Raw genomic sequence first — 71,226 nt, 5'->3', positions numbered from 1 at the left:
GTCTTTGTGTGGGGCGAACAGAGAACTGACGGACTTTGTCTGGAAGTCATAAGTCGGCATGTGACTTGCCGTTACTTGTCTTGATGAGCGAGTGAGGGAGGTAGCGAGGAAGTGAATGAGGTATCCTGAGAACGCATAGACGCAGATAATTCTGCTGTAGCAGCAGGAACTGCCCCGCTGACGAGACGAGCTTCTTTGACCGGACCCTCCTCTGTAAGAGTAGCCACGAGTTGGGTAGGAAGGTCAACTGGTCAGGGCATGCGTTAGTGGATTTCAAGCAACCGGAAAGTTAATTAGGTTGTTATTATTATTATTATTATTTTCATCATTTTAATTTAAAAAATCTAATAGTTGTGAGAACGTCACTTAAAATTATAATTTAATTTCCTGTTCTGTTAATGTGTATATGGGTGTGTGTCTCCTTTTCATGTATGAAGGGCTTCATGTGAGTAACAAACAGTGAAAAAAACAAAGCATGTATAAATGAAGGATATTGCTAATGCCACCATAATTTGTGTTATTGTCATTTTTTTTAATTCTTTAAATTTTGGTTTAAAAAAAAAAACTAAAAAATATATTGAGTGAGTGCTGGATTGAGATGGGAGTAACAAAAACTATGGTGACCTTGACAATATCCTAAATGAATCCTCTCCCTGGTCAAAATTCTCATAAATATATAATTTAAGTGTTCACAAAAAAAGATCTTAAAAAGAGAGAAATTAAAAAAAAAAATGTTGCTCCCAGTTCATGTACAATTCAGAAGGATTGTCTTCAAAATAGCAGGTTAAGTAAAATTTACACTATCTATCTCCACACTCAACTACATGTGCTTTGATGTGTATATGTATACCATGGATAGATTAAAATAAGTTAATATTACATGTATTACCCCCAGCTTATTTGGGATCATAATTACATTAGAGCTTCAATTGAAAGTAACTGTAAACTTAAAAAACATTGATTGTAAATTCAAATCTTTTATTTAACACTCAAATTAATTGTATAATAAAAATCAGAATATGATATTATTATTGTTATTATTTTGAGTGATAATGATAATAAAAATTATTTGTAAGATTTTTTTAAGATATTTGAATTTGTTACTCCAAATATCATTATTTTGTACGAATAATTTGCTTGTTGAAAAATATTAAAAAAATTTAGTAAATAATGATTTTTGATAAAAGAAGAAGAAAAAGAAGATATAAAATTTGTAATTTTTAAATCTCACATAAATATTGAATTAAATATTGAAACAAAATAGATTATACATTTATTGTTGAATGTTAGACATTCTTTTTTACAGGTATATTTCCAATTATATATATATATATATATATATATATATATCAGATTGATAAAAATAAAAAACAACTAAATAATGGTATAATGAAAAAAATATTTTGTTGAAAAGAATTAATCATTATTTCACAATTTAAAATATAATGATAATAAGAAGTTTTTATGTGTTTTTAATGTAAACAATCCTTAGTTGCATCAACCTTGTGAAACTTACAATTTGCATCAATGTTCAAACAACAATTTGTAATTAGTCAAAATTGTAAAAGAAAAAAATAATCAAATAGACCGAAAAAATAAGAAAAAGAAAAAGAAAAAGAAAGAAAATTGTTACACCTCATGTATATCCCACAAACAACTTTAGCACTTTAATTTATTGTAATTCAAGATACACCAAGCAATAGTTGTAACCTTCTGATCTCCTATAAAAATTAAAAACCATCAAAACTATATTGTATCTAAAATAAGTAAAAACGATGGCTTGTGTAGTATAATTTCATCAACAATAAAAAAATTCAACAATTTGGTATCCATTTTAAAAAAATCAATGTGTTTTGTGAATTAATATTATCTGTTCCGTTAGTCAATTGTGCATAGATTTATGTTCTATTTTTGTACTTGAATAGCAAAATTAACTGTTTCTGAACTTTAAGAAAATCAATACATCAATATTTTATAATTTTATAATTACTAGAAATGGACATGATATAATTCAAAGACATTTAAATAATTATGGTTAGTAATGTTGGAGTGCAGATAATTACTAAAATCAAGCACATATTTGGAACTAGCAGTTTATACAAAAAATTTAAATCTTTCTAAGAACATGAAAAATCGCAGATGTTTTACGAAGTCTTGAAGAACATCATAGATATGGAATTCAATAAAATCATAGATCACTAGAGAGAGGTATTTTTATCAACTTATGTAGTTGATTTGCTTGTATTATTTCAACCGAGATTGCAAATAAATTAATTACTAAAAAAAGATATTTATCACTTTCAAAAAAAAAATTAGTTCTTGATTGTAAAGATCTAGAATCAAGATTGTACTCGAGCACTCATGTAAATGAGTCACTGCATTGCAAGACCATTTCAAATAAGTAGAAACCAGAAAAATAGTATGTCAAAGTTTGTCCTTAAAGTTTTTACGGGTGTAGTGTCGGCCCTAAGGCCCCATCCAATGAGCTCATTGATTCCGGCACCTTCACCGAGCTCAATGTGGGATCCGCTCCAAGTGTGAAGCGGTCCCCACTTTCGAGGCTATTATAATTATCGAGCGCGGCAGTCGGCGATATTTGTGGACCTCCCCGCCGGCAATATAAACCCTAAATTTGGAGAACCTCGCCGATGCTGGCCCTACCCCCCCTCCTATGGTTTTGCCCGTATGCTGTCAATCGCCATTGTTGGCGGCGTTTAAGTTCGAATTAGCTGGATCTTCTACCACTAAATATGGAAAACGCACACGGCTTGTGGATCGCGCTGCTTTTATCTCGCTCTTTGACGCTATCGAGGATCTGTTGAATCGCTGGGCTGGGCCCGCCGACTGGTTCAACCCTGGCGATCCGGCGAGCGTGCGGACATGTCTGAAATAGGTTTGTATTGTCCGCTTGTTTTTCCCGGCGGTGTCGCGAGGTGCACACCTTTGGGACTTGCATCTACTTAGGTTCGTTTTTTTTTGTTTTTCTGTTTTATTCCTCCTTTCGGTCGGGGGTGAATTCGGCGCAATTGTTGGATCCTTTCCGCCGGAGATCCACTCCTCAGACTCCTGGACAACAACAGCCCGCACATTTAAATTCTGTTGTCTTCTCGAGTTCAGGAATTGTGGTATATTTTCTTACAAGCTTTCCATCGTTATCTGCGTGTTTGTCAATTTCTGGCCGGTGTTACTTTCATAACAGAGAGGGGGATATTTCTGTGATACATATGGAAGCCGGTGCTATTCTTGTTGCGTGTCGTTTTAGGGACTGCTGAATGTCCATATTTGCTTCATGATAACTCGCACTAAAAATCGATGAAGATGATGTTGCGTGGAAATTTTAATGTGTGATAAGTGGCTACGGTATTGTTGCCATTTTTGTGAAAGAACGTCCATTTCGGATCTGAATTTATCTAAAATTTTTTATTAATAAAGTGATTATTTGCTACAGTTAATCATTTCATGATAAAAATCGAGTGTTGAAGGAAGTGCTATTAATCACACAAATTTTAACATATGTAACCAATTTGTTCATATACAAATCAATAACAAACTACCTTTGAACATAATACATGAAAATGATTTTTCATCATACAATTTTTTCAAAGGACATATTTATATTAGATTGGTTGATATATATATATATATATATATATAATACATGATTCATGATATTATTTTGTTACAAGAAGGATAACCTCCAACCATCTAATCAAATACTTCAAATAATATTGTAAATTTGTGTTACTTCTTTGTTTTTGTTTATAGATTGGTATAGATAATTTGTGAAAGTGGCAATGCAATTTATATATTAATAAAAGAAAGAAAAGTCAATATTTTTGTGATTGTATGCTTCTTTTCTTATGTATGTGAATTTATCCTTGCATATATGTTAAAAAAAGTCGTGTAGATAATTTATTAATTTTAATAAAATAATGTTAATTAAATGTCATAAACACAAAACAAACTTTGACCTCAAGGATATTCCAAAATATTTTAGAACTTATAGAATATCTTAAATACTTTTATAAGTTTTTGTTGATCTTTAGAAATATTTGGAATTTTATAAAACTTTCAACAATTTTATATAATTTTTTTCTAATCTTCTATAATAATTTGAAATCAACCAATATCTTATAGAAATATATATATATATATATATATATATATATATATATATATATATATATATATTTGGATTATTGTATATTTCTTAAAACATATGTTAGAAGCTCTTATAAAACATAGTTGTCATATTTTAAATAATGATGCAAAACAAGAAATACTTTAATTATGTCAATATAAATTTTGGAACATTTTTATTGTTGATTAGTTTCTAATCTTATGTCTAAAATTGTTTCTAATATAATATCTTCTTTCTCTTATATTTTTAATACCATTGATTCTCTAAATAACAAAAATAATAGTATTCTATGCATTAAAATTAAGACATTATAAAATATTTATATTAATAAGTATTAGACAACATCTAAAAAAAAACTCCAAAAACATGATTGGTTTTAAGACTCTTTACAAATTATTAACACTAAATTTTTTTGTTAAATATAATTTTTTTAGTGTTTATTAAAGTTAAAATTTTAAAAGTAATAAAAATATATCTAGTAATAAATCCTATTGATATCAATTTTAATATTTCTTTTATAAAATTAAAATTAATCAAATCTATTTCAAAATTAAATATTGATATTAAAGTTCTATTCATTCTTTAAGTATTACTAAAGTAAAAATTATAAATAATTTAAGCTTTTATTTGATTTTTAATTCAATGACATAACATTAGAAAAATTGGAAAATTATTTATATTACAGTATTATGAATAAAATCATATATATATATATATATACTTATTTTAAATTAAAATATTAAATTGCCATAGATAACATAAAGAAGTAGTAAAATTTATTAATAAATTAGATAGATAATATCTTTTTAAAAAAGTATCTATGGCTAAACTTAATTTAAAAATTAAAAATAGTAGTAAAAACAAATTTTTATTTTTTGTAATAAGATTTATATTTTATAACTATTTATGCTATTTAATTTTAATACCTTGTTTATAATGTGGATTAGAATAATAAAGCTCTTATTAACTAATTTTGACAAGGTTTATAAATAAGATCAAAGATCTATTGTTAATTATGTCAAAATATAATTCATTGGAACAATTTATCACTCAAGCAATTTGATGCAACAATTAATTCTTTAAAATTTGCCAAAAAATAAGATTTGATTGAAAAGGGTTATAATAAGTAATGACAATAATTAAATATGGTTGGAATAAGGCTAGAAACTATGCAAATTAATACAACTCAATTTAAGCAATCTACACTCGAAAAAGAGGATAGATGTTATCATAAAATTTGCATTTGTAGTATATAAAAGTATATTATAAGGTTAAAAATTATAATATCAAATTAAATAGATTTAAGTTAAAGAATATAAATTCAAATATTAAAAGAAAAAATGCCTTAGTTAATGAAAACCTTTTAATTTAATAGCCTTATATTATAATTATCTAATACATATTTTATTCTATTACTAAATCTTATAGTTAGTTTAATTTTTTTTTATAATTATTCAAATTTTAAGTTAATTTTTTTGGCTTATATTCTTTTAGAGACATGAATAATAATATGTTTTAAAGATAAAGACTTTGATTTGCAACAAAAATTGAAACTCTTAAAGAAGATATGATTGACTCTAATAGATGTTATTGATAAACAAACACTTTCATCTCAAGAAATTACAAAAAAGACCAAGTGATTGAAAGTGATGTGAGAAAATTAAGTATCTAACACTGTATTTGACATCATTCAAGGTCCTTTAATTCTACTAGTATATGGTCTTTTTTTCATAATATTCTTTCATAAAATTGCATAATCATAATATTTTTTAAAAATTACAAAAAGTTACCACAAAATTTAGTCTAAATGCTAGAAAATTTTCTTGACTTTTATTTGTTGGAACAAAAATATTTTTACAAGTCGTAAAAATATATAATCCATTTTTCATTTATGCAATACCAATTTATTATTCAAATGAAGGTTTTAGTTAAACCCTAAAACAATTCAAGAAATATGAAAACATATTTAAAAATATTGTTGATATATTACTAGAATATTAAAATTATAATTGTGCAATTGATTTTCAAGAAGGATCTTAATGACCATTTGGACGAATTTATAACATGTTGCATAAGAAACTTATTTCTTTAAAAAAATATATTAATAAAAATCTTGTAAAGATCTTTAATCAATATTTAAAATCTTCTTAAGGTGCACCAATCTTCTTTGTGAAGAAAAAAGACAGATCCTTGCAAATATGTATAGATTAGTGTAGATTCAACAAATCAATCATCAAGAATAGTAGCCTTTGTTTTTAATTTAAAGTACTTTATCAAATTGAATGAATTTAAGAACTATAATAAGATAGATCTATGATTGTATTATATTTCAAATAATATAGAAATTTTTTTGATATATATTAAAAAAAAGGCATATATAAAAGATAACATTTTAAATTAAATCTAATTGTTATAAATTTAATGTCTTACTTTTTAGACTTACACATACTTTAGTTTCTTTTTAATATTTGATAAATGATATATTTTGTGATTTTTTAGATAATATTTTTGGTATTATTTCAAAATTATTTTCAAAATATAAGAAAATATAAGAAAATATTTGTTTCATACCACAAAAACTTAGAAATGTATAATTATATGCCAAGATGACACAATATGTAATATAAAGGATTAAAATGATTTTTTTATATACTAATTTTAATAATGGTTAAAAAATTATTCTAAAAATAAATAACAATTATAAATTAAGAAATTTTTAGAACAACATATTCAATAATTTTTAGGATTTAGAAATTATTTTTTAATATTTATTAAAATATTCTCTTAGGTTTTTATTTTGCTTATATGATTAAGTTCTAGAGACAAATTGGAATTGAATAACAATAAAAAATAATATTTTAAGTTTTAAAAATTAATTTTATTTCTTTTCTTAATATATATATATATATTTCTAAGATATTCTATAATCATCTTTTATATTATATATAATTCTATTACAAATTGATACAAATGATATACTTTATTCCATTGCTTTTGCTTTAAGTTTTTTTAAAATAACTAATATTAATTATAAGATTTACAATTTTTTTTTTTAAAACTATTATAGATTTATTCCAAAAATGGTGTTATAATGAAGAAGATACTTTTTATTTCATCACAATTAATACCAATCACAAAATGTTAACTATATTATATTAGTGTATATATTTTTTTTAATTATTTCTAATTATGATAGAATATGTCTTTTTAAAGACTTTTATTTAATATGATATAAAGATCTAAAAACCAGTAAGGCTAATTAGATGCTTCATCAAGATGTTCTATCTTATACCACAAGAAAGAAATGCCATGTATAAAGAATTATGGTCTTTTATTTTGAAACTAGTGAAATTGCATCTTATAGCTATTTAATTAATAATTTTAGTTGACACTATTTTTTTTGAAAATATTTTTTTAAATACATAATTTTTATTTTATTTTATTTTATTTTTTTATTTTTAAATTTTATAATAATTGGAATAAACCTAATTTCAAATTTACTCCATATATATATATATATATATATATATATATATATATATAATAGAATTTTGAAATAAATTATGTATATTTTAAGTATAACACGACTTTTGAGTAATAATGCACTTTGAATATAAAAAATAAAAAAATCATTTAATTTTTTTTTTATAGTCTTAAATATGAAATGATATCAAAAAATTGTTTTTAATCTTTTTACATTTTTTCTAAAGTAAAGTCTTTGTGTTATTAATTTTGATATTAAAAATTTTTAAGCCAAATTTACTCACATGTTTTTAACATTCCTTATGGAGGATTTAAAAAAAGAATAGAAGAAAGGAGAGGGTGTAGAAAGGATGCCCATGTGAAGTAGTGTAAATACAATTTAGAGTATATTCAAGATAGTTGCTAGGATTAGCAAAAGGATTTTTTTTATCTAGACCTAATATAGATATTTTTCTATTACAGAACAAATGGTCTTTGTAGTAGAATCAGATTTCTTTTAAGTATTTTTAAATTGCATTGCTTTAAATTTGATCTATGTACATTTGTAATAAGTTCCAACAATTAATATTAGAGTGACAATAAGTGTATATGCATTGAGGGAGGCCCTTGCAAGTATGGCACTAGAGAGTTATTGGAGCTTATAGAATTAAAGTTATCTTTGTTGGTTGGATATTGGTCACAACGCTTGTAAAAACTTGTCAGTGAATAAATGTAAGTGATTACTTGGTTGTCTTATCTTGATCTCCTATGATGTGTAGATTTAGTCTAAGAGCATCTGCATAAGATTGAGATTGATCACTTAAGAGAATTGGATGAAGAAGCCTTATAAGCCATTAATTTAAATGTGACTATATTAAAATAATTTGCTGTGTTATAAGCTTTATGACTCTTGCAAGCTTAGATTGAAGAAAAGAAATGATAGCAAAGATCTCAAATGGAATATTTGATGTAGAAAAATTAATAACAAGAACAATTTTGAGTTGTGAAAAATTTGCTTGTGCAACAAAGATTGCATAAGACATCGTAAAAGAAATCTACAAATAAGATTGAGGAAGAATTGAAAGAAATCAATCTAAGAGGTATGAGTACAATTTTCTTAAGTTTTGTAGATGAAGTATTGTATAGTGCCATGAAAAAGAATTCAACATCTAAATTATGGATAAAATTAGAAAATTAATATATGATGAAGTCTATCTCAAATTGAATGTATCTAAAGCAACAAATATATATTGTACAAATAAAAGAACACACCTATGTTACACGTCATCTAAATATGTCCAACAAAATTTTATGAAAATTGATCAATATTGATGTCAAATTAAAAGATGAAACTAATGCTTTATTATTTTGGCCTTTATTATTTTTCTTATTTAAGCATCTCTTCACTATTATTTTATATAATAAAAATACCATTCAATTAGAAGAAGTTACTTCATTTCTCTTATCAAATGAAATGAGAAAGAGACCTGGTAGTAAAACATCACAATTAAAGACCTTGTTTATGAGAAGTAAACATATGCATTGATTTTTAAATTGAACTATTCATATTATATGTGTCATCAAAAGGATTGGTTTTATATTTAGAATTCACATGAAAGTAAGAATGTATTTATGAAAAATGACATGACATGTAAGACAATAAAAATTGGCAGTGTGCATATTAAGATGTTTGATAGAACCATTAGGACATTTTTTGATGTAAGATATATTCTAGAATTGAAGAAGAATTTAGTTTTTTTTAGGAACATCAAATTTGATTGATTATAAGTGATTAATAGAGGTAGGAATATCAAAAGATAATAAGAAAGTTTTAGTAGTGATAAAGAATAAGAGAATTAAAAACCAATATGAGCTTCTAGGAGATATTCTTATTGGTAGAGCAGTTGTTGCATCTTCTATAAAATAAAAAAATACTCAAAAAGCTATTCAATTGTAGCATGGTTGTTAAAGGCATATGAATAGAAGAAGACTTTTAGAATTATACAAGTGTCAGTTCTTGAAGGGCATAATATTGTGTAAGTTAGACTTTTGGAAGTACTATGTATTAAAAATACCATGTAGAGTGAGCTTTAATAGTGTTGTTCATCAAATTGAAGATATATTTGATTATATACATTTGATTCTATAGAGACCTACAACAATTTTTACTAAAGTTGGAGCTTGTACTTTATTTTATTTGTAGATGATTATTTAAGAAAGGTATGGATCTATGAGATGAAGGTTGATATCCATGAATCTCTGAATATAGAATAGAATGACTTGAATATTTTTACATTTGAAGCAATTGAAAACGATGATTTAGAACAACCTCAATTTTATAAGTTATAAAGAAAACATACAATATTAAACCAATTTAGCTACCAAATATATATTTTTTATATTAATTATAAAAAATAGAAAATCTTCCACATTTAAGGAAGATATAAATGACATATATCATCATAAATTATTGAAATAGAATTAGAAAAAAGAGATGGAGTCTCTTTGTAAGAATAAAAAATTATATTTTGTGAGATTATATGCAAAAAAAAAAAAAAACAAAATAAAATAAAATAAAATTGGTTGTAAATGGAAATTGATAATGAAGGAAAGACATCCAAAAGCTAGCAAAATTAAACATAAGACAAGACTTATAATAAAAGAATATATTAAAAAAAAAATTGAGTTTGACAAAATTTTATCTCTTGTAATTAAAATCACTTCCATTCAAGTTTTATTAGCTTGTGTTGCATATTATAATCTGGGATTAAAACAATTAGATGTTACCACAACATTTTTACATGGAAAATTAGGATATGAGATTTATATGAGCTAAGTAAAGATTTTTCAGGTTTTTAGAAAGGAAAATTAGGTGTGCATGTTCAAAAAATTATTGTATACACTAAAACAAAGTTTTAGACATTAATATAATCATTTTGATGCTTTCATGATAAATCAAAGCTATACTAGGACTGAGTTTGATTGTTGTGGTTGTTTCAAATAAATTGAAAAATTCTTGCCATATAGTTATATTATCTTGATGAATTATGTAGATGAAATATTGATTGCAGCTTAAAAGAGATTTGATATGGATTGGTTGAAGAATTAGTTAAGTAGAGAGTTTGATGTGAGAGACTTAGAATATCCAAAAAATATTAATGATTGATATCTGTAGAGACAAGAAGATGTGCAACTTATAAATATCATAAGAAAAGTATATTAAGAAGATATTGATGTATTTTGGCATGGAGATTGCAAAAGCAAAGAATACTCTTTAAACTTCTCATTTCAAATTATCACAAGATTAAACAAGAGAGGGAGTCTATATCTATAATTCTATATGCAAGTACTATATGTAGTCTTATGTATGCAATGATTTGCATTAGCCCAGATATTTTGTTCAAAATTAGTGGATTATACAAGTACATAGAAAATCTAAAAAAAGAGCAATCAACAACTATATATATTTTTTTTAATATCTAAAGAATATTATAAATCTTAATACTTATTTGATTCAAAACATGAGAAAAGTGAACAACTTACAAACTTTGTTGATGTTGATTTTATAGGAAATTTGAATAAAAAAGAATCTTTTATATGTTATGCTTTCATTCTAGTTGGTGGACATGTAAGTTGAAAGTCAACTTTATAGTCTATCATAACACTCTTGATCACTAAAGTTAAATACATGGCTGCAATAAAAGTAGTTAAAGAAGTTATATAATTAAAAAAGTTTGTGAGTAAAATTGGACTATTGTAGGAGCAATATATATAACATTATGATAGTTAAAATGAAATAAAATTGATTAAAAATTAAATATTTTATTCTAAGATAAAGTACATAGATGTAAAATATTATAATATTATAGATGTTATCAATAGTGAAAAAGTGTAATTACATAAGATAGATATATAGGTGTTATAGAAATTTGTATGTACTCTAATAATTACTAAGATAATTAGAGTAGATACAAGTAGGTAAACATACATAAATTGATAATATCTTATGGAAAAACTTTATAGATGTAGCTTTACTTTTATGTGTGTTAATAAATGATTAATAGATATCAAAGACATGAATTGGAAGATGATGCATAAACCAATGAAATCCATGTCAAAGAAAAAATGACAAAATAGAAATAAGGAAGTACGTATATTAAAAAGAAACTAGAATGGCTTATTGCTAAAAGATAAGAAAACTTGAGACTCTTGAAACTAGACTAGAAGCAAGAAAGAAGCTAACAAGAGTGAAGAGGGCTTTACTCTTGCCTCCATATATACTATCTAACTAAGAGCTACGTGGCAATGTTCTATAGTACCTCTAATATATGTTGACTATGTAGGACACATGTCTTAGCTTACAAGGCAAGTTTTCTATGTGTGGGCCACATAATTAGCTTGTTCTTCAAGCTATTAACATGTGTGGTACATGGCCAACTTGTTGACCACGTTTCTAATGTAAAAAGTCAATTAAAGATACCTATTGTAGAATAGATATTAATTCATGTTTGAAAGATATTGATAAAATATATTAATAGTCCATATAATAGGAAATTTAGGAAGACGGATGAGTGATTTAGTTATTAAAAGTGGTTAATTACAGAATTACGGTTGAAATCTGGAGAATCAGGGAAAAGTATATAGGAGTTGTAGAAGTTAATTAGGGTGCCAGACTGTGAGAGTCGTGAGCCGAGGGCCAGACTGTGATAGTCATGAGCCGAGGGCCATTGCTGTGATAGTGTGAGCCGGGGTAAGCTTGGTGCTACCTCTTTTTTTTTTGTTTGTTATTTTCTTTGAATAAGATGATTGAGAGTTTTTGAATATTGTGAAGTGAATTATGGAATGGAAATGTGATTGATATTATTTGAGAAGAAGAAAGATTGAATGCTGAAATCTGATTGTAGTTGAGTAGAGAGAATGAGTTTGTGTTTGTGTGAAACAGTGTAATGTGAATGGCAGTTCTGTGTGAAGAATTCCAATGATTGGAATGAAGGTAATTGTGTGCTGAAAGATGTGAGAGCACAGTATTACAGTTGGAGATTATGAGGGTGAATATATTGGTGGAAATAGCAGTTATTGGTATGACTGAATTGCTGTAAGGAAGAGACCAATAAGGTGAAGGAGGAGATTATAGTTTCTTTGTGTGTTCAGATATTGGAAATAGAGACAATACATTCAAGAGATAATTGATTGTGTGACCCTAACGTGAACGCTTAAGCAACTAGTCATTCCCCGTGTTCGAATCCTCCTATACGGATTTATTTTGGGAGGTTTCTTCTGGAATAAGTAAAACGAGCAGTCACACCTATAAAGTCAAAGCAGCGTCTATGAAGCTTCTATAGAAGATATTATGGAATTAACATATTTTTACCTACTATTATTTAAATCATATAGGTAATTATTAGTTTATATATATATATATATATATATGAAAATAGGTTGAAAACTTTGCCAACAAGTTGGCCATATGTTGCATATATTCTTTTCTTGCTTCTAGTATAGTTTCATAAATCTTTAGTTTTCTTATCTTTTAATAATAGCCATTCAATTTTTTTTTCTTCTTATATATATAACATTATCTTAGAAAAATATCTTAATTTTTTATTTATATTATTTGAATTTTTATCTTTGATAATAAGAGAGTACTATAGAGATGTTGATAAAATTTATGCACGTTGAAAAGTTTATATTTTGATTGGATTTGCTTAGGATTAGAATCATTTCATATAGGCACATTTAAGAGATGCAAGAAATATACATAGATATGATATTTTACATAGATAGATAAAACATAAGACAATGTAGAAATTCTTGATATTTGACTTATATTAAAAATCTATTTTTGAGAGGAGGAGAGGGGAGGGGCACCTATGTAGGTTGATGCAAGTACAATTTGGAGACTGTTTAGAGTAGTTGTTAAGATTAGAAATAGGTTTTTTTATCTATAACTAATATAGATATTATTATGCCACATGATATATATTCTTTGTAGTAAATTTAGATTTTTTATACATTTTTAAAATTACATTGTTGTAATTCTAATTTATGTGTATTTATAATAATAATTAATAATTAATCAACTAAATTTAAAACTTCATCAAAGTATTATATCTACCTAAAATTTTCAACCATAATTTAAATAATCATCAACATTAAATCTATACATCTTTCTTAATCTTTTATATGAAATTCATTGATAGCAATTAGATAATAGATTTAAAGAATCATCCAATTAAAGAACAAAAGGAATTTGAGAATTCTAATTTTATTATTATATCTATCTTTGTTAATTACATTTATATTTTTTAATAGGTAGAATTATTATAAATATTTTTTTTAATTATCAATCCATCAAAATATTAATATTAAAAATTCTATTTTATTATTTATTAGAATTTTGAAGGATTTATGAGTTATAAGATTCTTATCAAGTAAAAAATCAATAAAGTTAGAAATTTGGACAAAGTTATTTGCAAAGGTGTATCTAATCAATTGGTTAAAAAAATAAAATAAAACAAAATAAAACAAAAAAATACAAAAAAAATATTGTATATAGGTTGGCTTTCTTTTTTAACTCACCTCAAGTAATCATCAAGAACATAATGGTCATACATCAATACCTTCTTTTTTGATAGATATTTATGAAGCATATTATAAATAAAAAAAAATTGTACATATTGCATTTTAAAGATTTCATGTTCATTTTAATTTATTTTATATAAGTTTTAATTTTCTTAGAAAAAAACCTAAAAAGATAAAAAAAAAAAAAAAAAAAAAAAAAAAAAAAATGCTATATTTTATAATTACATATAAAACTAAAGATTTCAACTATTTTTTTATATTTTTTTGGAATCAAATTCGTAAAGTATTGTACTAAAAAGTATTATAATAAATTATCATATATCTAATATTATCCATACACTTTAAGCATTTATAAAGAAAATTATGAGAAGTTCAAAAGATAAAATAGACTTAAAATTAAGCTTTTATGGTTAAATATTTAATTAGTAAATAATATTTTAATTATATTTAGACTAGAGGTACAAATAATGAAATATTTACTACATAAAATATATTAAGTTTTTGTTAGAAGAATAATTGTACAAAATTAGACGATATAACAAAAAATTAAAGATTTTTTAATAGAACCAATACATATGTCAAGAAACTAATGCATATTAGAAAGTTTTAGCTACAATAAAATTTAAAAGATATTAGACTTTTATAAATAAATGCAGCTTGATTATATAATAATTAATGATGGTCTTATATTAAAAAACTTTAAAACACTATTTACACAATAAACATATTCATGTAAACTATACTTCATTTAATATAAGATTAAAGATTTGATAATAAATATATATATATATATATATATATATATATATATATATGTTAAAAAAGACATCAATGATTGTATTACAAAAGATCTTATAAAGTAAATACACTATAAAACGACTAATTCATTAGGATTAAAAATACTTTGACCACTTAAAAAATACGAGTGTCAAAAATAATATAAAACATTAGAATCTAATAATTATTCTAAATTAATTGAAACAAAAATGCCTCTAAGATATACTGTTGATAATTAAAATGAAAAACATATCACTTATAGCTAAATCAAGTGGCACCTAAGATTTATGTAACAATTAAAATCAATAAAAATTTAGATAAAAATAATGTTTATAATATATATAATAAAAATAAAAAAACACGCATTAAAATTAAGTGAATTGGAAGTGAGATTTTATGTTATTTTTCATATTTATTTTATATATATTTTAATATAATTTTTCTTGATTTTATTATATTTATATAGTAAGCATATTTTTAAATTTTTATTTTTATTTTTATATTATATTATATGTATTTATTCAAAAAAAATTATATTTTTTTGTTTTTAAATTGATCTTTGGCTATTTCTTATGATAGGTGATATTACGTTGTGATTATATTCTAATTTATTTTTAATATTGATATAGGCTAAAATTATTCAACTTATTCTTATTGCTTATTTGTTATTTTTTAAAATATTTTTTATTTTTAAATTTTTATTTTTATTTTAAAAATATTTTTATAAATATACAAGATTATAAAATAATTTATAAAGTTTTTATTAAAATATATCCCAAATATCTAAATCTCTATTTTTTATACTTATAATCAAATAAAATCACTTTTTATCATTTTTTTAATTTTTTATATATTAAATAAAAATTTCTTTTTAAATAATAAAAAAAAAATTATTACATAAATTTTATATTAAAAAATATTATTATAAATTAAATAAAATTTTATAGCTTCTATCATTATATGAAAAAATCTATTTTATTAATTGAATTTTCTAATTAAATAAACACCAAAACAAGTTATATTCTACAAGATAAAGAAAAAATAAATAAAAATATAATTTATGTTAAATTTAAATTTAATTTAGCCCTTATATATATATATATATATATATATATATAGATATATATATATATTTATATATATGTGTGTGTGTGTGTGTGTGTGTAGAGATAGTAGTTTTAAGGTTATATACCTAAATATTCTATATTAATTAAAAAATAGTTGAAAATATAGTAAAAAACATCTTTAAAATATTTATTATTTATATGTTTTAAAAATAAAAATAAGGTTAAATCAGAGATTTATTATATTAATTTTTATTTAAATTTCAAATTATATATTTATAGTAATTGTTATTTAAATTTATCAAAATATCTATAAATAATATAATTTTTAAAATTAAATACCATAAATTTTGAATCTACAACCATTCAAAGTATTACTAAAGAATATATTTAGTTTTTTAAATTATATATATATCTTAAATAGATAATTTAATGCATAAATTATGATTACAAAAAAATAATTTTTGATATTTCTACTTAATATATCATGACAAAGAGTAGAATAAAATTGCTGCAAAATACTAAAACTATTTGCATTCCTATGATTTATATGGTTTAATTTTTTAAATGCATTAATGAAGTAGAATTTTTTTTACTATCAAAATAATAATAATAAAAGTGAACTAATAAAAAGAAAATTTTAAATAATAAAGAAATTATATCCATATTGGTTTTATTTTCATGCCAATAGAACATTGAATTAGATTTGTTCTATTTTATTGTTAAAAAAGAAATAATAATCATCCACTTAAAATATAATTTATTTTAAAATTTTGTATAAATGAGTCTTCTACTAAATTTTCAATTAATTCAAAATTATTGTCCATACTTAGCTTTTATAATAATAAAAAAAATAAAAAGAATTGCAAGGCAAACACTTGCCATTGACATATATAATTATTTAAATAAGAAGTATTGGATATAAGATAAATGTATGTAGATATGATAATATATTGTGAAAAAGCTTCTTAGAAGTTTTATAGATGCAAATTAGATTTTGTATATATTTGTGGTTGATTTATAGTGTAGAAGCTTGGCCAATAAGTTGGCCATATTTTACATATGTTAGTAACTTGTGGTACAAATTGGCCATGCAGCATATATGTAAGAAAATTTTCTTGCAAGTTTGCCATATGTCAAAGGTCATGTAAAAAGTCACCATGTAGCTTCTAATTAGATAGTATGAATAGAGGCAAGAGTGAAGCGTTTGTAATTCTTGTCGATGTTTTTTTTTTTTTTTTTTTTTTTTGTTCTTAGTCTTGTTTTAAGAGTCTACAATCTTTTGTCTTTGGCAATAGATATTCTAGTTTCAATATTATATTATCTTTGAATGAATATCTATACTTTCAGAATAATGCAAGAATATTTTGAGATTTTTATTATTTGTGATTCGTGTCCTTTAGTGCACCTTACTTTTACTATGTAGATACTTTTTTTTAATATTTGGACATCTCTTGTGTCATATCAATAATATTCCATTGTTATTATTTTCAGTAAGTTTGACTTTAATGTTGTTGAAAGCTAAAAAAAAAATAGCACAAATAACATCAAATCATAACATAAGAATACCAATAATACGAAAGCTAAAAAAAGTAAATAAATGAAGAAGAATGTCTATATAGTGGTTTTCCTAGATAGACACTTCTTTTTTATTATTTTTTTTTGTTTTCATTGATTAGCTTTCATGTTACAAATGTTCTTATGAATTGTTGTTGTTGTTTTCAAATCTTTCAACTTCATTATTATCCAACTTTTTGAAAACTTATATACTATTTGTGGCATGGGTGGTATCTACAAAATATAAGGGATGTGTCCACCTAACGGTTTTTTGAATGAATCAACAACTTAGGTTTGGACTACTTAATTAAAAAATCGGTTTATCTCATCTTTTTTAATTCTTGAATATATATGGTTTATTACATTAGACTACACACTATAAAGCTTAGAATAATACTGGTAGATTAAAGCAATGACTCAGAAATAATGAGGAAAAAAGAGGAAAGGTTCTTGGTGCAGGCAGGCCAAGTAGCAGGAGAGGAAGAGGCTGGGTGATAGTGAGTGGGTGAGTGAGTGAGTGAGTGAGAGAGTGTGGGTTAAGTGTGAGCAAGGGTGTATTCATTCTCTTTGTCAAAGGACAATTGTAGACTGCCAGGCTTGCTTGCAGTGAGAGAGTGAGTGACAGGGACAAAGATGGGGACATGGAGCCCAACACTCATGATGCTGCTATGGCTCATGTACCCCCCCCCCTCCTCAATGCCTTCTCCATTCCACCTCTCCTCTTCTTAATCTTTTCTCTTAGTATTTGAGTGTGTGCCAGAACATGGTGCTTCCAAAGAGCATGTCTTTTACCTTTTGGGACCCAACCCTTGTGTTCTTAAAGAAGCATGGAAAAAAGGATTTTGGAAAGACTAGACTCGAGCTATGAAGCACTACAAGAAGAAATGTAGTAGTGGGAGGAGGAGGAGGAGGATATGAGGAGCTCTAGCCAGGTGTGTACTAAGTAGCAGTAGTAGTACTTTTACTACTACAACTGTTGAATCTGGGTCAACACAGCACAACAGCTGTTAAGTTAGACAGTGATACACCAGCCTTCACCATTACCACCACCACCACCACTGGATGGATGGAGGGAGGGAGTGAGTGAATTACCAGATGGATGAATGAAAAGGAGTGAATTACCAGGTGGATTGATGGATGAATGAAAAGGAGTGAATTACCAGATGGATTGATGTATGAATGGATGAATGAAAAGGAGTGAATTACCAGATGGATGGATGAATGGATGAATGGGTGGGTGGGTGAATGGATGGAGGGGCTTGTCATGCTCTTGGGAAGGGGGGGATTTGTTGTTGCAGGTCAAATTTGAATCTGGTGCTGTTTGAATACAAGCATTGTGGGCAAACTCTGCCACCTTGAATGGGACTATGCCATCACAAGGCAGTATATATGTTGTAGCCCTAGCCAATCATTCCCATGAGGATGATGATTTGTGAAATGTGGTGGCCAAGCACATCAGCTTTCAAGGAGCAGTGGATTCAATACTAAACCTACCAAAATTTGAATTTCATTGTTACTTGTGTGTTTCATTTTATTTTAAAGTACAATTTCATTGAATATTACAATTTGTTGTACCTAAAATATTTTGATAAAAGAAGAAACCTAATTTTTTTCTCATTAGATTCTTTTAGTAATAATTATTATTTAATACACATTCAGATATCAAATAAAGTACAAACTTTACACTTGCATAAGACTCAAGTTGTGTAGTTTTATTCACTTGTGTATAAACTTAATTGGAATCATATTTTTTATTTTATTTTATTTTGTCTTTCAATTTTTTTACACTTTTGTAGTAAGAATATTTAGATGTGTAATATGTCTAAAGAAAATTAATTTAGAAATTTTATGAATTACAACTTGATTAATTCTAAGGTGTGGTTCTAAAGAAAATAATTTTTCTTTAGAATTTGTAATTTTTCTTTTTAATCATTAAATATAATCACAATTAAATAGTAACCAATTGTAAATGTAATAATATATTACATAAAAAATTATTAATATTTATTTTGAATAATTTTAATTCTTTCTACAATGATTCATATTTGTTTTATAATTTTTTCTTAAATTAAAAAAAAATTAAAACCTAGAATTTTACTTGAAGAAATATTATTTGAAATTTTAAAAACAAATCACTTATATTATTATGATTATTAATATTTTGATATAAAAGTAATATTTTTTTAATTCTTAATTTATTATTCATTTCATAAATAGTGGGACACAATCTATCTACTACCATACTTTAAATAATAAAACAATTCATGATATGTGCAGCTATTATTAAAACTAAATGTTTGTCTTGTCAAAATTCAACACAAGTTTTCTTATAGATGGATATAAATCTTTTATAATGGTAAAAGAATCATTCTAAACATTAATTATTTTTTAAATATAGGATTTTAATGATGGCTAAAAGTATTTGTCAATCACCTTTAAAAAGAAAAAGAAAAAAAACATTTCTAAAGTTTGTATTAAATACCGTTCCAATTATTTTAAAATTGATCAATTTGTATAACAACTTGAAATCTTATTTTTCAAAAAAATGACTTTTAAAGAAATAAATAATGATATATATATTTATATAAAATAATATAAATATAAGTAAATATAATTTTATATTCTTCTTAAAATAGTACAAAAAGATTCTTAAAATTAGATTGGAACTAAAAGTAACTTTAAATTCTAAACATGGCTATACAAACTTCTATTAGAAGTTTGATACAAAAAAAAAGTGATAGATTGTGAAAAAAACTTCAAAGTTATAAAATAATGTTTAAAATGTTATAAAAAACTTACATAATAATAATTTTGTTTCTTTATTGATTTTATTTTATGTTTTATATTTTTATATTTTTTTGGTGACGTCGATTTGTTCTAAAATATACTGATCTTCTTTTGATTTATAATTCTTTCTTCATTAGATGTTAACATTAAATATTAAAATTGAATAAAATAAATCTATTATTGTTATTTGAATATTTTTTAGATCTTCTATCTTTATGATTAAAGTCACTATACTAGCATGTTAATTATTATCTTTTTTATTTAGCAAACTAATTATTCTGATTCAAAAATTAATATTTCTATCAAATGAAATAAAATAAACATAATATAAGTAATTTGAGACATACATTATAACATATTTTAAAATAATACACATACTTTAAACAAATAATAATATTAATAAATACACAAAATAAAAAAAATTATTTAATTTTATCCAAATTATAGTACACATGATCTTAAATCTTAAATACATACAATATGTTTAAGGTACTAATCAAATATTAAAAATGATTGATCAAATACTCTTTATTGAAATAAACTGCATTTAGTTATAATCTTAAAAATAGAGATTGATCAGAAAAAGATGTAAGTAATATAATAGCTATATTAACTTTCAATCATAACAACAAAAATCATTATAAAAATTATTTATAACTCATAACAAGAGATCTAAAATTATACCATTAAATTTAAACTTCTTACAATTAGAAAAATAATCTTCATAGCTAGAAGCAATCTTCTCTTGAAATTAATGCCTTTGGAATTATAGCCAATGATTTTTGTTCTTTTCTTTTTCTTTTTCCAATGAATAACTAGCATTTGTTCCATTATCGGTAATTATTTCTAGCTGATAATTTTATCATGACTTATATATATATATATATATATATATATATACATATATATTAGTGGTAAAATTAATATATTTTTTAATTACATTATATTTTTAGTATTTTTTTATTTAAGATAATTACATAATTTATAAGTAATAATTCTATAAACTGATTATTTAAACTAATCAATAATTATTAACTTTTATTGTGATGAGATTAATTTTTATATAATTACAGGACTAATTAGTGCAGTATACTGAAACGAGGTAGATTAGCTATTTTGTTAATTGTGTAAGTATAATTATAAAATTTTACAATTTAGAAGAAATTTTATATAATTTAAAATAAGATGCATAATGGACAATATGACACTTTAAATTTTCAGTTTGTTATATATCAAACATTTTTATATTTTTTTTGAAACTATACGATTAGAATCTTTTTAAACATAGATGTTTATAAGAGCTTCATTTTTTTAGATTTGGATACTTCAAACCTAAGAATTATTTAAAAAGTTATAATTGTAGTATAATAGTTATAAAATTTAATTTTCAAATGTATAAAATTATATTACATGTTTCTATAATATAGTATATTTCAACCTCATGATCTTTGTATGTTTGATTTGACACATATCTTAAAAGAGAAGAAATATATATATTTTTAAAATAAAAATAATTATTCAATTACAAGCCATTTAGAAAATGAAGAAATTATTTTTAAAAAATTTAATACTTTTTTTTTATAAGAACAATAATTTCAGCTCCAAAAATTATATATAACTATATTTTGTGATTATTGTTATTTTTATTATTTGAAGAGAAGAAATGATTAAAGATCATAACTGGTTGAACAAGATATCAATAGTTTAGAAAATTATTTGATGATTTCATATTATTATTATTTAATACTCAGTACTAACCATGGAGATTAAGTCAATGTATTTTTTGATGGTTTGAATGTAATTTAAATTAGATTGATTAAAATTTCAATTCATAGAGAAAAACTACTCAAATCTATTTTTTACTTTTATTTTAAATTTTAATTTTTTGAATAAAATATTGAGTTGATATTCATTATATTAGCCAAAAAAATCTTATATTTAAAAAAATATTTAATGTGTTACCAATAACTTTTTATTGATACCAATATATTGATTAATTTTTTTAAACCATCTGTTCCAAATAACCTAGTTGAATGATTATATTGTTGTTCAATATATCTAATATTTTAATTACATTTATCTTGTAATATTTTGTATTAAATTTTTCTGATATTGGATTTTAGTTTTTTTAATTCATACTTCAAAATAGAAGATAAATCAATTACACTTATATTAATTGTAAAATTTAAATTAATTGGTTAAAAATATAATGTATCAATTAAACAAAATTAACAAAAATTTAAAATACATATATTTATTTATTTATTGAATATGTGAAAAAACATTGCCACTTTTAGAACAATAGAGTTTAATTATACTTTACAACTAATTTCTATTATTTAATCAAGATCACTTTGTTATTTTATTAATTTCGAATTAAATTATTTTATAAACTATAAATTTTATCAAGTTCTAACTACAAGTGGTCTAAAAATTATTTTAATACTTTTTAAAATAGTAAATCATAAATTCTTAACCAACTTCCAAAGAGTTAGAAAGTTTATATATATATATATATATATATTGCCACCCACGCTATCTTCACCATCATTGTACCCTTGCAACCTCCATCCTTGTTCCCAACTATTCTCCATTCCCAACCATTGCTAAGGATGGGGATAGGGGATTGGAAACGTCAAGAACAAGGGGCAATAATTGGGAATAAAGGAACAATTGGGAATAAGGTAATGGTTGGAAGCAAAGATGGAATTGAAAGGGTACAACGATGGTATAAATATGTAGGTCAATTTAGTAAAAATTTGGATTGCTTTATCATTGCCATATACACACACACACACACACACACATATATATATATATATATATATATATATGCACTTTTGATTGTGTTTTTATTTTACTTTGTATTATTTTTTATATTATTATTATTATTTTTATTTTTTTCAAAGCTAAAAAATTGAAGAATTTCCAAATACATACAATCAAATTTTCTAACATAATTGTTTGTAAAAGAGTAGCAATTCTAGTTTATTAAAGAAGTGGAAAATTTGCTATTTCATTTGATTCTAAAGCTATGATACATGCAAAAAAAGATATCTCTATTTATGCTATTCTAATAATTATTTTATTCAAAAAAATTAACCTCTTTAACTAAAGAACGCATCAAAGAAGAATAACACAGATTTGGTACCAAAGTATTGATTTGAATCCCGCAGCCGAGGAAGCATCAAAGTCACACTGTTTGCGCGCAAATAATGCCCGTAATGGCATCCGACGTGGACCCGAAATGGTCCTAGTTGGAATCCTTGGCGCTCAAAATCTGTATTGCGAGGGAATGGTGAGCAATAGCCCCAGAGAAGACGAAGCTGTGTTGTCGCAGAACCAAAGTGGAGCATTCGCTTAGTCGAGGTTGGAGCCTTGATAGTAGTTGTGCCACGACGTGAACGGGTTTTGCGATTCCTGGACTTCTGATGATCTTCCGGGAGGAGCGAAGGAAGGGTGCCGAGCGGGATTTGCAGCTATGGAGCCGGCTGTGCTCGACTCAGGATCGATGTACCTGAAGGCGGGCTTTGCTATCCCCGACCAAGACCCGTCTATAGTATATGCCCTCATCTCTTTCCGTTTCGATTGTCTTTTTTGCAGATAAATCTTAGCTTTAGTTTCTTGAGATTTAATGTGTTGTTGATATTGTTTTGCCGCTTCACGAACCTTGACAAACGGTTTTTAATGTGAGAGGAGTAGTTTAGTCATGTTTGTTATCTCCGGAGTCGTTTGAATCATTGCGTGTGAATTTTTCTTGGTGTGTTTTTATGATAGTTCGTGCATTTTCGCCTTCGGGAGTGAGTGTTAATGCTAGAGATGAGTTTTTGCAGGTTTGTATGTCTGTGATTGATTGCTGTTCTACGCACTGTTCCCGCTGTGGCTTGTTTCGTCGGTTTTTTTGTAAATTCGGTAGCGTATTTTTTGAAGCTAATTTTCTGCTGGTCTAGGGTTTATGAAAGAGTCTAGGGCATCTTGTCCAAAGTATTCCGTGCTGCAGGAAATCGAATATAATAAACTTAATCCTCTACGGGTAATCCTTCTTTCCAAGCAGAAATTCGAAGAGAATGTCAACCTGAAATTTTTGGTGCGGACGCTGGCTGTGAGCTTGTTTTATGATGTGGTTTGCCCGTGTGTCCTTAAGAAGGTTTACATTTGTATTCGAAGAATTTATGACCCCTGTACCTGCTCTCGAGTCCGCAATTTTTCTGGTTAGGAGAGTCGGCTCAAAACGGCAGTGCAGAGTGGTTTTATTTTTGTTTTCCAGAAACTTTGAAAACAACGGAAGATTAACGCATGAATCGTTGAGCAGATCCTTCCGACATCAATGACGAGGGTGGAGGAGGATGGGGTGCATGGTAACGATGGCGTTATTGGGGACATTATACATCCAATTGAGCGAGGAATAATTAAAGACTGGGATGCAATGGAAGACCTGTGGCGCTATACTTTCTACACCGGCCTTGGTTGGGAACCTGGCAACGAAGGACAGCTTCTTGTTGCCGAACCTTTGTTGACTCCTAAGGTTTGTTTCTCTCTTGTACGTTGTGATTATTTGGTTTCCCAAATTTTTTGCGCCGAGTTAGTCCTTGACTAAGTTTTACTTCTAAATTCGTGGCAGACACTTAAGTAGATGATATCAATTGTAATTTCGTTTTTAAAGCTAGATATGAGAAGTGGTTTATATTGTTTAATTTTTCTTTTCTTTTCTTCGAGGTCACTCCTGGAGATTTTATTGTGTGCATATTCTCGAAGATCTACTTGTGCACAGTTCATAGTCGTCATCTAAAGCAGTTTGGATGAGCGCAGCTGCCACATTATTCAGCAAAGAATTTCGCTCATATTATTGTCTGCGTAGTTGTTTGGGTACTTGGAGTCTGATGTTCAGTAAAGTTGATTGTTGGTGCAATTTTACCTGTACTTGTTAACCTCTTATGAACGTTCTTCTTAGGTGCCTAAGTTTTCTTATACGGGTTTTGCTACGGGTTGTGGGCGTTGCTAAAGCTTCTGTGTTTATATTGAACTACAGGTCTCACGCGAGAGAATGGTTCAGACAATGTTCGAGACTTTCAACGTTGGTGGTCTTTATGCAGTGGAGCAGGCTGTGCTCTCTCTTTATGCTGTAGGCCGCATTACTGGTGTCGTTATTGATGCTGGGCATGGAAAGATAGGTATATTCTCTGTTTGGTTTGAAGTCGTTTATTTTTATTAAGGTCTAGTTACCGAATTAGTCCACTTGGAAAGATTTCAGAAACAACATGGCTCACATATTTTGATTCAACATACTGTGCTTAAAAGTTGTGTCGTCCATTAGATTATGCTCCAACACATTTTCTGGACAAATGTGATTTGTCTGAGATCACATTGCTGGTTTGTGTTCTGTGATCGGAATACATGGTCGGGTCTGTCACACAAGTCTACTGACAGCTGCCCTGATGCACGGTGGGTAAGTCCCTCTTTTCTTTGTCTATAAATTATTGCAGATATTGCTCCTGTATGGGAAGGGGCCATACAGCACAATGCTGTGAAGCGTTTTGAAATTTCTGGTCAGGATCTTACCGATTTCCTTGCGAAAGAGCTTGCACGGTCACAACCTGATGTGAAGTTAGACCTTGCCACTGTGGAGATGCTTAAGGAAAAATATGCGGCGGTTGCTGAAGACTCATCAGCTTATGTCGCGACTGCTGAAGCCTGTCCTAAGATACAACACACACTTCCTGATGGGCAGGTGTGCATTATTATATCTGAGTTTTACACGAGAAATGGTCTAGAGTTAATTGTTGGCAACATGGAGAGAGAATGTAGTTACTGTATGCAGAAACATCTGTTCTGAAATGTTGTTGTTTTTTCTTTAAAACATGACCTTCGCTTTGTGTAGGTTATTTCTGTTGGTAGAGAAAGATACGATGTCGGCGAAGCTCTGTTACGGCCTTCTATCTTTGGAATAGAAGAAGATGGTCTGGCTGAACAGTTGCTTCGCAGCGTATCAACGTGTTCCCCTTCTGAGAATCAGCGGCAGCTTATTGAAAACATCGTTTTGTGTGGAGGCACCTCTATGATAAGGGGTATGTCATAAATAATCGTTGTCTTTCATTTGAAGCATAAGATTGGTGATGAATTCTTGAGCCAAATGGTTCCTTTTATCAATTGGTAATTGCCTATTTGCCCTTCGTTTTGAATTTTTTCTAGTCCAGATTTAAATTTCATTAGATCTTAATCTTCCCTTGATCCTGAACCACAGGAATTTTTACTAGGGTAGTGCAAATGGTGGTATTTTTAACGAGCTGTAGTGGTTGCTTGAGCTTCTTTAGATTATTATTGTATAATTTTTTTGAAATTTCCTAAAATTCACTAAAACGGTGACTGAATCCACAGGTTTGGATTCACGATTTCAGAAGGAGGCCGTTCTAGTGGCGAATCCTTCAGTGCGACCGTCATTGATTAAGGTAGCTAGCCTGATCCTACTGATTTGCTACTCATTCTCCTGCATCGAAGGTGTTGGCAGCAGAGCGTTCTAATATGACATTTTATGTGACAGCCGCCCGAGTACATGCCTGACAATACTTTGATCAATTCTGCATGGATGGGTGGAGCAATTCTCGCCAAAGTTGTCTTTCCTCAGAATCAGCACATCACCAAAGCTGAGTACGATGAAGCTGGCCCTCCAATTGTTCACCGGAAGTGCTTTTGATCACGATCACATTCCGATCTTCCACCTGGTGGTCCATTACGATGTGCTGGTGGCTAATTTATCGAGATTATCTCTATACTGTGGGTAAGTTTCATGTCTCAGGATGCTTAAGATAGGGCGCTCTCTATGTCTAGCAACTTGCTGAGTATTTTAAGAACCATGGATAACCTCCTCTGAATTAGTGTTTGATGAGCAACACTAACCATAGAAAGGTAGACCAGACTATGGTGGCTAAAAGTCTGAAGCAACTTCGGAATTTTAGCTATCTGTCATAGTTGGTACTCACTGCTCAGGTGCTTTACGCGTCTAGTTTTGTACTATGATTCTGGCAGTTGTCTCGACAGTGAAACACATGTAACAAAACCTGCTCCTTCGCGCAAGTCCAGACTGCCTTACCCGCTCAATGTGTTGGGGCTGACGCCGTGACGGTTCACTAGCGTGCATACGTATGGAAGCAAATTTGACGACTGGGCTGGCCATGGATATGTTTTCACAGATTTTAAAACCGCTGTAGTGATCTAGCATGTAGTCCAATGTAAAGACCTCCTATGGACTTGTTAAAAAATCAACTGGTATTTGTCACCAGCTTTTGATGTCATTACTTTGACATTCTTATGATCAAGGATAGTCGTCAAGTTGTAGCTTGCCAAGCTTGTCATTGTGTTTTAGATCTACTCCTACATTGTAGTACCTACTTCATTGAAATGTGTTTTCAACTTTGGTGTCAACCACATGTACCACCAAATTGAACAAGTGATATCACTTTTCGTGCCTGTTTGCGTAGCATGCATGTTAAACTAGTGAGAACGATGGTGAATACAGACTAAATTTGCCCATTTGTGTAGTAGATGATCAAGGGTACAATTATTTGTAGTCTTTTTAGTATAGTCAATCTGTACCTATCTATTGCAACATTTGCAAACATTGTTTATATCTTGCAAAATCATGTTGTATTCAATTATGTCTAATATTGATGTTTGCTGCAAGTATGTGCAAAGAAGTTTTAAAAGTTCTTTCAAATTGTAACATAGCATGTTGTACTATATTGTTTATGCAATAGCCATACTTAGAAATACAATAAATATGATTTGTTTGAATAACTTTGTCATTGTGGTTTAAAACAAGTAAATCAAAATTTCATTGTTATTCTATGAATATTATATATATATATACATATATGTATATATAGGTAAGTTTGTCTAAAATAATTCTTGAATATGAAGATTATCTTCTTTAAAATAAATGTATTTCAATAAAAAAAAATTCACTATAGGTTTTGATATTTTTACAAAAAAATTGTAAATATGTAGATTTACCTCAATCCAACAAGATAAAAATCTTATCCTTATATTGGGCTTTTATACTTATATATGTGTATATATTCTATAAGATTTTTGTTTGGTATTAGAGCCATGTTTTAATATGTTGTGCAATAAATAATATACTCTTAACACATTTAAAACTACTAAATATAAGTTATAGATATTTAAATATTATAAGACCACCAAACAAAGACAATATTCCAAGAAAAGGCAAACATGCTTGTCTAAGACCAATGTCATTTTACATTAGCTAATACAAATTTTGTCTTATCATTATTACAAATACAAGAAACCAATCATATTTTCAAGTCTTCGCCAAGTATTCTTTGCACTACCATATCTTTAGTGCATGTTTGCAAAATTAAAAATAAATTATATTCAACAAGTAATAAATATTATTTCTAATAAATATTTATTGTCTTGCAATATTAATTAGAACAAATTTTCTATAAAATAAACTACAACTAATAAAAAAAAAAATTATATATTATTATTATTATTATTATTATTATTATTGATTCAATTATCAAATTAAAATAAATTTATAAAAATTGATAGATTGTCATCTTTCTGCATACTTTTATTCCAAATGATACATCAATTAACCTTTTTTGTTTTATAAATATCATTAATCATTTGCTTTGTTATATTTATTTGTTCTAATCTATTGCAATAGGCAATATACTATTTAGATTATCTTAATTATATACCATTTTTGCAACAACTTATCAATTCAAATTTTAAACATACTTTCTATAGTCATCACTAGCAAAAGAATCTTTTATAATATAAGCAAAGCACATTTAATAAATACATCTTGTATTATTAAAACAATATATTATCTCTATTACAAGCTATATGACTAATAACAAATGTATCTAAATACATGTAGAATCAACCAACCAAAGAAGATACTAAATAAACTCCAACTATTATCTCTATCAACAAACTTTAAAGAATATAAGATATATTTAATTTAACCAACATATTTAGTATTATAGTAGTCATCATTGTAGTGAAAATAAAACATTTTGACTATATTATCCCTCTATAGAATTATAAAATTGGTAGATTCTTTAACTCCATTTAATTAATTGACTTTTATTGGATTATACTTCTATTGTGGTTTTTCTTGTCTTTAATACAAATAAATCTAATACATCTAAATGTAGTAACTAAAAAAGGTATGCTAATTTACAAAGATGGTACTTGTTTGATTATACTTGTGTGGAAATTTCTCATTGTTGTTACCTTATATAGCTAACTTACTCTACAAAATAGTTAATTTTTAGGAAAACGTTTTTAATAATATAAAAAATCATAAGTAATTTATAATTTATTAAAATCTAGATTTTGTCATTTTTTAAAGTTCTTTGATGTTTTTAACCTTTAGTACCAAGACATAGATAATGCAATCAAGATGATGTTTTAAATCTGTTTTAATTTTTTTGTTTTGTTTTTTGAATTTTAAAGAAGGCATTCACAAATTTGCTTATAATTAATAAAAAAATGATGTTTTGGTCCTAAACTTGTAAAAGTTTATAGCAAGTACTTATATATTCAACAACTTTTGTACTAGGTTATCAAAATTTTAAACTCTGTTGCAACATGATAAAATTTTTACTAAATTATGCTTTAAATTAGTTTAAACAAAATGTATGTAAAAATGAAAGAATGATTCACTTTTTTTCAAAACGCTGTTGTAAAATCAAACTCACTTGAATTTTCTGGTTATTGCAGTTAAATTTGGCATGCAAATTTCATTGTCTAATTTTAATATACACATATATCTATACATATACATATATATGTATGCAAACACACCTATACTCCTCCACAAGCCTACTAATTAGTTGTGAGAATACACCAAAACTGCTATTCTACATGCTACCTAATACATTAATTTAAACCAAGACCCATCCTCGCTTAAGTTGGGAGTTGTGCATTTCTCCTCGTACACATGTTCATAAACTCAGAGGTGGTCAGAACTGGATTAGAGTCCAGCCGCTGAAGCTAGAACTACCTAATTCACATCTACATCTCTCTAGAATTTCAGCAAACCAGGTGGCAATGCAAGAGAGCGAGGCTCAATGGCTACCATATACTTCTTACTTCTATTTGCAGATTTTACAGATAATGACTAAATGGTTTGAAACTGAGTAATTCAGGACTAACTGTAAGAAGAATTGAAATAAACCTTTCCATCTTGGTGACAAGGCAGTCCTCTCAAATCAAACGCCACAAGCAGCAGTTGGCTGCTAAGTGAGGTCAAGATAGTTGGCATCGATATCCTAGTTCTGAGTACCCAGAAGTGAAGACTACCATCATCCTGCTAAATACAGTTAATAATCTAATTAAGGAACATAATGAGGGATATTTTAAGTTTTCTTAACAATATCTTCATATAAATCGTAGTATGACAGAGACTTCGCTGTTCGACGTGGCAAGCTACCAGCACCACCACCAGATTTCTTCCTCATCAAAACACCAGCACGAGGTAACAATTCCTGTTCTGAACTTCTCTTTTCTCGAGCCTTGAGCTTCTCAGCTTTCTCCATTTGGCTGGTGAATGCCTCAGCAAAGAAAGCCACAACAACATTGAGGGTGAAAGCTACTGCAATGGCCCAGAAACCTATGAAATAAGTGCGACTCCACCTAGTTCCAGTAACCGCTGCATATGCGTCCATTATAACATACCACTTGTTCACAACACACAAATTGAAGCATGTAGCCATCGCTGACGCATAGTCGTTGAAATTGAATGCGTAAAACTCATGTTGTGCATACTCGGTGTATGCCAACGCAGCGTTCTCCTTGTAAATAAGGCCCCCGAAGAGATGCATTCCCAGTAAGGCAAAATGAGAACAGACGAGGAACTGAAGCACCAGTATCGGAGCAGTTGCCGGAATCACGTGTACCAATGTTTCGCCCATCAAACGCCAGCGAGAGATCATAGTGACAAGCGCAAGAACTCGAAAGCTACGAGCCATGATTAAGTAAGAAACCCTGAACAGCAATCAATCAACCAGTGAGAACGTAACACTGCAAGAAGCAGACTATTAAGCAAAGGATTGAAATTTAGACTTGCCGACAGAGTGAGTGTTTCTCAAATACAGGACATAAGATATTTTCAAGACATGAGGATGATGAGGTTGTAGAATTATGTAAGAAGCATCACTCACCAGATTCGAGCGTCGTCATGGAAATGGGATACAGCTTGAACAGCCACAATCAGGAATGTGACAACAAAATCAAATCGGTTTACATGAATGCTCCAATAGAATTTCCAACCTTGTATACATACCTTCAGCACACCATCCATAACAAAAATCCAGCCTGCATTGACACACAATGTGACTGAAACAGTGAGAGAAAAACCACTAATTTTGAACGTTCCTTGTGAAAAACAGTTGAAGAGACAATATTACAGTTTGCATTCTACTGGCAACACCCTTCCCAAGAGTATGAGCCAACAAAACACATTAACAAAGTACAACTCATTACAGAAGATTTAAGAACTGTCATTACCGAATAGAAATTCAAGGTTGATCAACAACGTTTGCACTGCCCCACCGACCTGCCGGTGTTCATTGCACAGCATTTACCAGGAGGCACATGTTAGCTTTTTCATAAATATATATGCTTATCCTCTTCAAACGAGACATGGGTCTGTTGAAGTGTTGGTAATTGCATTAATCTATTCGCGGGAGGAAGCTGAACAAAAATGTAAACCACACGCCTCATACCACATTTCTTCAGAATGTGTAAATAAGATGTTCTCTACGAACAAGAAGACTGACATAATGAATAAATCTCAACTTATCGTGAGAATAGTTAAGAATGCTATGAAGATGCTATAATATCTCTGATAATATTCAGAAGCAATTTCGTCCTCAGAATGTAAATGAAAAACTTAAGATTGGTAAACAAAGCATCCAACTATCACCAAACTCAACAAGAAAAAGAAAAAAGAAAAAGATGAAAGAAAAAAGAAAACAGAAGTGAATGAATAGTAAGAAACATACATTCAGTGCGGCAATGGCAATCGATAGAGAAGAGAGTGTCAAAGCCCAGATGACGTAATTGTAAAAGGGGTGTTTTATGAAGTTAATATCAGAGTTGCTGCGGCGCCTCTTCAGACGTGAAATAACTGGTTGCCGTTCCACCTCTTTTGCAATAACATCACAGAGTTCTTCAAACTCATCAGACCAGATCTTGAAATCTCCACGTTTGTTGAGGGCAAGGAAAAGTCGGCTAGCCCGAGCTCGAACATCAGGTATGTGCCTGCACCCCAACAAATCGCCAATGAAGTTTTGGAGTGCCCAAATTATATGAGTTCCACATTTACCTTATCAAGTGATGAATTTACTACTACTGCTTCATATTCAAATAGGAAAGATACTTTACCAAAAACAATCGATGCAGACATTCAGATAAACCAAGGACGCAACGAATATTTATCAATGATAATGAGACGAGCTTTCAGTCTCAGAAAAATAACAAGAAAATGAGGTGCATCAGATGCTTGTTACAAAAACCAATTCAATACTATCAATCACATAAAGAATGAATTTGTACAAGCTCACCTGTAGCGACCAATAGCTAGGAAAAGGGCAACCATTGTTGCACCATCGATCCATTCTTGATGGCGAGTATCTAACAAACTGAAAGCCGCCCTCAAATTTCCTTGACGTGCTGTTATACGCTTAGCAACCTCAACAGCCATCTGTAAAACATGAAAACATGTATCTCAGAGCAAGGCATTTAGCATAACTACGAAGCGACTGATGAGTTCGCCCATCGTAATCATACTTCAAACATCTTAATACTTTGTACTTTATATTCACTGTAATTAGTCATTGAAAAGAAAGAAAATGACAGTAAGACCTTTTCAAGAGGATTCCATTGTGTACCAAATGGCAAAAGGTTTGACTAGGTCATCTGAAAGAAAATATACTATAGAATACTTGAAGGTACACAAAATTATATAAACTTCCCACTTGAATAGGAGATTAGCTACAGGACGGTACACATTATCAAACAGGATTGATAAATCGGTATACCTGTGCTTTGTAACTGCTGTAAATCACGGAGAAAGCCAAGTTCATCAAGAAGTATAACCCCACAATCATGTAGAAGAAAAAGAAGAAGAATGCCAAGCGGTTGGTATCATATGTTGAAGCCCAAACAACAGGATTGTTTGCAGTTGTTAGCAGCACAAATAGGCTTAGCAGGGATGTGCTGAAGTCCTTGAACTCAACCGACGTCTCTGAGAATATTGTTGTTGCCAGCCAGGCTGAGAGTAATACAAATGTCCCTACCAGCACCTAACACAAAAAACCACAGGGTTCTAGTAAGCAATAGAAACTGCAAAGGAGAGATTGTTCTGCCATCTGTTCCTGCATATCAAATATTAACATGGACAAACTGAAACAGAATGTACTGAGCACAATGAGCAAATCGTATTGAGTTTTGTAAATGCAGATTTAAAAATACCGCTATATCCATAAACGTGTGTACAATTCGCATTGTCATACGGAAACAACCTCGTATAGCCCTGTTGCCAAAGAAACCAACCATTAACGAGGGATACAAACATCAAAAGCGTGTAGGAATTAGTTTTTCCATGTACTATACCCATGCTATTCACATACCATAAACATATATATAAGCTTTTCATAAATTACCTGACCATACAATTAGAAAACAAAACGTTGAAGAGGGTTGAAATGCAAACAGTGAGCTGGAAAGATAAGTGAGTGGCGCCTATGACGTTCTAACATTATCTGGCATGCACATCAACATCAAATCATTCGAACTTGGATCAAGTCAAAGATATACCTGCTAAAGACGATAGGAACTAGTAGCCGAATGTACATGGATAAGTTGATTCCACGCAATTCAGATAATCCGATAGTCGAGGTAAGTGTAGAAATTACCATCAAACTTAAAACTACCACCTGCTCTCCATTGCCAAAAGATTATCTCATCAAAACGTCTAAAGGTATTACTCGGTCAAATAACTATCAAATGATAACTATTAAATGAACTCCAAATAACATTCTGAGGAATTGAATGTATCATGTCATTTTAAGGACAAAAAGAGAACCTTGTATACTCCCACGCGACCAACCCAAAATTGCGCCCTTAGAAAATACCATTGGAGGCAGACGGACCAAACTAGCACCATTACACAAAACACCTGCAAAATGGTTTAACCAATAAGTAGTAAAAGAGAGTACATGATATGTCCCATCTTAAAAAAGAGCACACTATTACACACAGAAATTCGTCAAGATTTGTTAACCCATATGATTCTGAGTATGAGGGAGTTTTACCAGTTTTATCAATCCATAAGTTATCTAGTAAACAGAATGGATACACATACATAAATAAGAGAAACTCGACATTACAACAAACAATTTGAGCGCTTCTTATGATGGCTTATTGAGTAACACAATGTCTACAATTACTAAAATATTAAAAAGAAGAAATTTCACATGAAAAGCACTGTTTGCACAAAGTGACCAGCAAAACACAAACCTGAATAGTAACAGATATCCATGGACGAATATAAGGTAAGCCACTGAGAGGGTACTTTTGTGGGTCTCCACAAGGATGTGGCAGATCGCCATCACACCATGCAGGAATCTACACACAAGCCACAGAAACTTAGACTAGCCCCAAGAATAAACCTACACAAGAGGTGAAATTGAGGACACAATGTTTCATGAATCTAACATTAAGTAATAGCGAATGCTGTCATGTTCATCTCTTTAACTAACAGGAGAAATTCCTACCATGAATCAGGAAGATTTTTTCTTAATTACTCTGATCTATGTCTTTGATTCGACTAAGCAGTACGTCCTGAACTTGAGGTGCAGTATCACTGACCTCGAAAAATGGAAGAACCATCAACAGAAAATATACGATGCCTCTGACAAAAAAAAATTGGTGATACAGCAGAAAAGCGCTCTTGGCACTCTGATAGTCCTTGTGATACACCACAGCCAATGGCATCCACCTGCCCATCATCGCCTGCAACACACAACAATCACTTCAAAACAACTCTCTAGACGCAAATGACGCTACTAATCTCCAAGAATTATAAATGAAGTAAGCAGGTATTAAGTCCAACTCCGAATCAAGCTGCTTCTCAATAATGACATGTTTTCGAGAAGGACATAAATATGCGATTGGCATATTATGCGGGTGGTGTGAAACGGAAAACGCCATCGTCTACTGCTGTGAGAAGTAAAAATCAAATGCAGACCATGACAAATTACCTGATCAACCAGAGCAGCTGCCATCTCAACATGTGAGGTGAGGGAGGGCTCACTTTGCGGTCCCGACTCCAAGTCAGTGAACCTTCTGAAGTCTGTGCTCGTTGATTGAACATATGCAGATTGCCCTCTACGAAGTGGAGTCAGGAGCCCTTCTTCCTGTATCTCAGGAAGAGGGGTTTTCTTTCTGACCTTTCTCATTTTGCAGAATTGAAATCCCGCCTACTTGTAAGTGTGTCCTATGCACTTCGTCCCAAATTCATTCCAACTTAGCAACGCCCAACCTTCGAAACCACGGACAGCATCAGAGTCACTCGAGACACATTCAGCGAGACAGTCCACAAGATCTACACATTGTCACAGTTGGATGATGATGATCACAAGGTGCAAGTTCAACTTAAACCAGCGTCAGCAACCCAGTGGGTAATATTAGAGATAAAATGTCGGAAGTAGCCAAGTCGAACTCATCGCTCACAATAATGTCCATGGTCATCAATGAGCTTGTTAAGCCAATTGGCCAAACCACAAATTCTATCAAAAGTTGAGCTCCTGGATATAGACTGTCATGACGGATAGCCTTCGTGAGTTCATCAGCTCCTCACCTTCATCCGCAAATGGTTGGGAATCTTCAATTGAATAAAGTGACTACTATCCAAGCCAAAATTGTAAATGTGGATTAAATAAATGAATTAAAAATAACGTCGACGTCTAAGAACTGGTGAAAGATTTCTGATGCTCTTCGAGAACTCTCTGGTACTCAGCCTGGCTAGCGGTAATTAGATTCTTGGCAGCATCAAAGGTCGTCAATCGAATACTACAAACAAGAGTCGAGAATCGTTAGTTCATCAGCAAAAGAGGAGAGCTCAACATTGGATCCTCACTCGAATGGGTGTTTTAGAACAACTCAGTAATTTAAAAGAAAAGCAAAAACCCTTAACATTAAATATACCAATTGTTCAAATTCGTCTACGATAAAGAAACACAGACGTTGAGATAGACATCCTTAAATATCAAACTTAGGGACTATTGTGGGTCAACTTATTCGACGATGATCTAACGAATTAAAACTGACTCTCTTCGCATATCCATAAGAACTGGCATGCACCTATATGGTACGACCCCTTGACAACTGGCACATCTTGTGAACGGCATGAATGATTAAGATATGATACCTGCTGTTTGGGAGGTTTTTCAGCACGTTCGGACCAAAACCGCGGTACAAACCATGGAAACCATCTCGAGCAACAATACCTAAAGGAGATTCAGATAAATCCACAATTAGGGGAATATCTTCATGATATTGTGGAGGATCGTTCTCAAAAAGATTGTCAAGTAAATTCCATGTTTTGCCTTTTGTTAGTGAGCTTATAACAATCAACCTATAACAGGCCACAGCATATCCAGAAAGTATTGCACAGAAGTCACTCAAAATTTATACATGGGTAGTTTCATTCTACCCTTCTACATCCATCTACAAAAATGTGGTAAAATGACGCACCTGGATTAGTATCAAGAAAAGAGTTGAACAGTGAGCCCTTCATTTGCATTTGCCGCCGTGCAGTGTCAAGCGGATAACACATGGTCGTAGCGAAGGAGGCCGATACAAAGGCTGACAGAAATGACGCTTCAGGCTTTTTCCTTAATTCTTCTGGAAGAGATTTCTTGACCCTGCTCGTAATTAAGAATACCAAGTAATCAGTTTGTGTATAAATCGTTCTCTAGAACCAGAAAATGCGGAGCTCTGTCTGTCTGAAGTACAAATAAATGCGACATATGTGCATTATAGACAATACAGATGACCATCCAATAGATCAGAATCAACAATATCATAGCCACAATACGACGTGTAAAATGCACACACCGCTAAGAAGCGCGGGTCCGAAACGTAGTATAACAGTTTCTTCCAAGAAAATACACAGGCATCACAGCGGCAGAAAAACTAAGCGAACCAAACCGCCCTGATCGAATTCCAACACAAAATCAAATTGCCATTCTTCCCCGCTACAGCTACAGAACGCTGCACGCATCGCTACTCGGGTTTCGGCAGCCGTCACGTCACAGAAACGCCACCACTCATCAAACCCTTGCTGCATCTCCTTTTACTCCTCATTCACAGCATCCATCAAACAAATGCCTCTATTCAGCCTCCTGGTCGCCATCATCTTCCTTGAGCTGGGCCCAACTTCACGCTCGCAGAACTCAGCACTGAACTCCTAACGATCGCCAGTACCGACTTCCATGTTTATTTTTTATTTTATTTTTTATTTTTTAAATTTAGCTTTTAAGAACAGCCATGGACCTTACGTTTGCTCTTGTGCAATAGACCAGACCGTGCCTTGCCATTTCCTCCAAGAAGAACCTACACCGGATGCTTGTTCCGTGGGGCAGCTCCCAGTGCGTAGACCCGAGGGCGACCTACACTTTCAAACGAAAACAAATCTGGGCCCTCAACTGCTCCAAGTTACGCCACGTAAAAACAAAAAAGATGCAAAAAAGTAGCCTACAGGTGAATCACCCCGGCAAACTATGCCATCATACCTCGAAGCTCTCGACATTATCGCGAGATAAAATCTTCAGAGCCCCTCACAGTGGCTTATTTACTGCACACGATCACGCTGAAGCCAGATGGAAGCTCCCCGATTGCCTGCAACCTGCAGAACGACTCTCCAGACCCTTTCCCACCCGAATCACCGCCTGGTCATCCCACCATGTACCTCGTGCAAAGAGCTTCTGCATGAGACGGAGCGCACATTTGGCAGGCTCGCAATCCCACGCAGTAACCCAAACCATGCCAAGTCTCAAGGACGAGACTCCTCTTTCCCCCCAAATATCTTTTTGCCTTTTTTTTTAAAAAATTTTTAGTGCAAGGTTTGAACAGTGGCCACCACGCTCGTATCGTCCGGTCCCTCTATTTCGCTTCACATCACTCACGAGAAGGCTTTTATGCTCAGCAACGGGGAGGAGAGACGGAGAAGGAGGCTCAGGATTCCTCAAAGCTGCTGCCGAAGTGGTGCCCACCGCCCCTTGAGTACGAGTGAGGCAGAGCTCCACCGAGACCAAGCGATCGGACTTGTGGGTACGCGAGTTACTTGCCCTGAGCTATGGCAGCTCCCTTCCGTGGTTCCGAAACGGGGATGGGGGGTCGACCAGATGGCTTCAGACATCATGGCCTCTCCTTTGCATCCTCCTCGCAAAACATGGCGAAGCGGAGACAACGATGCAGGCAGCCACGCATCAGCAAGCTTAGCCTCAATAGGGATGAATAATACCCTTGTTCACACCCCCACATAAATCAAGGAGGTACATCACCTGATGGTGTTGGGATTTCCAGGTCCATGTTTTGCCTGCTCTTCCAAGAGGAAGCGTTGCTTGATGAGCATTTACTACAACAATTCACTACGAATTTTACTTCTGTAAAGAATGAAAGCAAAGTCAGTTGACAAGAGCCAAATTTGTGGTGACACAAGACAAAGCATTCTATGGGATGATGTGTTTGAGTATGATAGTGTTGAAGTTTGAGTTTCCAAATGTGCAATGGGGTTGTATTTTGGGAAGGTTATTGATTATAGTGGTGATGGGTGTAGGGTTTTAGATATGGGGGTGGTGGTGGTGGTGGTGGTGGTGGTAGACTGCGCTTTTTCGTAGAAGGAGATGGGGGGTGGTAAAGTGGCAACTGCTTGGCTCCAGGAAGAGTTGATGGGGAACAGTTTTATTATTTGGAATATTATTTTAGATCTTTTCCCTGTGCCCACCATTGGGCACCATTTGGAAATCAACTTCCTCCCATTCTTGTGGTCCTCACAAAAGATACTTTTTAGGAGAATGATGCCCCATGTTAACTTTTCAACCTAGACTTTCCCTCACAATCAAGGCATCCATTTTGCAACTTGTCGTTATGACACTTGTTCATTCCTGCATATAATAAGTAATATCTATAAATTATAACAATTTTGTCGACGTAATTAATCTTCTTCTTTTTTCTGGTTTTTTGTAATTTCTTCCCTTATTTTCATAAAATAGTGAAATTATTTGTCCAACAATCAAAGTTGTAGGGACCATCACGTGGCATTTCCATTTCAGGCAACGGAAAAAAAGAAAAAAAGAAAAGCTTTCACTGCCATAAAAAGAAACTTTGACAAAGATTGACTTTTTGGCATGACTTACATTTTTGAACTTGTGCTGGCCATAATATTCATGGTTAAATGTCCTAAAAATAATATGTTGGTTTATACAAGAGATGAAACATGAAATTATTTGATAAAAATTGTGTTGCTTTTACATCAGTGTATATGTGAATATGTATATATATATATATATATATAATAACTTTTTCCAAGATTTAAATTACAACTTAGTGTTTGTGTAAATGTGTGCATGTAAAAATATCTTATATATTGAAATTAGAGTTTTTTTTTTTTTTTTTTTTTTTTTTGGATTCCTTTCAATTCAATTAAAGGATTATATATATCTATCATGTGTCTATTTAATCATTTGTATGTTGATTCATCTGCCAAATGTTTATAGATGTCAACTATATGAATCTCTATTCTTTTGTTACATTTTTGGATTTGGTTACAGTTGTTTATTCTAAATTGAAGCACATCACTTCTCATCAAACACTTTTGGCATATTCACAATGACCATCCAATGACCCACACTAAAATTCAAGTATATTGAAAACACTAAGTTTTGAGTATGTATAAAATACATTGTTGCAATTGTAACATGACATAAAAAATACTACAAAATTTGCATTTTTGAACATTGGCATGGCACATGTGCAGCTTGACAACCACTTAATTTGCAAATCAGCAAATGATCCTTGTTAAGCTTTAAGTAAGTTTAAAATATATTGTTGCAACTGTAATAAGCAAAAAAGACTCTAAGACCTACACTATTTAAACATTGACAAGACAGGCATGTGATTGAAAGCCACTGAACTTGCAAAAAAGACCTGGTGTTGAAGCTTGGCATGGTAATGCTAGATTATTAATTGCCCCATCTACATGAAGCTCTAACTCTACAATAGAATCATTGTTGCATACAAACCTTTAAGACTGAGTATGCTCCTCAGTTTAGTTGCTTTGAGTGGTGCTCCTTAATGTCTTGTATATTCACTTCAGGCTTTAATTGTAGAGTCTATGAACAGTTGACAATTTTTTGCATTGAACACCATGCAACATGGAAGAACCTAACTATCTCAACATTTTTTTGGGATGTCATGCTTCTAGAATTTCTAATGAGAATGATCAAAGGAAAATATTCTCTTGTAACAGAATACTAGTGCTAGACTCTTAATTCTATAATTTGTTTTGTGGCTATTTTTTTTTACTTGCGTGTGTTTTTTTTATAAATAATTTATAATTGAAGGTATTATATATATCCAATAATGGTTTTTAGTTTCTAAAAAAATATTTTTATTATAATTATATAGTATGTCATTTGGTATTTTTTTACATGTTATAAATTTTATAGCTATATTTACTTTTTTTGAAGGCTTTTTAGCAACATTCTATTGATAAATACACAAAATTCAATCAATCACATCTTAATTGGCTCTAATTAAACCAACATAGTGTTTGTACTAAACTTCAATTAAGGTTAGACAATTACTTGCAAAATATTAGAAATTTATTAGTTGCAGGAATATATATACATATATTTTATATAAGAAATGGTAAATATATGTACCAATCTTATCAAGATACTACAAGCACAATAAAAGTGTATGGCAAGTTGAATATTTTTGTTACTTATGTGTGCAATCTATAATAGTTATTTTTTTTAAAGAATTAGTAGAAAATCAAACAAATTTAAATTGCTCTCATTTGGTTACTGGAGAATATATATATTGATTTCTAATATTAAAAGTCTTCAAAATATAGCATATATATATATATATATACATACATATATATATATATATATATATATACATACATATATATATATATATATATATATATATATATATATACGTATTTATAAAATTCCAAAAGTATATTTTGTTATGTTAATATTTCATACTAAGATGAAAAAATTAAAGGATTCATCTTTTTATGTCATTACTGTTTCAATGTAAATTTCCAATCTTAAGACTTAATTTTAAGTTTATGCTTTGGTAACAAAATACATGATTTATGAGCCTTGATAATATTCAATGTTATGTGCTAAATGCATAGACTACAGTTCACTTTAAAAATAAAAATAACAGTCTTGAAAAATTATTTTAAGACAAGGTTCAAAATAGTAAAAATATTTGATTATGGTATTACAAAAAAAAAAAAACAAAAAACAAAAAACAAAAACAAACAAACAATAGCATAAATATAAAATTGAATAATTTATTTTAAATACTTAATAGATAGTTGATTATAATATTGTTATTTTCTAGACATTTGACCACTCATAATCAATCTCAAGAAGTAACTTTATAAATATCTTTCCAAGGAATATAAAAGTATAATTTTTTTTCTATTAAATCCTATACAAGAAGAAAAAAATAACACAGTAATTTATAGTAATTTTTTAAAAATAATTAGATGCTTGTTTGTCTTATCACAATAAACGTATTAGAATATTTTAGATTAAAAGTTGCAGAATAAGAGCAACAATGTTAAACGGTTGCAAAATTATCTTTTAGATTAATAAATATCATAAATTTTAAATAAATTAATAGAGGAAAAATTATATATTTTTGAATTATATGTGATTTGTATAAATAAATTTGTCACTAAAAATATTATATATATTATATTTTTATTATTACATTTGGCAAAGGAAAATATTTATATATACACAAGTGTTCTAGTATTGCAGGTATTCTATTATTGGATAAATATTTTATATTATTTACATTAAAAGACTTTTTTCTTTTACAGATCTTAGGAGTTATAACTATGTGCTCTATTCTTCATTTTATAATATGGCTCTTATTTGTAGATACTTAAAAGATGATATAGAATGGCTTTGTGTAAAAACAAATGTTATTGACAAAGGAAAGTCAAGTGTAGCAAGATTATTGCTTGTACATTTTTGTTTTTAGAAATCCTTTAGACATTATAACTTTGTGGGATGCAAATGTTATTACACTTTGACCAAATTTTATAATTGTGAAATATACTTACATAGGTGTGTTGTTAAATTTATTCATTAATTATTGGTTACTATAGTATTATAAGATATATAATCTTATTATATTTAAACAATAGATTTTTTTTATTTTATTTTTTTATTGTTTTTTTCCAGATCTTCCTTAACTAGAAGATATGATTACCAATTACTTCATAAAGGCATAAGTATGCCCACGATGTATCAAAAATATTTCACATAAATTAACAAAAATACCAAAATTTATAGTTGGATTTTAATATTAAAATTAAAAAAACTGTCTGTGTTATAAATTTTTAAATTATTTTCTTGATGTAATTTCTATAAAATTATTTGTATGTCAATTAATAAAAAGGCTTTTAGCAATAGTTATAAGTAATTAAATCATAAAAAATAAAAAAAACTTTAAATTTTTTAATTTTATCTTCCACTAAAAGATGCATCAATGAAGTGTATTTATTTCTTGCATATTTTTCTTGATAAGGAGTAGCAATTTTTTTAATAATAAAAAAAATTACGAAATCTACCTAAGTGATTATTTAAAAAAATAATGTGATGGATAAAAACAAAAACATGTCAATTACATTTACATAAAAGCACAAAATTACTATGAAATATACATAAAATGTGCATAAAAATAAAAGTAATACTAATTAATAAAAATATCTATTTCAATGCTGTCAAATTCTTGTAAAAGATATACTAAAATTTGACATTTTGAAATTTAATACCTTTTAAGCTATAAGATAAGAACTTTTTTTATTTACTTTTTATTACAGATTGTCATGTTTTTTCATTTATAACTTCTTTATTTTTCTTTAATTATGTTATTCTATAAATTCCATAATTTTAGAATAACATAATTTAACAATATCATAAAAAGAAAAATAAAAATATTCTAATCATCTTCAACCATTAGATTCAAGATAGTTTTTTTGATAACCGTACCAATTTGTAAGAAAATTGAATTTAGTATAAAATTACCAAAAATTCTTCAACTTTATTTTTTTTACAGTATACACATATTTTGTTTAAAAAAATAAAATTTAAAAGGTAAGTTGAAAAAAATATTTAATTATGTTTGTTGTGTATATTTGTAATTCTTTTATAATAATTCTAAGTAATAGTGTATAGTTTTTTCTTCTAAAAACATTTGTATGGAATAAATTAAAACAAACTTGTGAATAAGTGTGTGACTAATAATAAGATAAAAACAAACTTGTGAACAATTGTGTGATTAGTAATAAGAGAGTGTTTTTTAAATTTTTTTAATTTTTTTTTATCTTAATGTAAATTATTTATCACACACTTAATTTGATTAAATTGGAATAAAAATTATAATTTAAAGTAAACAAAATAGAAATAATGAAAAAATAAGCTTTGATAAAATAATACAAGTAGTTTTAATAATAAGATAAAAACACGGTATTTTTGGCTTAAGTTTGAATAAATTTTAGTAATACCAAAATTACATATAACAGAATGATGATTGGATATTTTTATATAGTTTTTTTATTATTTAAATTTAGATGCATCTATCCACATGTAAGTATATTTAATGTTAGGAAGTTTCTTGTAATTGAAAGTACACATCTAGCATTGTCAGTATTGAAGCTGTTTGCCATTGGTTGTTGCTGTTGTAAACTAGACTCCCATTAATGTAGTGACTAATGATGTTGCTAACTAGTATCAATTGCCATATTAAATCGCACTATTATATTAAAATATGTATGATTTAGCCATTTATCACACAAACATAAATTGGCACATATATTCTACAAAGAATTTTCATTGGCACATATATTAGTAGTATATAAAATTGTACAATTTATACAGAGAACCACTAGATAGATACCTCTCTTTTTATTGCAAGGACATCCCCTCTCCTATTCTTGTACCACACAACTTTGCATACAACAATAAAACTTTTTTTTATACTAATTTTTCTTAGAATAAACTCATAATATTAGATTTGTGTGTGATGGCTTATAGATCTTTTTTATTTAGATTAAATTTTTAAAAAAATCATTAAATGCTTTTATTTGTTTCTTTCATTTACTTAAAAAACCTTATTAGTTTGATTTAGAAAATATTTTATTGTAAATTTAACTTAGTATTTTTTAGTGTAAATAAGAGTTTTATTGCATACATGTGGGGATATGTGACATGAAGGAGGAGGTTTTTACACAATAAAAAGAGAGTGTCTACCAAGCGGTTTTGTTTATTAATTTTTTATTTATTATGATATGGTTCCTAATATTTCTATACATCTATTTAGTTAGTATACATACCAATTTATGCATTTTAAATATATTAAGAATGTAGAAGAACCTTTATTCTTAAAAAAAAAATCAAATCATAAATGTAGAAGAATCTTTATTCTTTTGTCAATATAGAAAAAACCTTATGTAAATTCTTTAATTTCATTTCCATTAGTGTAATTGGCTTGAGCTAATCTCTTATTACTTTTAAGGTGCATTTTTTTATAAATAGCCATAAATAAGAGAATTTTAAGCTTGCACTTATGATTTGAATTTTTTTATTTTTTAATAAATATTTTAATATATTTTGAAAAGACCTTGCCTAATACAAATAAATTTCTATTAAATAGATTATTAATACTAGTAATATCTCATAAAATCTATCAATAACTTCAAAAATAATATTATTGGTTATTAATACTTTATCCCATATAAACATCTTTACAACTTTTATTAGTCTTTCTAATACATTTTAAAAAATTTAAGTTTCAATTTGCTAAATTATTTACATCAATAGGATCTTAAAAGTAAAATAAAATATTTTCTACAAAAAATTAATAAAATTTAAATATTGGAAGATAAAAATACTATAATAATTTATTCCTTTTTGAGAAACATATATATAAAAAAAAAACTTATAAAACAAGGTCGTTTTTTATAATTCTTTTATTAATGAATGAAAGATTTTTTTTTCAAAATTATTTTTATTTTTAGAAAAAGTTTACATCATATATAATAAATTGTTTTTTATTAAGTAGATGAATGTCTCTAAGCTTTATTTATTTTATTTTATTTTATTTCTATTTCTATTGGATCATTTGACATACAGTCTACTAACAATTAGTCTCAATGTAAATGTTTAAACTGATTTATAATCTTGTTATAAACTGATATATAATTTGGAGTTATGTTCTCATCACTTCTTTGAGATTTTCATTAAAATTATAATATACTATTTATTAAATTAAAAGATAAGCTTAATTTTTTTAAAGACTTTGATCAGTTATGCATCTTCAAATTAAAAATCATCCAACATGCTTCTAATGATGAAACATAGAAAATTTCCAAATATTGTTTAATTTTATTGAGAGCTTCTACATTACCTTTTTGTTATAAAATATTTAATTAAAAAACTCATGTTAATATCCAAACCCTTTTAATATAGGACATGATTCTACTTGTTGTATATTAAGTAATAGAGGACACAATTTACCAATATAAGACACTAACAAAGAATATAAAAAAGGCTTCAATTCTTAGGCATGTTAGAATTGCACAAGAAAGAAAGCCTTGGATTTGAAGTTTAATAAGTACTTATTGTCATCCCAAATTAGATTGTACATGTCATTATTGACTTGTATTAGAAGGAAAATTAAGTAGGACAATGTCCTACCTTTTGATGTAATGACCTACATTAGAAGTATCTAGTTATGTCTCTTACAAAAATATTTTATAGCATATACTATAGAATATACCTCAAATTGATGTAACAACAAACCTACATAAAAAAATGTAATTATAAAGTACAATCCAATGGTTGTCCAATTTGTTTTTAACACTACTAAACATTTTTTGAATACTTAAGTGCAGAATCATAGCAATATAAAGGTGTTTGGACTTCTAATATTTCTTCTAAATTTTTTGACAATTGAGAGTTGCACATAAAGGCTATAAAAAGATAAAGCTTGCCATATATCTCAATTATGCTCATAGAAGCTTAGTAGCATTGGTGCATGTATCTATAAGTTCTTATAAAAGAAGAAAATATAATAATTTGTCTGTATAAATCGAGAAAATTTGCATTATTCTGCAAGTGATGAATTACTATTTGGCACATTTTAGTACAAAGAACAATTTAGTACGAATTGTTCTTTGTAAAATTTTGGCTCAAATTTGTACTAAGTTAATCTTATAATTAAAATGGTACATTTCAGTACAAATGTTCTTGGTACAATTTGAGCCTATTGAAGCAAAATTGATCAATTTTAGTATACTTTTCAATCATAATTTGTTAAGAAAAACTTTCTACATCTTTAGACTTACAAACATCAGCAATAGGATATATAATCTATTACATTTACTTGCCTTCTCTTTTAATTTTTTTTCTTTCTATTTAGTTCTTATTCTTTTTCATTATTATTGTTACTAGACCTTATGATTTAAAATTCTTTATAGGATATATTGAAAAATCATATGCACTACATGTATTGTTGATCTTAATAAAAAATAACATCAATTTAATATAGAATAATATCTCTTCCTTTTGATACAATTTTTTATTACTAATAATTATGAAAACTTTATTTATAGCTTGAAAGTTGTATCTTAATTATCTTTTTTATGATTTAAAAAAATAATTAAAAAATAATAATCTAGACATAGGTATGTGCTTGCATGAATTTCCTTATTAAAATGTTCACACTTTAGATTTCTTTTTGAATATCATATAAATAATATAATTGAAATAGAGATTTTTTTTTATAGTAATTTGATTGAGCTTCAAAAATTGTGCCATGTTAATCAATTTTATTAAATATAAGACATATATTTTAATTTATAGAAAAAATCTCATATAATAGTAGGTAGGTTTTTATATAAGAAAAGTGTAGCACTGTCATATATGTCTACCAAAACTTGATCCCATTTTGTTTCCAAAGATACAAAGATAAAAATAAAATTATATTTAAAAATTTGGTCAATATGTAATTTATCATTGCTAGTAGTATAATTAAGTAATCTATGAATGGTTATAAGAAATAGTTGTTAAAGTTCTAATTTGAACGTTTCTTTTCATAACATCTATATAATTTTTAAATATTAATTTCTTTGCATCGAAGTCATTACATTCTATTATTATTTTTAAAATAAAAAAATATATTTTAAAAATCTAAAACATTAATAAGGGTTTTTATAATTTAATCATTTATGATATGTAAATTTTTTTGCAAAGATTAAATAAGATAGATTTTTAACACTGAATATAAGTTACAAAATTTAATTTATTGGTTTTTTAAATCTTTGTTTTTCAATTTTTTACATATAGTTCAATACATCACAAGTATGCAATTATTTTTACTTCTCAATAAACATCATAGCCATAGACCAATAGTCATATTTTACAATCACCAACTCATTTTGCTTTACTATATTGTATTGATTTCTAGTGATGCTCTTGCTTTCTTCTCTATCGGAATTATTTGCAAGGACTAATTTTTGTGCTTACTTGTTATGTATGTGCTTTATTTCTTGTTTCTTTCTAGTTTCATTTTATTAGCATATTATCACATGATTATTTTATTTATTTATTTATTAATTTTTTAGCAAATTTAATTTCTACAACCTTGAATGGAGCAAAAATTAATCAATGTGATTTATAATTGATCAATAATCTAATGTATATTATACCTCTTTGAAAGATTTTTGTTGATGCTATTATCCAACATCCTTGCTATAAAAATAAAAAATTAACTAACTTATAATACATGTATAATCTGATATTTTTTTTACTGATTTTATTTAATAACCAATATAATTTAGAGTTTATGTATTTTTAAGAGAAACAATATTTATTTCAAGTAGTCAAATCGTTTGCTATTATGTTTACTTACTCTTTAAGTTAAAACTGTGGTGTTAAATACTTTTGATAAAGATTCTTTTATTCACCATTATATATATTTTATTGAATTTTCTCTACTTATTAAAGTATGTAATTTATTATAGATCAAATAATATGTTTATATATATGTGTATATGTATATGTATACATATACATACGTACATATACATAGAAAATATATCATATCAGAAATTAAGTAAGGTATTATTTTTTCTTTGAAAAATTGAAGTAAAAATAGTCAATTAAATAGATATTATAATTCTTATGTTGCATTTCACATAATTATTCATTAATTTTTGAGCTTTGCACTTTTTTTTTATATTTTTTTATTTTTATATGTATTTATTTTATACTAAAAATAATTCTCTAAAAAAGGTGCATGCAATTGCTATTAGTAGTTTCAATATACATGTAGAATACATCCATCTTTCTACTACTCTACTTCAAGTGCATGGATGATATTTTTTTCTTTTCGTGTTTATTAAGAAATCTACTATTAAAAAAAATAAGCTAGATAGTACAAAGATTAAATAATTATAAAATTGTAGAATGTATGGATATACAAATAGGTATTTTACCATTTGGATGGATATATAAAGATATAATGTTTTTAAATATATATATATATATATATATATATAATATTGTGGTACATGAAGTTATTATTTTGTTTATGTTGTTATAAGAAGCTAAATGCAAATATAAAATTTTTACTTTTATAATACAAGAAACTATACTATTTTTAGTTAAGTTTACTAATCTTTTGTCACAAATCTTCATCACTTTCTTATTGTTGTATTTGATCACATTATATACATGTGTTTATTTTGCAAAGTTTTATTTTTAAGTCAAGTAAACTTTGTGTATGTATGTATATTTATACAAAAGTATACGAATACATGTGCACAAATGCTGAATTTATAACTAGTTAGAAATCCTTATTATTATTATTAGATTTGAAGCTTTTAACATTTAAAAATCATTATTTGTTCAAAAAAAATTACAACAATTAAAGTACTCTTTAATGCATAAAGATTGAATTTGAATACAATATACTCATTAATCAGTTTAAATTTGAATATTTAAAAGAATGTGATTGTATGTATTATTTGAATCTTATATTCATAATAATCCTCATTAAATTTTTAAACCTCCTACAAAGAAAAAAAAAATTGTGTATTTGAAATATTAGCAAACATTTCTTATTTAAGAATAGTCTCAAGCAAAGTTTAATAGTTTTTCAATAATTCCGACAGAAATTACAAAGTATGTTTTTGTACGAAAATGTTAAATAATTGAAAATGATAAAATTAGATATCATTATTTAAATTATTTAAAGTGTACAGAATAATTCTTGAATATGTGTATTTGAAGATAAAGGAGCGCAAAATCATTCAAATGAAACACTGCAAAAATATTATGTAGTTATTGAATATTGAAAAAAAATTGGGACTTGAAGATTCAGATTAGGAATTATACATTTGAACACTTATCTGGAATGTGGTCCTGGAGTCCAAAACTGTCGCCGAGAATGGCCCCTCCAGTAGCGTCCACATGCTTTCTTTCCTCCTTTCCAATCTGAGGCAAAGAATTTGGCGTTTGGATTATTGTTGTTCACACAGTCGTAGGATGCCTCCTGGTAGACAGTTTCCTACTTGTGGCGGTTTACGCTTGACTACAATCGTACCTCGCTAGGGAAGCCCATGGACATGACCTCAAAAAGCTCCACAGCGCACAGAGCCACCTGCTCCCACGACTCCTGCTCTGGAAATGGCACGCCGCACTTGCAGGGAGTTTTCAGATCTACGTCGTGTACTACCTCTGCCCAGGCCGTGCTTCTGTCAGTTGAAATCTAATCCTGTCCTTTTGGTGGCAGTCAATCTGTCCACGAATCGGTTCTAGCCAAGCATTATAGGTCGAAGGAGACGTTTTGAGTGGCAACAATCTGAAAACCAACTAATCAAGGCATGGATCCCTTAGTTGAGGTTGTGAATAACACAGTCTGGAAGCGAATAAGTATTATCCTAACAGAAGTGCCACGCAAAACTAGGTGAAGGAAAACAGGGTGAACGTTCAATAACACCGGGAACACAGCCAATGATGAAGGGAAGCGTTCAAAAGCTCAAAGGTGCGCTACAAGGGATGTAGATAGTGTAGAAATTTATATAAGTGGACAACTAAATACTGAGCACATCACTGGCATACAAACCCGTGTACACTAAGAGAATCTTGTTCTTGAGCCACGCCTTCCAATATCACCTTTGGAGATTCCACAATCATCCAATGTTCTACAATCAACCTGTGATGCGACTATAGAACCACGGTAGCACAAATAGGGAAATTAATTCCAGTCTGAAGAACCAATCGATTGACTGCGAAAGGCTCTCCTAAGCTCTTCAATAATTTTCATGGAATTTAAAGCTTACCCTGCATGGGTTTCACTAGACACTGGCCCCAGGAACCAGAAGACTGCCTCTGGAGCCACAAGAATCCCCACTGCTCTATCCTACTTGCATGACGCCTCAAGGTCATGATCGGAGCTTGCTTTGAATTCCTGGAAGTCGTTGCAACAGCAGCAAATCCACATGTACCCTGATGGCTAGGCGAAACCTGAAACAGACCAGCGGCTGGGTTGTAATCGTCTGTCTCCTACTTTACCATGCTTTGCTGGTTCTCTGCATGAGACCGTCTGCTTTTGAGATACTTGAGCTTCCCATTAACCAGAAATGCCATGTAAGAATCTACTTGTGTTTGAGAGCTGATGAAACTGGTGAAGTAACATTCAATACTCTCGTCAATGAAAGGGTCACACAGCAAAGTGGCCACTTCGTCGCCGCCACGATACCTACAGCCTGTGAATCAACAAAGTGTCATAAGAAGAGAAACTGCTAAATTTAGTGCATTGATGCGTACATAATAGTGAAATTGATATTTATGATAAGTTGTGACCTCATTTGAATCGGTTCAGAAATTCAACTGCACCTAACATAGACGTTGGTTGATATATCAGATGAAGTTCAAGTAAACATCTCAATTTGGATGGCGTCAATCGGCGTTCAACTGTATTTTAGACCTATCGATTAAAAAATATTGACTTAAGAAGCGAGAACCCATGCAAGAGCTTCCACAAGATCTGTTCACCCATGTTTACAGCGAACTCGCCTCCAGCTTTAATTTTACTGCCGAAAACTTCAAAATTTATCGCATGCACATGGAGTTGCTTGAACGTTATCTCATGCCTCGGTTTTATGAAGTATTTCATACAGTTAATGCAATCACACACAATTATATTAATTTATCTTGAGGAATAAGTTACTTATCAAGACAGTAACTCGTTGAGTTTAACAGAATTACAAAATGGCTTACGTTAAAAGTCCCATTGCTGGATCCTTCCTTCTCCTACGGCAAAGTAGCCATAGCCAGGCCCGGATAAAACGTCTTCAAGTTGATTGTGCCAGCAATCTGCAAAAGATTTAACGCAACTTACATACACCGCGAACAACAGGATGGAACTTTCCAACAAACAAAGATGCTAAAAAACCAAATGAATAATACATCGGTTGGGGAGGACAAGCGAGTACCTGGTTATTGACGGTGCTGGAAATGAGCTCGTACTTTCGTGGGCCCTCGTTGAAGGTAGCACTCTTGACTCCAACTGTGAAATCATGAGGTAAGGCTGCTGAGAATGTAAGCCTTATGCTAAATGAGCCCAAACACGAGGTAGACAACGATTGACTTCCACAAACCTCGCGCAGACTAGATCCCTGTAACAAATTGCTACGTTATGAAATTGTGTGGATAGAACACCCGAAGTAAGGTCTCCGTAATTGTCTCCCACCTTGCTGGATCCCGATCTAAGACTTTTAGAATGACGACCAGAGAGATTTATGGACTCGAAACTCTAATACATCACCCCTATGATGCTGAACACGCACTCTCAATTTGCCTCAGCCTACAAGCTACTTTACACACCCCGTGTGTACCTATGCATCATGAAAAATGGAGAACAACAGAAAGTGCCCCATAGACTGTTCAATTGAAAATATAGCATATACACCATTTGCACCCATGTGTTAAGCTCTGAAATCAATTGTGTTGACGTCGCTACTCTCCCAAAGTGTGTCTCCATTTTCTCGCTTCTACTTCCTCCCAAACGCCTTACATTAGTTATCGTGAACCTCTTCAAAGATGCACGAGCACTCTAAGGGAGGCATTTTCTTCTTTGGCAACTTCGTCTTCCAAATCAACTCCCCTAATGCAAGGTCGCCAGAGTTCCTCATTTCATTGTCGTAAATACCATCCAATAAGTCGTCCTTTATTAGTTAATAATTTCATAGCTTCTGTTCCCTGTGCAACTCTTCTTGATTCGTATCTCAAGCTCCACCATGAAGTGCGTGAGGTTCTGAGATAACCTGCAGACAGATACTCCGCTGTGAGCAATTCTATGCTACACTTAGAATTGTTTTACCAAAAATCAAGTAGAATCCAAGAGGGAGTTAAAAGGTGCGCAAATCCTTCCAGACCTAACTTTGTAATGCGTCAGATTTCTGACACAAAAGCTGAGAATAGGCACATTGAACCTCCCTTCAAGAAGTTTAGAACTGAAAGGGTGGCTTGAAATGTATGCTCTAAATGTAAGAAGCGAATGTAAGAATCGGTGGCAAAATGACACTCGATGGACCTTCATGCAGTCAGTGACAATGGGCCTTCAATATGTTCATCGAAATTCTCTCAACAAATGTTGCGCTTCAGAACGCACTCGAAATTGACAAGTTAACTGGACATGTCTAGAAACGATCTTAACAAGTGAGATGACATTTCACTCGCACAGAGTATAGAACCTTGCGACAGCAAAACACAATGGAATTCATCTCTTCAATTGTCAACCGGCCTGGAGAATCCCTGCAGCTCGAGCGAACTTTAGAAGGCACAAGTACATAGATCCTTGAAAGCTCACAGCTGGAAAGAAAACGAGTGCAAGGAACAAACAACGTGACAAATTAGATGGGACACATTGCAAATTGTGGCATAGACACACTTCAAAAACTGTGCTCCAACACCTTCTGAAGAGACGTCCAAGTGTAGCATTGTGGAAAGACAAGCGGCGACAAAGGATTCAGAAAATTGGCATGGTAGGAAAGGTACTTACAAGTGAATACAGGGATTTGAGCCAGTAGGGAGGCAGAGTAGAGTTGAAGAAGAGCAGCTTCCGATCAAAGAAAGAGAGATGGCAGCAGAGGTGATCAAGAGGGAAGAGTGTTGCACATGGAAAAGTAACCATGAGGGGATGCTTTCGCCACAGACTACAGTGAAGTACCCCAAACTCGCCAGAGCCTCACGATTCTAAACTCCAACATTACCATTTCAGCCTCTCATCAAAACCTCCGGGCCAAGACATAACAACATCGATAACCACAACAAAACTCACGGGATTTCCCATGTGCCCAGACAATTAGACGATACTCCTTCTCATTACAATAGGAAGCCCTTGTAGAATGTGTGTGTCTATCTGACTGGTGTTGGTTAGAGCTGATGATGTGAAGTTACTTGTTTATACTTTGCATGGCTCTCACCCCGAAGTCTGCCCCCTCTGTCGCGCCTTGACAGACAAGACCTTGACCTCACTAGGAATTCTCTCGCCTTACTCCAGCTTCATCACATTCGCAGACTCGGGCCTGTTAGGGTACCTTCGCTTGCCACAGAGAAATTGTTTACGAATTTCTTCCTCTCGGTAAGGGCCGAGATTCAAATACCAGATCTCCCAGGATAGTTACCTTCTCGTCTTGGAGATTCAACAATCGCGACTCCTTACAAACCCAGCTTGAATGGTTTACGTACTGTACAAATTCAGATGTGACCGATTTTTGCATGTTTGCTGTAAACATATACTGTACACGGTTGCAGTCTAACGGATGCTTACATGGTACTTTTGTGTGTGCGTGGTTCTTCAGTTTGTGTTCAGCAGGAAAGTAACTTGTTTACTCAGCAGTATTAATGGCTGGACGTGTAATTTCTCCTTGCCGTGTAAGTATTATCATACTTTGAGACGGGTGAAGTTGGACTAATTTCACTTTTATGCAGCCAAACAAAGCTTAACAAAGGGCACTTACCTACAGATGCAATAAAGTCATAAACATAGATTTTGCATCAGCTGGTTTCTGAATCAAGATATGAATTAGATGTATCAGGAGCAAATTGATTGCCCTCCTTGTGCAGTGAAGCCAGAATTGGTGGCAGAACTGGTGATGTAGGCTTCACAATTTTCAAGGATGTCCCAATTCCCCACAGTTTCAGACTATTCAGTTATAATAGATTACCTGCCCTCTTTGAAAGCAGGCCAATCTTGGGCTCTCTGTTCCAGGCACAACCATTACTGTAACCCATACCATAGAGATCAAGTTTGATTGTTACTTACAGGAGAGTCGTAAACTGAATTTTAACCTACAGGGAAGGAAAAAGCAACCAAAGGTAAGCTGAAAGTTGAATATGCGATGAGGAGTGACATATTCACCAAGAGTTGGATACATTTCTTTGTTGTTCTCAACAGCTTTATGATGATGCACACCTGCAACAAGCTATTCACCAATCTTTCTATCTAGCAGCTCATAAATTAGAAGGCTACCTAATGTGCAAAATCTACCTCATGGATGCACAGTCAGTCTCCTTGACAATCACCTAACTTGCTTGGCAGGAATTATGCACCACATGATTCTCTGACTAAAATTTGAAGCTCCACAGTGACAAACTGGCTGAGGGTATCGAGACAGTTTCTAGAATTCCAGAGGTTCTGAGCATATGATTCACAAAAAACAGCTTCCACATGCTAATGCCCATCTGATCCATAAAATGGGACCTAAAAAACTTCCAAAACAAAGAGTTCACTATAAATAAATAGAAGATTAGACGTTTCACTTTTCAATTAAGACTCAGTAGACTAATTTTCCTGATTACAGATACATGAACAAACCATGATACTAGTGGCAATGCTTGTCAAAATAAAACCTCATCTCCTACATGCCACCAAAATTGTTAGCATGCATCAAACAGGCACCTGCATCTGATAAAATCCAGCAATTTTTCTAACAAGTTCAATAATTGGGAATGCTAAAAAGAACAGGTAGTACAACACCAGTAACTCTCTGGTTGGAGAAAAGCTTGCTCCGTATCCTGATTGTCATATTTGTATCTTGATGGGAAATGGAAAGGAACACTCAGGCAGAAAAAGATAGATACGCACAAGCATTCAAGAACTACACAAATTGAAAAGCACCTTTGTAGAACCAAAGGGGATATCAAGTGGACCAAGCGGCAATAGTCAGTCCTCTTCACTCTATCAGAACGGAGTATGCCTCATCTGCAATCCTGCAAGGGGGCCATCCTCACCAAGGTTGGAGAAGCATCTGCAGTTACACACACAATGAGGTCATCATACTAATTGAGAGCTTCCATGCGGTATAGCAATGTCCTCGAAAAACCGACTTGTGAGTAAATTTCGGCCAAGTAGATTGCCCATTTTACCGGTATGCCTACTCAGTATCATTGAAAGAGATCTTTTTAGAAAAATCACAAATTATAGCAATTTCATGTTCTTTCAACAGAAATGGACGTTTGAAATTTTCAACAGAAATGGACGTTTGAAAACTTGGTTTTCTCCATTTTCACTGTACACCATGAAGCTTTTCTGATAACGTAAAAGCAAGTTTGAACTCTGTTGTCAAAATCCTGAAATCATCGAATGTCTCCGTTAATTGAGAAAGGTAAGTTGATCCAAGCCGAAACTCGAATCCTTTCTCGTTTCTGTACCTTAAACCTGGTTGATCAAGCTGCTCTAAAGTGGAAACATCGAAAATGCCGGACCGCCATAAGGCTGAGCAGAACAGGCTGACCAGAAAGACAGCAAGAAGCTTTCCCAGATGATCTTAAGACCAATGTCCAATAAAAAAATTCTTATCAATCTCCCTCTCACATGTCCTTCCCGTTGAACAAGAAACCAAACCTTAGAGTTTACACAACAATATCCGAGAGAACGAGTTCACACCAGCTTTCAAGCGGATACCACGGCTGGAAGTGAAGTAGGATGGCTCAAATCCATGTCTTCTACACAGTGCCATCCATCATACTGATCTACGACGATGCGCTCCATCTATTGTGAGCCGAAATATGCTGTACGCAAATTGAAGTTGAGGGTAGGGCTTGGAAAGAGAGAGCTGGGAGAATCGGCAACAACCATGGGCTACGAGAGAATTCTGATGAAGAGGCGGAACAGAAGGCGTTCACTCTCAGCGGACAGCCGGGGAGACGACGCCTCCCACCCATGTTCTCTAACGATCATCAACAACCGAGCGTGTAATATGCTTAATTCAACATATTTTTTATTCCTATATTTTACCATTAAACAATACTTCTTTTAAAAAATAGGTTGAATAAGCATCTGTTATAAATTTTCATAAATTCCTCATTAAAAAAATCATAGTAATTATTCTAGTATGTTTGTGTGTGTGTGTGTATATATATATATATATATAATTTTAAAGTATATTATCTCATGAATTTTAAAACATGAAAAATATTTTTTTGTACTCACTTAATTGAATATATATCTAAGAAATTATTAAATTGACACACCATTGTGCTAAGTTGACCCATCAAGATGATGGGCAGTGTGTAATGAGGTGGATCAGAGGAATGTGTGCCCACTTTCATTTGTTTGTGATTGTGCTTTGGGAGTTTGCCATGATGGAGGTATTTCATGGGCTCTACTTTTGTATCTTTGCTTGATTTGTGAAAGAGTGCTAGATCCCTCATGTGTGATTCTTCTTTAGATGGATCAATTTTGGAGAAAGGTGGGTTGATTATAATTTATTTAAATTTTAATGTTTGAATATAAGTATAATTTTTTTTGCAATTAAATAAAATATTTTACATATCTAAAGTATGGCTTTAGACATAAACAAAAAAGATATTTTAAAAAACCATAAAAAATGAATCAAATTAATGATGTTTATTTCTTACAATCTCTATTTTTGTTTTTGAGATTTTTAACTTATGTGGATACATAGTACAAATTTATACTATAATATATTTCAATTTTTTTTTAAATCATATGTAGTAAAAATAAAAATAAGGTATGGTAGTTATATTACTAAAAATATTAAGTCTTGATAACTATTTTAAAAAGTATACAAAATCAGTGGAAATACCTCCATCATGGCAAACTCTCAAAGCACTTTTTAAAAAAACTTTTATCTTTTTTTAAAGGTTTATTACATAGAATTAGTAATTAAAAAATAAAATACCAATAAAATCTAAACTTTTTAAACAAATAATGCATATTCTTTAGTAAAGTATGATTTTTTTAAAAATATTTAATACAAAGATTTACTTTGGTTCTTATTTTGAAAGTTGTCTTGAATAATTATATGCAAATAAACTTGATACATTTTTAATATTAGTTCTTTGTACTTTAAAAAGAAAATTTAATAATACCATTAACTATACCATAATTTAATCAATAATTTATTGAAATAATATAGACATAAGTTGGTCAAAAGGTTAAATATTTATATTAAGAATATTAAGACTTGAAGTTAATAATGGACTTCAAGAGGTTCAATAAATAAATAAATAAATAAATACATTAAGAATATTAAGACTTGAAGTTAATAATAGACTTCAAGAGGTTCAATACAAAAAAATATTTACATTAGATATATTTTTAATATCAAGTTCTTTGAATTCAATGACTACCACACACATTGGTGGAAATTGTAATATATCTGATTTGGAAACTAGTCTAGTGTACATATTTTATGTTAAACTACTCACTATATTGTCATCTTATGTAAATGCAATAATCAAAATACAAATTATTAGTTTTGAATGATTATAAAAAATCACTCTTTATAAAGTTATTTAACCTACCTATTAAAAAAATTAGTTCTAAACAATTGTAAAAAATGACTCTTTTTTAGAAATAAATCTTAATTATTTTATAAATACTTTGTTATAACTATTACGATTAAGCTTTATTTGTAAATACTTTTTCATGATTATTATGATTAATATTTATTCAAATAAAATATTTGCATAAATAAATCTTAATCATTTTGCAAAATTATGATGAAATGTTTGCATTCATTTTATTTTATACTAATATAAAGTATAAGATTTATGGAAGAGATAAATAATGAGGATATATATGTATATATATATCTACACACAAAAAAAACATAAATATAAACTAGTCTTTTTTTTGATCAAAATTGTATTTCTTATTGAAAGACTAGTTAAATCATTAATAATTATTTGCAATCAATAACTTCAAAAAAAATTTAAAAAGTAAAAAAGAAAAAAGTCTATACAAATTATTTTTGAACTTGCTAGCAAAGGCTTTCAATAATAAGAATACAATATGGGGGTTCAAACATGGTCTTTTTGGGTGAAATTTTACCCATGAAGAGATCTCATGATATTTTAAAATATCACTTGATACCACCAAATCACCCAGCTTGCAAGATGGTTGATTTTGAAATCCAAATATAAAAAGAGGGATGGGGTCAAATATCAAATATCATGTTGTTTGCCTTTATTCTCTTCCCTCTTTGACTCCATACCAAGGGGATATTAAAATTTGAATCATGGGGTAATAATGTTTGAACTGTGATGTTTTGGATTTGATATTTTAGATTTGATATTTTGAGTGATCTTGGAAATATAAGGTGCTGAATTCCAATTACTTGGTTTTGCAAAAGTGCCAGCCTCACAACGTCCCCTCTCCAAGTGAGTTCCCCCTGTGAGTGAGGCCTATTGAGTGGAAGTTTTCATTACAGTCATTGTACAAACATCTCCAAGTGAGTTCCCCATGTGAGTGAGGTCCACTGAGTGGAAGTTTTCATTACAGTTATTGTACAAACAACTCAATGACCTCGAAGGAAAATACCAGAGGAATTCTTGCAGCCTCTCCCTTGTAAACAACAGCAAATATTTTTCAGTGTGGGGTTTATCAGTCCAGATGGATTGTGCCAAAGGAATGCCTGCGTCTCCTTCTGCGCCTCCTGCGTCTCCTTCTAGCAGCACATTCTATTTCAGTAGGGACACAAGGAAGCAGTCCAGAGCCACTGAGCTAGTGGTGGATGCTTTATTTCCACCCAAAGTGTGGGCTTAACAATTCAGCTATTCTGAGTGCTTCCACAGCAGAGTCAGCTTGTTCAACTTGTCGGTTTTCTCAACATGTTCAGTAACAGCAAGTGCATGAATGTGGATGGTTGAGTTGTAATGGCAGTATGAATTTTTAAGCATTGTTTGCGACTGTGGGGGGGGGGGGGGGGGGGGGCTTCTGGGATTGTTGCCAGAGAAACAGTTGGGTTGCGTGATTCTTACGTGGGTGGATCGGATACTTTTTCGATGCCAAGTGTCTTCGCTTTTGCTCTTGAGGCAGTCACTGTTGCGGTTAAGGTCTAGCGCAGTTGGGAACCTTGCTGTGGACTTAGGTTTGGTGGAGGGCATTGTACAAGCTAGCGCAGGTTTTGCACAGGACGAAAGCTTCGAAACTTCGACCGTCCGAAGCGTGGAAGCTTCTTTTTAAGTGTCGGTAATCCTCGGTGAGATTTGGGTACTCCGGGACTGAACTTTTTTTAAAAAATGAAATAAAAGATTTCAAATTCTTTTGATTGGGGGCAACTTCCCTGACACAAGCGAGGAACCTCACATTGTGGTCATGTAGGGTAGCTGCTTTTTTTAAGCTTGCGTTGACAGCTAGCACTCCTCACGGAGATTTCCGACGGTCTGCTGTAGGAGGGGGGAGAGTGAGAGGAAGAGAGGGTTTAGAAGCAATTTGCTGAAGTGGTATCCGTGTGTCGAAGTCGAATGCTGCACTACCGGCTACTTGGTGCGTCCTCGTGTGATTGCGCAAGGAGGACTCTTAACAACAGTTCATCTTTGACTTTCTATGTTAGCTTATTGTGGGACTAGCTTGTCCTGGCTTTCACTCGCGTGTTGTCGCTGACGATTAAGCGAGGGCTGTTGAACTGAATGTTGTGGCGATGGTGGTGTATGATGTGCAGATTGCCGAGACAGTCACTTATTCTCATTTGCTACAGATTTTGCACTATCGATGACAAGGCATGGTTTAAGCATTCCAGAGTAGCCATAGCACAACAGTAACTAAGCGTTGCGAGCCAAAGTAGCAGGATCGGGCTCTAGCTCTCTTTAATCTGAGATTTCAAGTGCGTGTCTAGTTCATTGTTGTCAAAGGAGCTCTCCCATCGACAAGACATGGCTACGATTGGGCAGAATACGAAGTCCAAGTTCGTATTCAACTGGCGAGAGGAAGAAGCGAAACATGAGCCTGGATCGGCCTTCGAATTGACGGACAAAGTAGCCAACCAATTGTTCAAGTCGATTCCCGGATCCAGCATCTCAAACGTACCGAGGAGGACTTCCAAGGTCACTGTCGTAGGAGTCGGGAACGTGGGCATGGCGTGCGCTCAAACCATTCTAACACAGGACCTGTGCGACGAGCTTGCGCTTGTGGACGTGGTGGAGGAGAAGCTCAAGGGAGAGATGCTTGATCTCCAGCACGCGGCAGCATTTCTGCCTAGGTCTAAGATTTTGGCCGACACAGACTACAAGGTCACCGCCGACTCTGACATTTGTATTGTGACCGCAGGAGCCAGGCAGCGAGAGGGGGAATCACGCCTCGCTCTGGTGGAGAAGAACGTCTCCTTGTTTAAGAAGATCATTCCTCAGCTGGTGAAGCACAGCCCTGACACCATCCTCCTCATCATCTCCAATCCCGTGGACGCTCTTACGTACGTCGCTTACAAGCTGTCGGGCCTTCCTCCCAATCGCGTCATTGGATCCGGCACCAACCTCGATTCCTCTCGCTTTCGTTGGCTGTTGGCTGATCACCTGGACGTTAACGCCCAGAATGTGCACGGCTATATTGTGGGAGAGCACGGCGACAGCTCGGTCCCTCTTTGGTCCAGTGTTAGCGTGGGCGGTATCCCGATCATCTCCTATTTGAAGCAGAGGCACATCGACTACAACCCCGACACTCTCTCCGAGCTCCACAGGATAGTGGTGGATGGCGCCTATGAAGTAATCAAACTGAAGGGTTATACTTCCTGGGCGATCGGATACTCCGTTGCAAGTCTGGTGAAGAGCGTGCTGCGTGATCAGAGGCGGATCCATCCCGTGTCGGTGTGCTCTCAGGGATTCCATGGTATCAAAGACCAGGCCTACCTGAGCCTTCCTGCCGAGATTGGGCGCTCGGGGATCATCGGCGTCATGGACAGCCCCTTGACGGACGAGGAAAGGGAGCAACTTCAGAAGTCTGCGAAGACGATGGCGGAGATTCAGAAGAAGTTGGACATATAAGCTTTGAAAATTTTGCACAAATAACCAAACGATGATTATTGTAGCTTTTCAGATGTTACATTTCAGCTAGACTGTATGCATGTAAAAGTTGGACTAAAGGTGATGTTCCTCAGCTATAAGCCCCAAGTCTCCGTAGCTGAGGAACATCACCTTCAGCTATAATGTCTACGAAATATGTCGCTATAATCTTATAAATAGCATTTCAAATACTCACTAGTGATTGCAATGCTCATTATCATAGTTTGCAATTGCCGCTCTGGTGCTTGTATTTATGTAGTTGAGTTGCCCTAGTGTGATTATTGCAACCAACTAGCTCTATCGCGGAACCTAAAATAATGGAACAGCTGATGACTCACGCCCAGATTTTTGTCATTGCAAACACCTCGCACTGGTTAGCCTCAGGTTGTGTAGTTAACAGTATTAACCACCGTATGACTTGAATGGAGCAAGTCTACTCGTTGAAAGTGTCAAATTGCTGTCCACTGAGAAATAAAATGACGAACATTTAAGAAATGAGACTCATCTACACACATAGCATTTGGTTCTCGACACTAGGAGGTTGAGTGCACCCTCCTTCGTAAAACTTCGGGCAAGGGACCAAGTGGAACTCAGCTTGCTCAGAACCAGGATGAGGCAAGTAAAATCGCCCTAAGTTCGAGAACTGTCCGATGGAACTGAAGGTGGAGAAAATTTTGGCAGTACGGATTTGAAACCCTTGATCTATGTTTAGTTTAGCCAAAATTTCCCTGAAGTGTGAACCAATCCACCAAGTGAGCATTTGAGCATATGACAATGTAATAGCATAGTGGCAAAGCAATTAACACCATCACAAATTGCATCAGGGGCAAGGGTTATCACGCAATTTGAGGAAAGAAAATGTATGGACAGTCTATGACGTGACGACTGAACCAGATTCTAACAAGGTGTCCTCAGAGTAGAAATTTATCCGACTCCATCACAGGATCAATCACTCATTCATAATTCCATTCGAAGGGAGTAACTGAGCATGTTAACACACTTATCCACGTGCTACAAGGAAGTTGAGATCGTAAGCATGAAAAGACCTACAACATGAATAATCCCGGGGTATAAATCATCCTTCACAACCGAGCAACGACTTGGACTGCGCTTAACGTATGTTAGGTTGATCATGATACATGAACATACGGGATAAAGACATCAAACATATAGGTATCAATGGAAGCACATACATAAATCTGTTACAGGATCACAATCCCGCTTTAAAAACATAGAAGACCTAAAGACATGCGATGAAAGTGACTTACTGTCCCCATCGTCCAACTTCATCAGGAGCGCTTCTCTGTTCTGTATAAACCCTAAGGGCTACAAAGATCTCTACATGCATCGACTCTTGTTGCCACACCGCACTTCTCAGACCTCACTTCAACTTCTGTTCTGGAATCGCAAAAAGTCCTTGCCCTGCAGCTCCTCTAGGAGGAGAAAACCCTAGGAACTTCTGTAGATTGGAGCGAATGCTTACAGAGCAGAGAAAATACAAAAACACCATGGAGCAGTCGGTGGCATCGTCACCAGGTAATCCTCGATGTGACATCTTCTGGATGAGGGGAATAGGCGAGAATGGCAGTTTGGCAACAGCCTTGCCCTCAAAAAGGGACGACAGCAGCCCAAACACAACAAAAAGCACGAGCGCAACCACAGCCCCAGACTTGAACTTGGACAGCGACAAATCGCGGCTGGACTCTTTCAATGACAACTCGTACCGATCCATCTTCTTACTCTTAGATTTCTTAGCCGCAGCGATTGCCGACGCCGGCGTCTGGCTCTTCATCGTCTCTATCTTCTTGGAGGTGCGGTCTATGGTGGAGCGGAGCGACTTGTAGTTGGTGGTGCGGTAAATCAGCACCCAGCTAATACCCTCGCAGATGATGGCCGACACGACGGAGATGGCGACAATGAGCAAAGCATCTCCATAGCGTGCTGCCGCCATCGCTCGATACTCTCCCCCTAATAATTTCTCGATAAAACACTAATCTACGTTCCGACTCAGTCCACTTGGTGCGAGTCGAAAACCCTGTCACCGTCGCCGGATCTGTGTTTCCAGGCCAAGCTCCACTAAACTAATCGAACTTGGCGACCAATCTCATCGACCTTCGCGTTTGGGGTTTCGCTTTCCGTCGGTGTCTCAGGCCCGAAGACGACATCCCCGAGCTTGACAGGGGGCTAGAGAATTCCATTTCCCATTCTATTTCACGGCAGGAAAAAAGTAGCTTCCAACTTTTAAAGCTTTCACATTTTTATCTATGTTCCCATTCACATCCATCTCATTTTGATTTTTTGGGTCATCTTGAAACATTAATGTGTTTTTAGGGTCCAGAAAAGGGCACAATAACTGTAAGTTTTGACATTACAGTATTCGGATGAATAAGATATGCATGGTGTTCTTTGATTACCTTTCTTTTTTGATAATTTGGTTTCATTGATTTTTAATTTGGTGGAGAGTAATATTAATTGGCAATTTAAGTGTAAGTTGAGAATTCGATGACAAATATATTAACTTCAAAAACGAAAACTTAAAAATTAAATATTATATTCTTGTGTGTGTGTGTGTGTGTATATATCTATATATATATATATGTATATATTAAATATTTTTTATAATTGGATCGTGGAATAAATTAAGAAAATTAAGAAATAATTTGTTAAACTTATTGTTTGTTAAGTAATAAAATCAAATGACTTATGGTTGAGGTTTCACAGACCATATTTTCAGATTTACACAGAATAGACTGCAAAAAGATTTTTCATAAATACATATTGTCCAAACTTCTATAATATTGTTGTTCAAATTTGTACAAATAGCTTTAAGTATACTTTAGTTTATAAAAATATCTATCCTAATGTTTTGAAAGATGCTAACAACAAAGTCAGTATTTTCTAAGTTTTAAAATGAAGTTTTTACAAGAGTATCTCAAAGCTAAGATTGCATTAGTCATTAAAAAGTACTAAAAATTAACATTTGCACTAACTGGAATTTTTTTTTACTTTATAAAATTTATTAATTAGAACTTATTCATTAAATATTGGATTTAATCAGTGAATTAACAAAATTATTCATTGACCTAAATTTTTGTATAATTAATTAGAAAGAAGTATTTTTTTAATCATTACATTTAGGAATGAATCCTTAATATTTTAATTTAAAAAAAATATACATGTATATATTTGTATTGTTGTTTAATTAATTATTTTAAGCGAGAAAAGTATAATATACATATATATATATATATATATATATGAATATCTTATACATTAAAGACAATGATGTTTATATGTTTGTTTGTGTATATTTATCTTTAACAAAATACATTTTTTGGTATGTCTATTTAACCATTCACCGATTTGGCAATTATTTTGCGTATGAAAATTGTTCAAATCCCTTAATCAACCACCTTTCCTTTGTTATCCTCCACTTCAAAAAATTGTGAAATTTTAAATTGCCATAAACGTATCAGGTTAGCCTTGAAGAAAATTAAGGGACTTGAAAATTAAATAAAATATCTTCTTAATTAAAAAATAAAGGTCTACGTGTATATATATATATATATATATATATATACGTTCTTGTTTATCCAAAATATATCTCTCTTTATTACACCTCAACTACTTGGTTTTAAGAAAAGGAAGGCACTCCAAAGTGAACAACACACTCATCCGAAGTGGACAACACCTTTATCCCCCGAAACAACGTTCGGAGGCAAAGTGCTGAAGTGTTGGCCTCGTCGATGTCGCCGTGGTAAAGGCGGAGTTGCGCCGGAGGACGCCGTGGACTCGGGCTTCTCGTTCAGCTTCTCCTTCCCCTGTTCTATCTCGTAACATAGGTTTCAGGCTTTCGATTCGGGTTCCAGCTATGGTAACTGCAACACTTGCGCTATACCCTGCGCCTCCGCCATCATCACGACCACAGTTTCGTGTGCGGTGGCGAAGCACAGCATCATTAGGAAGTGGTTTTCCGCGACGGAATTTCGGAGGTAACGGGGGTAGTCTAGTGAGATTTAGGTCAGGTTCATGGAGTGGCGCTTGCCGAGCGCAAGTGCCGAATTCCGATGACATTGTGACGTCTCCTCTTGCTTTTGTTGCTGATCAACCTCAGGTACTCCATGTGTATCTCATTTCTTTCTGAGCTTTATGTTGCTTTTCGAGCGCTTCATCGACGATGATACAGGCTTTTCCTCAATTGATTCGCCTACCATGTTTGCGTTGTAGTTTCTAGCAAGAGTTTAGATTGTGTTTGTTTTACAGCTCAACCTTTGAATTTTCGTGTACACCTTGACCGGAGGGCTGATAGCTATGATTGTGCAACATTTTCAGGTGTTTTACTTTGCTGTCGCCAATGCTCAGTCTCTTATGTAAGTGCCAGTTGGCAGATTTTAGTATGTGATTCTTTTATTATTCTTCACAAATGATGACAATTTTGAGAATAAGTGTTTAGTCTATTGAAGTCGTCGTAATAATTGGATTTGTATTTTATCCAGGCTAGAGGGACCTCCATTGGAATCTGTTCTACAGCATGGAATAGAAAGAGCTGAAAGGTGAGTTTTCGTTTCAATAATGCACTAGTTTCTAATATAGAAAACCTGTTCATGATTGCAATCTATTGCCTGTAAAAGAAGAGAATGAGTCGGTCTCTAGAACTAGTACATGTACCTAAGACGTAATTCTATGTGGTAGAATCCCGAGGTTTACGATTGTGACGTGTTTGAGGGATTTCTTATATTCGTGAAGATTGAGGGAAATTGATAACACTAGTCAATTGGTAAACAGCCTCTTGTATTGAATGAATAGAATAAACGTGGAAATCCGGTTTTCGTGTTCACTGCTGAAAATCACATTTGAGGCTTAAATAGATGCAAGTCGAAACGACTGGCAAATCATTTTCAGTGCGGCTGAAACATATGGTCACATTTAGATTCATAAATTACTTCTCTTCCACGTGCCTTGTGTTTATGTATCATACCATTTTTATTGATTGTGCCTGCTAGAAGTGTTGTTCCATGACGTAATTGAAATCCTCTAAAATATCTACATTCTTTGATTTGTCAGGGCTAAAAGAGCTAGAGATGTGTGGCTCATTCTGGAACCTGCATTCTTAAGCGAACATCCTGGCTTAAAAACATTGAACGCGCAGCTCACAAAACCAACAGCCGCCATTCTATCAACAAATGCAGATTGGATGCTTTCATATGTTAAGAAAAGTCTTCCTATGGTAAGAAACATCCCCATACGGTGCGCTTACTGAAAAATGCAGGCATTTTCCATCTGCAATCATCGTGTGCACAGTAAGAGCCATTTTCACTTCAGTAATCTGAAATTATTATTGTTGTTTTTATCCTTGATTCAGGCAGTCATGGGCAAATTTACCTCTCCATCTGAAGCAGTCCCTGATCCGCTGAAATCAAATATAAGTGGAAATAATTCTGTCGTTAGCGGGGGTGGCGTATGGCACTGAGGTCTAAATGAGGTAATTTTGAGTATGCATGTCTTTCAACGCAAACGGCTCGGGGTTTTACAACTATGGTGGATAGTTTCCTGGAGGGGGTACTATGCCACAGGTTATTGTTCAGAGACTCTTGCTATAGTGCTTCAGTTGCTACATGTGGAGGCATTCTATGTGCAGTCTTTGCCTTCTAAAAACATGCGAACTAAATTTGCTGACACATCGCCCACAGCAACACTGTTAAAGGCGACTGATGGAGACGCAGGGGCCGCGGTTTCATACTTTCAAATCAATGTGAGTAAACCTGAAGTGAAAGGTGCAGCATCCTAGAGCCAGGCAGAGCCTTGTGATAACTCAGTTTTTCATATATCGAGCATAGGATTGTGAGGGTGCTTGCTAACTTTCTAACGTTTTCTTAAAAATTCTCGAGTTTAAACAGCATGGTGGAGTCGCATGCTCTTTGTCGAGGGCGTAGAATTTGAGGCTTTGAGGCTTTGCGGCCAGAGCGGTGTCATTTTGGTCCGGGACCTCCCTATCTGATGTGCAAGGTTATGACCTCTCTTGACACTGGTAATAGATTAAAAGGTGTTTTTTACATGCTCAATGACTCTTCATTTGGTGATGTTTCTTCTTCTGATTCCCAACTGATGCATAAACATCACTAAAATTGTTTCTTCTACGTGTGAAACCAGCGTATCCAGCTTCTATAAGGTGAATTTAGGACATTCTTCATATCAAATAATACAGTGAATCTTAACATGAGAAAATAATCTCAGTAGAAGAAACATATAGTCATGAAATGTTAAAGAATCTTATGGAAAACCATTGTATAAGCTGGTAAAGTTGAGGTTGTGGGCGTCCAAACTCTCATCAATAAACATGGTAATTTTGTAAGGTTCAGGAGTTATTAATTATGTGTAAGCAGCGATGCATTTTTTTTTTTTTTTTTTTTTTTATGTATATCCCTCTTAGACACAAATGTATGTTGATTTGACGTCTCTGTAATTGCTTTTGTTTATGTTTTTATTCATGATCAATACATTTTTTTATATGTGTAACATGTGTTGAACACAGAAACCATTTTGAAGACATCTATGACTTGTATTTAATTTATTTTTATTTTTAGAATGTGTCTTTTGATTTTTTTGTAAGTGAGATAATATTTTGAGGGTATTACTAATGTCACAATAGTTTTTGTTATTGTCACCACAACTTGTTGTTCATTTGACATACTTTTTTAGTTTATTTATTTATTTAATTTTTTTTTATCTCAATTTTTTTTTTGTTAGTATTTCAAATGTAACTATATATATATATATATATATATATATATATACATATATGTATATATAATTGAATTGCACATAAATTAAGGTAAATTTTAATAAATGATATAGTATATATACAAAGTTTTTTGTGTCTTATTGATTAATTTCTATTATTGATTTTATAATGATCTGTATTACTATGAACTAAAATAATTCCTATTAATTAAAAGTATATTGTAGTTTATAATAAGTAAATTAACTATGTAGTTTTATAAGTTGTATTGAATGCTTATATCTTGATCAAAACACTTTTCAACTTCTTTAAATAAAATCCTAAGTCAGTTAAAAGATTCACTACAAATCTATTTTCATCAAAGTTAGTTACAAGAAAAGAATACTTTCAAATATGAATGTGCATATGAATCCAACTTGAATAAATCTATCTAGGTTCTAGGAAGAATACAACTTTAAATAGAACTTGATTTAATATAAGAATCTTCAAAATTATGAACTTCTTCTATTAAACTTCTTTAACATACAGATCTTTATTTCTTTTATACTTATAATAGCAAGACTTCTTGAATTAAATTCTGAGATTGATCTACTTGTTTCTTTTAATTAAACAATTTATTAGCATAGATATTGAACTTCATGGTTGAATTTTTTTTATAGGAATATGAATAGTACTTCTATTATTGACATTGGTAATATGTGAGATTTCTACTTTAGAAATATTGATAAATTCATAAAGATTTGCAATAACTACAAATTTATTTTTACTTCTGTTGTAACATGGTATAGATAAGATAATTCTATATATAGTTAGAACCATAGAAGTTTCTAGAATTGGAGTTAGGTTAGTAGACTAGATAGGATCCATCGTGGAACATTCTACAAAGAATTTAGGGCAGTTATTTATATAGGGCTCACCATGGAACCTTTTAGAAAAGGAATTTAAAGTAATTATCTAAGTAGGGTCTACTATGAAACCTTCTAGAAAAGAAATTTAAGGTAATTATTTAGGTGGAGTCCACTACCTAAGAACATTCTAAAAAATCCAAGGTCGTAGGACAAGGTATAAATAGGATTGGCCAAAGCTTTTTGGAGTATCTGGTCAGGTATGGCTTTGGACCCTTTTTCTAAGTAAAATTTGGTTTTGCATTTTTTTATTCAATTATGTTCTATTTTGTTTCCGTTTACTCAGTTTTGTCTTTCATGTCCTATTTGTTTAATTCCGTTCAGTTTTGTTTTAGTCTATTTTGTCCTATTTTGTAATCAGGCTTTATCTTGATGTGGATTGGAAGGCTCTTGGATTTTTGAGATAGTCTGGTCCTGTTTCATTGGTATCAGAGCAAGTGTTAGACTGTTTACTTTTGGTAGTGTGTGAATAGTCAACATCTACTCCTTGGTCAATTGTTGTGGTCACATTAGATACTATGTTGACGCTACCATGAGCTATTCTTAAAAAAATCAATTGAGAGTTGAAAATGCATAATAATAATGGAGTCTAGCAGAGAAATTATAATATGGGAGATATGGCAAAGCAATCTCAAATGGAGGCTCAAATACAATACCATTTAGGCCAAATAGCTATACTTTGGAAGAGCAAGTAGAAGCCTCGAGGATAAGAGAGTCAACATTTGCTAGGTTGAAATTGAATAAGTCTAGTACATACTTTGGAACTTCAAAACAAGAAGATGTATGTCAATGGCTCTTGAACATGTGATAATACTTCCAACTATCTAGAGCCAATACTACTGAAGAAATTACATATGCAGCTAGCTATTTGAGAGATGTGACAGCTATTTGGTGGTGACATCAAGTTCAAAGCTATAGAGCTCAAGGTGGATTTTGTGACTAAGAGGAGTTTGAGATCAGGTTTAGGAATCAATTTTGTCCATCAATGCGGAGAAGATAGCACGCAATCAGTTGACAAATTTTATACAAGCTAGGTCAGTACAAAATTATGTCCCTCGATTTAAGTCCCTATGTATCTAGATTGGAAATGTTTTGGAGGCGGAGATGATAGATTGATTCCTATGAGGTTTGAAACCTAGGATCCAACAAGAGGTGGAGCTAACGGATCCACAAACATTCAAAGAGGTAATTTGGATTGTAGAGAGGATTGATACCATAGATTTCAAAAATTATAGAACATGACCTATAGTATGAAGTCCCATGCCACTATTTAATACTATGGCATAACAACCAACGCCAATGGAGATTGATGCCATACAAGGGTCATTGACACCACAAACACAACAAATATTAGTGCAAAAGGGATTATGTTTCTATTGTCAAGAGTTAGGCCAATCAGATCGGAGGTTATCCAAAACGTCAAAATTCAAGCATTAGCAAGACAAAGTGGATTTACAGTCTAAAAACTCATCAAATCGATAATGAGTTAAAGCATGAAAACAAGACACCATAATAAAGGTGCTAAGAACCAATA

At 31.4% G+C, this 71,226-nt stretch overlaps 7 protein-coding genes across 17 annotated transcripts; 3 read left to right on the top strand and 4 right to left on the bottom strand.

Annotated features, from left to right (window-relative positions):
- Positions 1 to 23,654: 23,654 nt before the first annotated feature.
- Positions 23,655 to 27,834, top strand: LOC112274514 (actin-related protein 7). Of its 4 annotated transcripts, none has more exons than XR_016499755.1 (8): positions 24,207 to 24,457; positions 24,683 to 24,895; positions 25,400 to 25,541; positions 25,854 to 26,098; positions 26,249 to 26,435; positions 26,746 to 26,816; positions 26,909 to 27,145; positions 27,448 to 27,834. XR_016499755.1 is itself a non-coding variant. In XM_024504124.3 (7 exons), exons 1-7 carry the CDS (start codon positions 23,852 to 23,854, stop codon positions 27,059 to 27,061), a joined length of 1,089 nt encoding a protein of 362 aa, XP_024359892.1. In that variant the 5' UTR covers positions 23,655 to 23,851; the 3' UTR covers positions 27,062 to 27,834. The 4 variants fall into 4 exon arrangements, 2 of the variants coding, with proteins under 2 accessions (XP_024359892.1, XP_024359891.1); XR_002967455.3 differs by having other exon boundaries at positions 27,394 to 27,834; XM_024504124.3 differs by lacking the exon at positions 24,207 to 24,457 and adding an exon at positions 23,655 to 23,929 and having other exon boundaries at positions 26,909 to 27,834.
- Positions 27,835 to 30,282: 2,448 nt separating this feature from the next.
- Positions 30,283 to 36,408, bottom strand: LOC112273850 (two pore calcium channel protein 1). 2 transcript variants are annotated; one of them, XM_024502846.3, is made up of 13 exons: positions 36,269 to 36,408; positions 35,670 to 35,950; positions 35,278 to 35,421; positions 34,927 to 35,034; positions 34,493 to 34,585; positions 34,225 to 34,343; positions 33,880 to 33,940; positions 33,447 to 33,710; positions 32,970 to 33,109; positions 32,409 to 32,667; positions 31,912 to 31,960; positions 31,566 to 31,719; positions 30,283 to 31,389 (listed from the first exon to the last, which is right to left on the bottom strand). In XM_024502846.3, the coding sequence occupies exons 2-13, from the start codon at positions 35,865 to 35,867 to the stop codon at positions 30,762 to 30,764; spliced, it is 2,217 nt and encodes a 738-aa protein (XP_024358614.1). In that variant the 5' UTR covers positions 35,868 to 35,950; positions 36,269 to 36,408; the 3' UTR covers positions 30,283 to 30,761. The 2 variants fall into 2 exon arrangements, with proteins under 2 accessions (XP_024358614.1, XP_024358615.1); XM_024502847.3 differs by having other exon boundaries at positions 35,670 to 36,341.
- LOC112273851 (thylakoid ADP,ATP carrier protein, chloroplastic-like) lies at positions 36,035 to 38,424 on the bottom strand. The gene is made up of 5 exons (XM_090245769.1): positions 38,205 to 38,424; positions 37,971 to 38,081; positions 37,165 to 37,334; positions 36,839 to 36,917; positions 36,035 to 36,480 (listed from the first exon to the last, which is right to left on the bottom strand). The coding sequence occupies exons 1-5, from the start codon at positions 38,219 to 38,221 to the stop codon at positions 36,375 to 36,377; spliced, it is 483 nt and encodes a 160-aa protein (XP_090101895.1). The 5' UTR covers positions 38,222 to 38,424; the 3' UTR covers positions 36,035 to 36,374.
- A 12,372-nt stretch (positions 38,425 to 50,796) lies between these two features.
- On the bottom strand, positions 50,797 to 54,107 carry LOC112274018 (uncharacterized). 2 transcript variants are annotated; one of them, XM_090245832.1, is made up of 6 exons: positions 53,803 to 54,107; positions 53,495 to 53,612; positions 52,711 to 53,065; positions 52,235 to 52,417; positions 52,020 to 52,115; positions 50,797 to 51,505 (listed from the first exon to the last, which is right to left on the bottom strand). In XM_090245832.1, exons 3-5 carry the CDS (start codon positions 52,780 to 52,782, stop codon positions 52,053 to 52,055), a joined length of 318 nt encoding a protein of 105 aa, XP_090101958.1. In that variant the 5' UTR covers positions 52,783 to 53,065; positions 53,495 to 53,612; positions 53,803 to 54,107; the 3' UTR covers positions 50,797 to 51,505; positions 52,020 to 52,052. The 2 variants fall into 2 exon arrangements, with proteins under 2 accessions (XP_090101958.1, XP_024358919.1); XM_024503151.3 differs by lacking the exon at positions 53,495 to 53,612 and having other exon boundaries at positions 53,803 to 53,943.
- Positions 54,108 to 59,994: 5,887 nt separating this feature from the next.
- On the top strand, positions 59,995 to 62,409 carry LOC112274255 (L-lactate dehydrogenase B). Of its 3 annotated transcripts, none has more exons than XM_073529870.2 (2): positions 59,995 to 60,243; positions 60,716 to 62,409. In XM_073529870.2, the coding sequence occupies exon 2, from the start codon at positions 60,927 to 60,929 to the stop codon at positions 62,028 to 62,030; it is 1,104 nt and encodes a 367-aa protein (XP_073385971.1). In that variant the 5' UTR covers positions 59,995 to 60,243; positions 60,716 to 60,926; the 3' UTR covers positions 62,031 to 62,409. The 3 variants fall into 3 exon arrangements, with proteins under 3 accessions (XP_073385971.1, XP_024359344.1, XP_024359343.1); XM_024503576.3 differs by having other exon boundaries at positions 60,101 to 60,253; XM_024503575.3 differs by having other exon boundaries at positions 60,169 to 60,540.
- An 809-nt stretch (positions 62,410 to 63,218) lies between these two features.
- Positions 63,219 to 64,231, bottom strand: LOC112274256 (uncharacterized). Its single transcript, XM_024503577.3, has one exon. It carries the CDS (start codon positions 63,997 to 63,999, stop codon positions 63,430 to 63,432), a length of 570 nt encoding a protein of 189 aa, XP_024359345.1. The 5' UTR covers positions 64,000 to 64,231; the 3' UTR covers positions 63,219 to 63,429.
- A 1,522-nt stretch (positions 64,232 to 65,753) lies between these two features.
- LOC112273903 (uncharacterized) lies at positions 65,754 to 68,110 on the top strand. Of its 4 annotated transcripts, XR_002967238.3 has the most exons (7): positions 65,756 to 66,162; positions 66,381 to 66,418; positions 66,545 to 66,601; positions 67,113 to 67,275; positions 67,411 to 67,530; positions 67,739 to 67,800; positions 67,946 to 68,110. XR_002967238.3 is itself a non-coding variant. In XM_090245786.1 (6 exons), the coding sequence occupies exons 1-5, from the start codon at positions 65,920 to 65,922 to the stop codon at positions 67,516 to 67,518; spliced, it is 609 nt and encodes a 202-aa protein (XP_090101912.1). In that variant the 5' UTR covers positions 65,754 to 65,919; the 3' UTR covers positions 67,519 to 67,530; positions 67,739 to 68,110. The 4 variants fall into 4 exon arrangements, 2 of the variants coding, with proteins under 2 accessions (XP_090101912.1, XP_073386105.1); XM_090245786.1 differs by having other exon boundaries at positions 65,754 to 66,162; positions 67,739 to 68,110; XR_016499757.1 differs by having other exon boundaries at positions 67,411 to 67,800.
- Positions 68,111 to 71,226: the final 3,116 nt, after the last annotated feature.

The sequence above is a fragment of the Physcomitrium patens genome, chromosome 21 (genome assembly GCF_059467195.1).
Source record: "Physcomitrium patens ecotype Gransden chromosome 21, ASM5946719v1, whole genome shotgun sequence".
Taxonomy (NCBI): Eukaryota; Viridiplantae; Streptophyta; class Bryopsida; order Funariales; family Funariaceae; genus Physcomitrium; species Physcomitrium patens.
The sequence above is the reverse complement of the archived record's forward strand: the minus strand, read 5'-3'. Positions and strand labels throughout refer to the sequence as shown.

What these genes read in the sequence shown, in the direction of transcription:
- LOC112273903 (XM_090245786.1), top strand. Translation starts at nt 65,920, where the DNA reads ATGGTAACTGCAACACTTGCGCTATACCCTGCGCCTCCGCCATCATCA. An exon ending in GCCAATGCTCAGTCTCTTAT is followed by an intron (nt 66,419 to 66,544) that starts GTAAGTGCCAGT and finishes TATTTTATCCAG; the next exon opens with GCTAGAGGGACCTCCATTGG. An exon ending in GGAATAGAAAGAGCTGAAAG is followed by an intron (nt 66,602 to 67,112) that starts GTGAGTTTTCGT and finishes TTGATTTGTCAG; the next exon opens with GGCTAAAAGAGCTAGAGATG.
- LOC112273851 (XM_090245769.1), bottom strand. An exon ending in TCTATTGCACAAGAGCAAAC is followed by an intron (nt 37,335 to 37,970) that starts GTAAGGTCCATG and finishes AATTACGAGCAG; the next exon opens with GGTCAAGAAATCTCTTCCAG. An exon ending in AAAAACCTCCCAAACAGCAG is followed by an intron (nt 36,481 to 36,838) that starts GTATCATATCTT and finishes TCTTGTTTGTAG; the next exon opens with TATTCGATTGACGACCTTTG.
- LOC112273850 (XM_024502846.3), bottom strand. Translation starts at nt 35,867, where the DNA reads ATGAGAAAGGTCAGAAAGAAAACCCCTCTTCCTGAGATACAGGAAGAA. An exon ending in GGATATCTGTTACTATTCAG is followed by an intron (nt 34,586 to 34,926) that starts GTTTGTGTTTTG and finishes ACCATTTTGCAG; the next exon opens with GTGTTTTGTGTAATGGTGCT. An exon ending in GTTCCTATCGTCTTTAGCAG is followed by an intron (nt 33,941 to 34,224) that starts GTATATCTTTGA and finishes CTTTGGCAACAG; the next exon opens with GGCTATACGAGGTTGTTTCC.
- LOC112274514 (XM_024504123.3), top strand. Translation starts at nt 24,326, where the DNA reads ATGAAAGAGTCTAGGGCATCTTGTCCAAAGTATTCCGTGCTGCAGGAA. An exon ending in AACCTTTGTTGACTCCTAAG is followed by an intron (nt 24,896 to 25,399) that starts GTTTGTTTCTCT and finishes ATTGAACTACAG; the next exon opens with GTCTCACGCGAGAGAATGGT. An exon ending in ACACACTTCCTGATGGGCAG is followed by an intron (nt 26,099 to 26,248) that starts GTGTGCATTATT and finishes CGCTTTGTGTAG; the next exon opens with GTTATTTCTGTTGGTAGAGA.
- LOC112274255 (XM_073529870.2), top strand. Translation starts at nt 60,927, where the DNA reads ATGGCTACGATTGGGCAGAATACGAAGTCCAAGTTCGTATTCAACTGG.
- LOC112274256 (XM_024503577.3), bottom strand. Translation starts at nt 63,999, where the DNA reads ATGGCGGCAGCACGCTATGGAGATGCTTTGCTCATTGTCGCCATCTCC.
- LOC112274018 (XM_090245832.1), bottom strand. Translation starts at nt 52,782, where the DNA reads ATGGAGACACACTTTGGGAGAGTAGCGACGTCAACACAATTGATTTCA. An exon ending in TTAACACATGGGTGCAAATG is followed by an intron (nt 52,418 to 52,710) that starts GTGTATATGCTA and finishes AATTTGTTACAG; the next exon opens with GGATCTAGTCTGCGCGAGGT. An exon ending in CCAGCACCGTCAATAACCAG is followed by an intron (nt 52,116 to 52,234) that starts GTACTCGCTTGT and finishes AATCTTTTGCAG; the next exon opens with ATTGCTGGCACAATCAACTT.